This window comes from Neodiprion virginianus, chromosome 5 (assembly GCF_021901495.1).
Source record: "Neodiprion virginianus isolate iyNeoVirg1 chromosome 5, iyNeoVirg1.1, whole genome shotgun sequence".
NCBI lineage: Eukaryota > Metazoa > Arthropoda > Insecta > Hymenoptera > Diprionidae > Neodiprion > Neodiprion virginianus.
This window is the reverse complement of record NC_060881.1, coordinates 26,781,825-26,847,948: the sequence shown is the minus strand read 5'-3', so window position 1 is coordinate 26,847,948 and position 66,124 is coordinate 26,781,825. Positions and strand designations below refer to the sequence as shown.

Below are 66,124 nucleotides of genomic sequence, written 5' to 3'. Positions count from 1 at the left end.
ATAACTGCCGAGAGAATGCAGCTACCGGTAACACTATAGTTTCTATAATATTCACGGCTTTCCCTCAATAAAATTCAAGATCAAAAGAGTAAGAGAGAGGTGCAACATTATAAATATGCCGAAAATATGTGCAGGCACCGTGCAGACTTTGGTTTAACATGGAGTAACGGTGCAAGAATTGATGCCCTCAACTTTTATCGCTAGAAAGTGGTAATTTTCGGTGAAAGTACAACTGCACGATGGTATGAGTGTATAACGCTCTTGAGGAAACCGCGGATAATCAGTTCGGACACATCGACCTTAGAAATTCACGGTAAATAAAACTGGACCGATTTTTCAAAATCCGGACAATCAGAGGTGTAACGAATTTTTTTTTATACCGGTAATGAAATCGAACTGGAGACAGCAACGCCGATTGTCCGATAAAACTTGAAAAATTATACGCATGACGCGATTCGGCTAACGTTTGCGGTTTCATCTTTGCAACCAGCTGGAACAGTTTTCGAAAAAAAGCGTTTAACCCTTTCGGTCACACATTTTTCAACCCAATATTTTGGCCTGAATTTTGTTACTCGGGGCTATTTTCGAGTCGCTAATCACGAGTCTAAAGTCAGAATTTGATCATTTCTAAATTCAAGATGGCGGATGTATAATCAAAAAAATTACACTGTGAAAAATTTCATTTGTTACAGTAACGAGAAAAATTCAGTGAAACAGGTATAGTTAAAAAAATTTCTCTCGGTGCATCGCAATTCAATGATTCTGGCCGAAACTTGTTACTCGGGGGTTTATGGTGTAATATGAAGTAACAAAAATCATGACATGGAAATTTTTTATATGGGACGGCGAGCATACTACTGTGACTGATAGGGTTAACCGACGACGTGATAATAATACGGCAGGTACGTAAAGACGTAAAACTCGTATGCGGAAGCAAAAGGCGGCGCGGTATAAAAGCCGAGTTGTGTTTATCCGATCCCGTGTAAAGTTGGCGGATTTAAAAGTGGCGCAAATAGGAACGGTCCTCCATATCAGCAGCGAGATCTCAGCTCTGCAGGAAAGATATCCGGTGTTTATAGTGCGATTCCTGGATCGGTGGGCGGGAATAAGCTGGGAGACAGACGGGAAATTGGCGATCCAGAAGCTCTTCTTCCTTTTTCCCAATTCGCTTGTCACCCACGGATACCAGATACCGTCGCGCCATTTTGGTGCCGTTGCAGCAGCCGCTGCAAGATTCGCGGAGGTCGATGCATTCGAACCGAGTGCCGGATCGTGTCCGTATATCTGTTTGCGGAAAGTCTTTATCCGGAGATTGCCTTTCCTCACATTCATCATCGCGGCAAAAGCTTTCCGGCAAATCCTTGAGAGCGTTAAATTCCATCTTCGATTCATTGAGGCACGTTCGCAATAAAATTCGCAGTTATCAATTTTCATCTTCATATTTAGCGGAGTCGATTCCTTTTGTTAAATTTTCGACAAATTGTCAATTCGTTCCGTCATTGAAACGGCCAAAATCGAAATCCGCGAGTCTAACTCGTATGCGAATGACGTCACGCTTTTCGCCAATCAACGCTACGAGCAATCGTCGACATCGTGAACTCTGACGCAATGACACCACAAGTACCTACTTGGACTTTTTCTTGAACCTTGCTTGAATCGCCAGTATATAAGGTACCTGCCCGCAGCGTCGACTCACTCTTCTTCGCATACCAATCGATTTTCGTACGAACAAACAGACGTGTTACGGGATCGTTGTGAAAGGCGATGCAACCCACAAGTTATCGCCAGCTATTGAATGACCCTCTCTCTTTCTTACTCTCGAGAATCAAGAGAGGAAGAGAGAGAGAGAGAGAGAGAGAGAGAGAGAGAGAGAGAGAGAGAGAGAGAGAGAGAGAGGAGGAGAGCAGGTTCTGTGTATTATATGCTCGTTTAAGTCGCGAGAGAAAGTGGCAGGCTTTAGTTAGGTAACAACGCTTGAAATCGAAAGGCTGACTACGGTGTATAAATATTCATTTCACACGCATAACGCGAAATTGATTATATTACATTCGTGAAGGTTTGCGCGTGGCTAGTAAAAGGACAAACAAAGAAAATGACGTGTTACCTTGTGATACACGATGCAATAATAGTTAAAAATTATACACTGAGAAAAATTTCATTTGTTATGGTAGCTAGAAGAATTCAGTAAAACAGGTATCGTTAGAAAAAAACTGTTTGAATATTATTGGAATTACGAAAAGCGAGGTTCGCGTAATCGCTTTGCGCCATTGTCGATCCTTTTTGGTAATTGCAACGTAAAATCAGTTTGTCAGTTTTACTCTACTTTTTTAGTTAAACAAGGCCTTAACGTCAATTTATCGTTGCACAAGCAATAAATTTTCGCAACAGTTGCAAGAAAATCTAGTAACAGTGATCGTAATGAGAATGAAAAGTAACGGATACCAGACTTTCCGGTAACAGCTGGAAAACTAATTTTCATTTTTTACCTAGAACTATATTTTCCGATTGTGGTAAAAAATGAAAATAATTAAAGACTGAGCTGTAACTGGAACAAAAAATATCTCTCGGTGTATTATATTAGTTTACAGTAAATATAATCAGGATAATCCAAAATCACAAAATTCAATTGCAAATCAAGATCTGAACTGTCAACAGAATACATTTTTACGGCCATTTTCTCTTATCCGGTTACAAGTGGGTACTAAAATTCACTCGTTTTTAACGACGTCCTGTTTTAAGATTAACATCGAAATTGACACACGAGACGATCGAGTATAGTTGCAAGGTATACCAACATAGAATTCTAATTTCTACCGCAAGGCAAAAATGAAAGTTGCGTGAAAGTACTTCCCGGATTTGTATATAGGCAGAAATAACGAGTTGCAAGAAGCTAGCTGAGATGAGAATAACTGGAAACTATATTTGGCCGCAAGTGTTAGGTCCAGATTTATTGGGCCGTGAAAAGAAAAAGAAAAAAGAAAAAAAAAAAAGAAAGAAAGAAGTTAGGAAGTTACCCTTCGACTCGATCCACTCGCACATCACGAATCGTCTCTTTTTAAGTGTAATTCTAGCCCGGAAGTGCCTTGACCAATATGAGAGAGCGTGTCCTTTTTTAAATTTCAATAACCCTCGATCTCTCTGGGTCATGTATGCGAGATGGATACGCGGCCATAATTTGTACATGCATGGTAACTAAATCTCTGTAATACATTTGGCCTCGAGGATCGTTAATCGGTAAAATGCGGCATCGATTCATCTTGTGGTTTCACGGAGGTTGGACTTGTCCGTTCGAGTTTTGTTGATCGATTTTTATACTCGCATGTAGAATCGCCACTTCCGTCAATTGAAACGTTGAAAACAGCTCGAGGCAGTTTGGGAACGTGAACGTGAGATACGAATGAATAAACATTGAATTTCATAACCGCGACTAATACAAGTTACGAATATATCCTTTCGTGTCAAATTTCAATTAATATCAAGGAAGATAATCTCTTTGATAATTTCTTGCAAATTGATAGAAAAAAGGAAGGAAAAAAAAAAAAACAAAAAACATAAAACAAAAACAACAACAATAACAACAAAAAGATAGAACGAGGATGTAATTGTAAAAGCAAATGATGGACAGATAAAACATTGTGCGGAAGGGGAAGAAAAAAAAAAAAAAAAAAGAAACAAACAGGAAACCTTATTTATTTTGTACCCTTGTCTTAATCCTCACCTTATCAGATTAAGGAGTGATCTTTCCATCTCGCTGAGCTGATCCTGATTCGTCGACGCTGTAAGTTCGCAAATCAATTTCGGCAGGCAGGAGCTTTTTATCGTTGACATGAGCTTCGCCTTCGCCGAGATTCCTGTGATGAGAAAAGGAGAGAAAAAAAGAAAAAACAATGTCAAAAACGAAGTAAGACATGGAAAAGAACAAAAGTACGAATAATGAAAGAAAATTAAAAAATCAAGCTGCAATGTAACTCAGAGTTTATTCTGTTCACCGAGACGTTGCTGCTACGTGTATAATTATACCTCAGCGGTGGTTCTCAATGATTTCAAAAAATACGATAATCGTAACTGCATTCATCATTGAAAGATTTTGAATTCTTGCCACGCATACGAACTGCATTTCGCTTTTGCGTAATTTTATAACAGCGTTTACGGGTATGTAACTGGTTCAAGGGTGGCGGTGTGATTTTAATTTTTTTTTTTCTTTCACGTCAAAGTTTTACAGCTGATTATCGAAAACATGATCAGACTGGCGAGTCGATCGACGATGCAAGAATAACAACAACGATTGATGTATTAGGATTCGTTACGTACGCGATTCGAGTGTGCGGTAAACATTCTAGAATTTTTAAAGTAACATGTTTCCGTCTCGCTTTATCTACCTTTGTGTCTGTTTTTTTTTTTTTTTTTTTTTTTTTTTCACCTCCGCTTTTTCAGACAACGAGGATTTCGTTTCAATGTACATACACAGAGGCTCGCGCTGCTCTTCCATTATTCAAACAAACCGCGTGTGTTACGTCATTGGAAACGGTAGCCTTGCAGCAGTCTAGTTTTTGTTCAGGATAATCAAAAAGCGCGGGTTCAATCGAGCCAACTTAGGCAGCTGGTAGGTAGAGGATTATTATTAAACGTCTTTGTGTATTCGCATCCGGATTATCCAACGCTCCATTCCCACCGGGATTCGAGCATCGAAATAAAAGTAAAAGGAATGAAATTTTTTGCCAATTAAATGTATAATGCACCATGGAGTACTTGTTTGTGCAATTTCTTATTCACCATCGTCCGTATAATAATCGCGTCGGGTTCTCTTCGATCTGCATTCGATTACTCCGCGTTCGCGTTTGTGACGATTAACTCGTTACACGCACGCGTAGAATGACATTTACGCCAGTCAAGTTTATGATTCTGTGACATACATTTTTTAACGATACCGATTAGGTACCTACCTCGAATTAAAGGGGTTATGAGGAGGTCAAAACCGGAATACGATGAATGAGAATTGCCAAAAATTTTATGATTTATGCGAATCGGTCAGAGAAATCGGATCGCCGACTTGAGGGGAAAAATAAAAAAAAAACGAGGTTTTTTTTTCAATCCGTATGTACGCGAAAATCTAAGCTTAAAGATTTGGCGAAACGAATGCCGGTTCTTTGATCGGTAAGTTTTAGCGCGAAACGTGCGTCATAATTGGATGTTGATGATTTCCTTGTGATTTTACCTGGTCCCAGTTCTAGCAGGACGTTCACCGATGACCTCTAAATCGAGAATGTTACGGTCCTTCGAATTTTGCATATCGTTCTGGATCCAAGGCGGAATCGCGGGATCGAATTAATACAAGATTAACCGAGCTCCCCGAAACGATAAGTAAAATTCCACGGTCAAAAACTTGAAATCGTTTACGACAAGGTTAGGTGAAAAAATTAAAAACTGACCGATCCGCCGAGCGATCGAAGAAACAAAATCGAAACTCGTAAGGTGAATAACAAAATAAAACCACAGGGAAACAAACTTCGATAAAAAGCAAAATGAACCGATTTTCGATCGATTTACGTGGGGGAAATATTGTCGAGTGATAAAAGAAAAAAAAAAAAAAAAAAATTAAACGAACAGCATGGATTACGGAAAGGAATATCTAACAATTTCCGTGAAATTAAATCGGAGGATAATAATAAGAAAAGAAAAAACTTCTCTACATACCGAGAAAAAATACGTTGGTTTTGCAAAATATGGAAAGAGAAAGATTTTTGCGGCTGAAACAAGTATAACTTTGTACGACAAGCAAAGCGATTGTAATTATAACAGCCAGTATTGCGAGATAAAAAATAATAAAAAAAAAAAAAAAAACGGTTGCATTTGCATCAGAAAACGGTTTCATTCGCCATATTAGAATCGCATACGCGGTCGTAGAAACGACAATTTGAAATTTTTTTTTTCTCGTTTCGCGTATAACATTCAGCAACCGCTTTTCAGCCAGAGCGTTTACAGTTTGGATAAATTACACCGATGAGCGTATAATGTATGGTTGTAAAATCTATACGTCCGTGTGTAAAGTACGTTATATTGATTCGTGGAAGTCTCGAACGAGGATCGAATGGTTTAAATTTACGTCTACATCGGCGGCAAGTGGCTGCACGGTTACATGATAGGTATAAATGTATTGAATCTTGCATGATACATGCTGTATACAGCGATTACGCCGTGGGAATTTCAATGAAGCTTCCGTCTGATGTATTATACGTATAACGTGATTCGCTTCTTGTATCTTACAGACAGAGACTCTAAATCGTATGCGCATAGAATTAAGGAAATCACGAATCGTACTGATGTTCTAGAATTCTCTCCATCTCATTCTAATTTCAAAAGTAATCATCGTCCGTTCCAAGGATTTAACCAAACAGATAGAATCTCGATCAGAGTTGTCTTCTTTTTTTTGTTTTTTTTTTTTTTTTATGTGGGAGGGAGGGAGGACTCACCGTTTTCATCCATAAAAATTTTCTCCTCCGGCAGTGACTGACCACGTGGCGAATCCTTTGGCGAGCTTTGCGGCCGTTTGGTGAGAGACGTTGTGCCGTTTTTGTCGGCGTTGATGCCGAATATCGACGACATCAGAGCCGTGTAATCACCGGCGAACACGAGGAACATCCCCAAGAAAATCACCAGACGAACGGTTCCCGTATCCATATTTTGTGTTTTTGATTTTATTATTTTTTATTTAATCAAGTTTCTGTCACTTTATTTGTACGTATTTATTATTGCCGTTAACTCTGTTCACTTATCTAGCGAATTAGAACAGAATTGTCGTTCACTCTTCAATAGCGTCGAAATTAATGAAGCTGGTATCGTAGCTGGCAGTGATGATATTCTCCAATGACAAAATTTGGAAAAATTTATTGTCTTTAACTTTCTATTTTATTTACACTTTGGTAGGTTTTCATTTTATTTGGCGTCTATTTTTTTTTTTTTTATAATACTGGTAGCAGAAAATTTCCAAGATCCGATCTTTTGATTGTTATCTCAGCTGTTTACACACCTTCGACTGTCGGTCAGTTGATCTGTTAAAAATTGTGCAATATGTCCATCGACGTTGGATTTATCCGAATGAGTAAAATGATTATTTAAAAAAAAAGGTAATTCAATTTATTTTTATCGCCGTTACTCTCTGGATTATTAATATATTTCGTATTAAGAAATAACCATCTCAGTTGCAAGATCGTCCCGATTTCGAAAATCGGTGTTTACGAATTCTGAAATGTCGTGACTTTTTAACCGCAGATGTTCGAACTTTTTGAGGATTTTTAAAAACCGATCGGAAACCTCGTCGTTGACGAACCGACTCGACAGTTCGCTGATTTTCGATCACTTGTCTCTCGTCGAATGATTCAACGGTAGGAAAAGAATAATAATAAAAAAAAGAAAAACCGAAAACGATTTTTTCTTCACCAACGTGTCAATGAGTTTGTCCGTTAACAGCGGCTGGGAACGAACCAAGTGCTCAACCGGCGAGACTCGGTGCCAGAGTATGACTGGATACGAAATGAATAGGCGGAAAGACGACGGTTCACAGCCTTCTCTCGCCTTCTTCGCGAACCGAGCAACTCGCTAGCCGAGCAGCCGGCCGGTCACGATCAGAAGACAGTGAAAGTTCCCGCGTTACGCTGTTTGGAGCTATTTTACACCGACTTTGAGCAAACTCGGGTATCGCCGTTTTTTATTATCGCAATAAATCGGCACGCGATCGGCCGAATCTGCGAGTAAAAAAGAAGGGTGGAAAAAAGATCTTGACTTTTGCCTCGAGTAGAGGCGAAAATCGTTCTACAGTCAAAAGTTGTCAACCGATTTTCCGATCCGAGTTACGATCGAGTCTTCGTTTACTGACCTCCAGCATCGCGTAGCGGTCTTGGCCTCATTTCTATGAAAAAAAATAAGGAAACTCGACTCGGACGACCCTGAGCAAGCCGAACACCCACACGATCTTCTCAAGGAAAACATCACTGATACATTAGCATCGGTCTGATCGGTAAAATAACCGCTCGAGGACACGTTGCAATGGTTTTCTGACACTCGAATGACGAATGGGTTCATGGAAAAACCGATAAGCGAGTAAACCGAGTCGATCGATAGCCGGTTTTTGCTGCTGTCGAGGACTTGCGGGAGAAATAAGATTTCTGTCGATAAAATCGTCCGTATTAGTAATGAAATGTATAAAGACGATAATAATTAGCGACGAAGCTTGATGCAATTTTTGTTTTTTTTTGGAGGTTCTGCTTTTTCAAAAATCAACCAAATTGTTTTCTTCGCATGATAATTTCTCGTACATGATTTTGAAATCAGCCTCTAGCATATAAGTATGGAGTGCAAACGATCCGTTTTTACCGACTATTTGTTAAAATTGTAAATTTCTTTCAGCCGCCGCATCATTATCAAGCTTCATCAAGTATTTCTGCCATATTGGCATTGATAAGCACAGGCAATTTTCAGTCTTCTTAAATCTAAACCGAAAACCTGGTCGAAACACTCGATAATTATTTAGAAAAATGTTCGAGTCACATTGAGCTTATAGAGCTTCAAGAGCTAATCGTTGATGAAAATTTCATAAAGACGAATTAGAATTGCGTGGAAAAGATTTTAGAGGAAATTTTAAATAGTGTGAAATTTTTAATCCCGACCAAAGAATAAAGAAGAAAAAAATCTTCAATGTCCGTTAGTAAAAAAAAAAAAAAAATAAATAAAAAAAAAGAAAATGCAATTTGTACAAGTATTTCGATATCGTTAGTAAATGTGATACACGTTTCAGTTTTTGAATGAAAGTAAAACAAAGGTGGGTCAATCCCAGGGGAAATGACTCCGTTAAATAACGAATTCAAAAGCGGTTACATGCGTCGTTCCAAGTCGGAATTTATTTCGGGTGAAAGTCAAGAGTGTGGTGTAACGCGAAGAAAGGAATAAAACCTAGCATTGTGGTCGAGAAGGAGTTTGTTGAACCGAACGGTCGGCGCTTTTTCTTCCTCCAGCCAGCACAAGCCTACGAAAGATTTCGTCGAACCGTTGATGATCACGCTCGTCGTCAGTTGCGCCGAATGAAAAAAAAAAAGTATGTGAAGAACTCGAAAATACGTTTTACATCGCTCCAGTTTTTAGTTTTTCGAATTTTTCCAAAGTGTCCGTGTTTTTTTTTTTTTTATTTTTCCTCTCACGGAACCGATTTATCGACCAAGTTTGGTTGTTGAAATTTTGAATTTCAAAATTTCCGAAAGCGCGAAATTCCTAACTTTGCGCTGACGAAACTTGACCGTAGAGAAATTAATCTTTGACGAAACATCAAAGTTTCGAATGGGAAAAGTTCTCCGACAAGTCAAAGTTCCGAGAGTGCGAAAATGAGAAAATTAAAAAATCTGAAACATCGAAATTCCGAATGATCAAGGATTTTCAATTCAATTGTTGTGACGTATACATTTATGTTAAAATAGGCAGATTCGTCACATGTTATTTTAACTGTAAAACTATCGTTAGCGTTTACAACTAGACCATTTGTAAAATTCTAAGCACGGATCCGCCGAACCTGGTTTATGACTTTGGCCAGGTCAATTCGTACCGCACTGTAGGCAAAACAATATGCTTCGCCGGAACTCTGTAATTAAGCAATAAATACCTTTCCCGATAACAAACGAAGGCAATTCCCGTTTTACAACATTTAGTTGGTTCACAGATATGTACGGTAATTAATCTGGACAGAGTGGCCGTGAAAAGGTCGCTTATTGTTTAACTATTAAGAATTGACTTGATCCTTTTACGACCTTTCATGCCATTCCATTCCTATTGACTCTCGACCAATCGTAAAATTTGTAACATTCCCACCAATCACAAATCGCAAAACCATTCGATTACTTACTTCCGTCTCCTACCCTTAAACCAAATTTGCTTTTTATTTAGAAAATCTTACATGATCTTTATCTCTGTCCAAACTCTACTTTTCGGAACTTTGCTCTATCGTAATTTGAATTTTTCGAATCTTGCATTTCGGAACATTGACCCACCGTCCGATGGCAAGAGTTCGATTTCTTTACCGGCTGCATATTCACAGGGTCAACACGAGCAGATTTGTTAAACTCTGCATCTCAACGTAAACCGAACCTGAAAGTCTTGACTTTCCCTTTTCAGTGCAATTATTACTTCCACGTTAATATATATATATAGATATAAAAGAATTAAAATACAGTCGATTTGTTACTACCTTTTTACTAAAATCGTGTAAATATAGTAAACCGACGAATTGATTATTCTCGTAGATTTATTTATACATATTAAATAAAAACCTAATCAACTTGACGTATTTTATTCCTCGGAAAGCAGAATAGGCGCAAGCCTCAAAAGCGTCTTTGTAAGCGGTGATAAGTTTCTGAAAATATTTGCACTGCGATCGTCTACCGGCCGTTTCGTTCCTAAATTTCGCGATTTTTCCTCACTTTCGCCAAATCTCCTCGTCTGCCAAATGTTCCGCTCAATGATTTTTCTGTCCGAATGATCCGATCCGGCGGCTGAAATCAGTGAACAATATTTTCTCTACAGTGTTTGCATAAAACTGACTTTTATCTATACTCTGGGGGTGAGAGAAAAGAGAAGCATTTTAATCGCTAAACGATAAAAAAAAAAAAAAAAAAACTACAAAATCGTCGCAGGAATTTTGTTTCTATTCGTTGGAAAGGGGGGAAAACGATATGAGAAAAAGAGAAAGGGAAATCAGGTAACTGACCGAATTCCGAAAGCTCAGCAGATGCCGGGCAGCTTGAATCCGATTTTCGGGGGCGGTGGAGGGGGTGGCGGTCTATATCCGGGAATGACGCGATGTCCGGGTGGCCTGGCGACGAAGATTCCGTACTTCCGGGGCGGAGGTTCGGGCGGCAAGGGGGGCGGGAACGACGGTTCCAATACCTGAAAATATCAGGGATGAAATTTTTTTTTTATCATTTTCTTTTGATCTAACGAAGAATTGAGATTATAACGATCGTTCGTCACGTGTAAACGGCGAACCTTAACGTCTTCCGGTTTTTCCTCCGATGACGCCTGGCCGTCCTCGATCGCCATTTCGCCTTCCGGACCGGAAGCGGGTATTCCCGTGTTAAAAGCGTTTCCCACAGATTTGCACTGAAAATAACCTGTTACGTGTAATTTGCAAGTTTGAAAAATTCCCACGACGATATTAAGCGACGTTACTTTTCCAAACACTTTTTCCAAATCGCCTATTTTCCGCTCCGTCGCCGTCAGTTCCGCGGTCAATATTTCCAGCTGAGGAAAAAAGAATTATCGTCGTTTAGGTTTTTAATTTTTTTTTTTCGCAATTTTTTGCCTCCCCTCGTATCAGACGCTCACTTCGTTTTCTAGATATGTTTCGATCTGACGTTGCACACCTTTCTGAAATAGAAAGTAAAGCAAGAGATAGATCTTTAGTTTTTCAAATTTCTCATTCTCCCTTTCAACTCACGCATTTAATTTTTATCCGACTTTGTCAAAAAATTTTACCCACCGTTTTGACAACCACATCCTCGTACTCTAATCGCTTCTTTTTCAGGGTGCTCAAGTCCTCCAATTTCTAGAATCGTCAATCGTTATGATAATTGTGTACAAGTTGAGAATATAAATCGTGACTGTTGGTGAAAAAAGGGAAAACGAAATTATATACGCGCAAACAAATTCGAGCCATTCTCGTTTTCTCATTTCTCTCTATCATAATCATCACTATTATTATTTAATCTCTCTATTTCTTCCAATTTATCTTCTCTTCGTGGCTTTTACCTTTTATAAATAGATTATGCACATTCACTGTACAAGCGAATTGATTAACGTCTGCGGTTTGAATTGAAAATATGAAATTCGGGTTAAAAACCCAAATATTGATATCGTCAAATTTAATTAATTTCTCACTACATTCCGAGTACTTGGAATTTTTGTAACCACATTTTATGTTTCTACGAAAATCAAACATGAATTATTACTTATCTAACTACCAAGAACGATTTTTTCTTTCATTCTCATCAGCATGGATTTTGTTCCGAAAAAATCTAGCGACTAAAAGAACACTTAAAAATCATTCCCCGTACCGAATGTCTGTACAGGTCATTCGAACATTTGTCCCTCTACTTTTTGGCAATGGGATTAAATAACAGTAACAATAATAATCTGCAGGAAAGTAATTTGCAACAAATTGTACATACGGTTTTATTGTCACGTACAACCGCGACCATTTTCTCGTTTACTTTCTCGATTTGATTGATGACCTGGATGGGAAATTTAAAATAAAAACGGTGAACCATGATTATTGGTTTATCAGTAGCAATATTCTCTGTATTTGTTAGAGATTAATTGGTCCCTCGTCGTACCTTGTCGGCGTACCATAAACCGAAATAGAAAAGGCAGTAGACGAGCATGCAGACGACAAGGTTATCCAGAACATCTTCGCGGATAAACGACTGCCGGATGTTAATATCAATGAAAAGTTGATAGTCGATAATGATAACGATGACTGATTTACGAATTAGGCGTGTTACGATGTTTTAGGTTAGATTCGATGATAAAGCGGAGAGTATTTTACATGAATTTGACCAACGGTTATGAAAATAGACATGCTCGTTGGTTGAATCATCGTCGCGATTACCTGAGGATCGTAGATATCGAAGTGCTTGATAAAGGGTAAGTGTTTGATAAGCCGATAGTAATATCCTTGTCTTCTGTAAAACATACTTTCGGGATGCCGAGAATTGTTTATTCGTCCATCGATATAATTTTTCTCTATAACAGAAGAGAAAAGAAAGGGAAGGGATAAGAGTAAAATAATTATTTAAAAAAAAAAACCAATCCACGCGACGACAATAAATCGCGATATAATTTACGCCTGTCGCATTACGTGTTTTCACGCAACGCAAACAGACGCGAAGGTCGCAGCGAAAATTTGACGGTCGGAAGGAATGACAAACTGTTGAAAATCGTTATAGATCGCCGATGTAATTACACTCGAAAAGCGTTGTTACGATAAAAGTGTGATTACTCGATTTAACTGATTTATAATATACAACGACGAGTTCAACTTTATTACATAAGACTGAAAGAAAGTCAATTACATTTTGTACCCATTGATGCAAAGGACAAAGATTTCATTGCACAATTTCACGCGATATACGTTGGTTTATTTAAAATTATATGTGTACAAATCAATTTAGTCCAGGTTTTACAGATAACTAGCGTTTGAACGACCCCGAGTTTGTTTAATCCCGATAAAAATACGGGTGTGTAATAAAAAATAACTATAGTTGCACAGCAATTTGTCCCCACGAATTGTACACATATTACATACGCGTACGTAAATATATACCGGTAAATATTTACACCGTCTCGAATGAATTCGGTGTAAATATACGTATATTTATACATAATTCTGTTTGTGCAAGCCGACAAATTTCGGGGCCTAATGTACCGATCCGCGATCGTGGCCGCGAAGCTCCCGGCCTGTGATCGTTACGCGTACGATGTATTATAATATTGTACTCCCGAATGCAGAAGAGGAAAAACACGGGACGACAAGGATCAGAGGTAGGCGAGGACAGAGAGGGAAACCCGACTCGGCCGCAGTCGTTGAACAGGCGTTTGATTGAATCAATATAGATTAGCACATGAAAGGTTCTATCTCGGCGACACTTGCTGGCTCCCATCGAGCCTCGGGGCAGGGTTGACTAACTAAATACCGAGCGGCCTAAACACGGCGGAAGCCGAGGGTGGGACGCCCGATTTGGATCAACTGTCAAAACACTAGAAACTCTGCTTTCAAACACTCCAAGATTCCGTCGCTATCCCGGAGCCCGGAATAATTGTATTCGAATGCCCGCATCGACTCAACGACGAGGAGGAAATCATTCGACGATTGGCGAGAAAATTCCTGGCGAGAAACCGTGACGATTCGTCGAAACGCGAGACTCGACGGTTAAGCGGTTTTCAAATGAGAGCCGTTCGAATTTTTAACGGTCGCGCACCGCGCCGGCCAATCAACAGCGATCACGTGACGCGACGGCGCGACGCGATTGGCTTCCTTCGATTCGCTCTAATTCAAAAACCGCGGGGGCTAAGAATTTGCGTTTTTAGGAGCGCTTCGTTGCTGCGATCACGACGATTTTCACATCGGGCGAAAGGCAAATACGGCGGAAAATTCTTAGCGTAGGACGGATAGCTGCGAGGTTGTTGGGTGCAGGGTGCGTATCACCGATTATTGTGAAATTGATGTTGGCTGGTTTGAATATTTGACGAAGAAGGCGGTAATTCTGTATCGCTAATATCATAATTGACTCGCCGCGCTCACTGTGCGTACGCTTGTAATTTTCATCGTGCAATTTTGTATGATTGCAGTAATTGGATCTATGCTGCACCGGCGGCAGCGACAGTTTGACATGCATCGCAGTTACAGGTAGGTATAACAAGTACGTATGTACATATTTACGCAGCCGACAATAAACGCTACTACGATACTATCAACCCGTCGAAAGTGCCTCGACGATTATAAAACCATAAAGATCAAATCGCTTTCGAACTTGTAACGTTGCGTATACGGGGTATAAAGTTTTAAACAAAGCAGCAAAACGAAATATTTCGGTGATCGTGGACATAGAGAGAGAGTGAAAATAGGTACGCTGCGTAAAAGTGACACAGCCAAGATTTGAAGATTGGATAATGGAGTTTTCGAGATAATCGACCGTCTGTCAAATTTCTAAAGTATAGTTGATCCGATTTTGCATATTTTAATCTACGAGTCGTATCGACATCGTGAATCGGATATTTATTCCCTATCTCTGTTTCAATTTTTTAAAACCCAGGTACGTTAATTCGATTAAAAATTTGTTTCAACGACGCACTGAAAACAAACGGATCGTTTTAAATCTCTGAAATTTTCTGGGGTTCTAACGTAAGTAGCGAATCGAAAAGCTCTTCAAAAAAAAAAAAAACTAATCCTTCGACTAACCTATTTCCCAAAATATTTATCAGTTCGTTGAAAACTTCAAACAATTTCATTTCTCATTAATTTTCACATTGTCCGAAAAATGACACTCTGTATATGAATAAATTCCGAGCTTTAGAATTGCGACATTTCTGATCATACATTGCGATTTTCATACGTTTCTCTTTTTCTTCGTTCTATACTCCCCCTCTTGATTATCTTGTTCTCTCTACTATTCTGTTGTTTCAACATATCTCTGGCATCAATCTATTCAATTTCACTCGAGGAAAACGAACGACTGTACGCATCAACTAGACAATCATAAACTCGAGGCAAAGCGGGCAGCTGAACGTGGCGGCAAGGGGGGGGGGGGGGGTAGACATTTGGCGTTGTAAAATTGTGAAAAACACGGTGATTCGGTATTATTTCCGATGTTTTGTAAAACGCCACGTGAAATAGGTCTAAGGAAATATTCGTATCGCTTTTAAATCAGCGTGCATACATCAACAAGTTCTTCCTCCTCGCCATTAAACTGCATAGCCGTATCATCGCTTATATATTATTTTCACCGCGATTAACATGCCGCGCGTGCAGACAGGTATGGGTTTACGTACGCATATCGAGTTGTAAAAAAAATTACCCCCTGAACGAAATGTAATACCTTTGTTTTTCACCACCTGCATTTATCATGAGTCACGTTTGCCCAAAAAATTTGTATCAACGATCTCCATCCCTTGGAATATACGTACGATAAATACCCTTTCCTCTTGAATATTGAAAGGAGAGAAACAACGCCGTCATTTTTTTTTTTTTCTCTCTCTTCGGATTTCAACACAGCGGAGAAAAATTGTGCAGAAACTAAATATTGAAATCCGACCACCCGCGTCCGGCAATTAGTTACTTACAATAATTAGCGATCACTTTTACTGCCTCGTTCATTTTTCTCCCCCTTCACCTCCTCGATCCTTCTCATCCGATAAGGGTGAACCAAAGATGAGCCCGGAGCGTGTCCTTAGGTGACTCTGCGAAGTGTGTACCTGGTCCCCGGAGGATCAGAGGGATGTCTGACGTCGAAACAGGGAAGAAAGTAGAGACTTCTGAATGTGAGATGGGCGGGGTTCTCTTGATTATCTAATTAATTAACCTCAATCGAAACGATGAGTAATTTCTCGCTCCGGTAACGTCTGAACGTCACAGAGCGATTTCCGCTCGGCTTCCTGCCGAATCGATTACGCCTGTTCCGAACGATGAACCCCTCCACCCCCCGCCCGCCCCCGTCACAAACACCAAGACGGCACCCTCTCGCTTTTCAAAAAAAAAACCAACCTTTCATCTGTTGGCGAATTGGGAAAAGTTGTCGGTAACATTGAACGTGCAAATCATTGTATCAATCCCCGATTCAATGTTTTATATACTTTTTCTTCGATCAGACGTCAACATAAGCAAACTGTACTGGTAAAAATTTCATTGAGTACATACCGCCATAGTTGTGTATATATATATAAAAAAAAAAAAAAAAAAACCTAATTTATAGCCGAAGGGTCTGTGAAATTTATTTTTGAATTAAGTTCGCCATCGGAATTCAAATTTTTCCTTCTACTATGTTTTAAATTGTTGTCACTCAGCTGCCTCCAATGATGGGATCTTGTTCCTGGAAGCAATTTGTAGAGAATCAAATTCTTCAGGAAAGTTTCCTCGAGTAAAATTTGTAGCTTAAATAGTTCAAAAACCCTGAGTCAGCTCGGCTCGAAAGTCAAGTTCGTGTAAAAACTTACTTTTAAACTTCTTCGGTCGCTGAATTATTGACTTTACAAACAAAATTTGAACGACAGATTTGTAGATAATTTAATTCTGTAGAAAAATGTTTTCACAGCAGAGTCTGCAGCTTCAACAATTTACAAACTACCTCTTGAAACTCAAATTTACGTAAAAATTCATCCTTAAACGTCTCTACATGTACATGTATTAGTGACTAAATTATCGATTTTACAGGAAAAATGAACACGAGATCTCTGTGACGAATTTGACTATAACAGGTTTTTCGGGTATGAAAGAAAACAAAGAAAGAATTTTCTTTCCAACGAAACACCCTAAAGACAGGAACATTAAACCTTCAACCCTTGGATGCAACTTCCAATTAGATTCTGGGAGCGATGATTCGAGGATTGAATTGGCTTTCACAAAGCGTAGATTGGGGCGAAAAGTACCAATTCGCGTTCGAGATTTGAGTAGTTGGAAAGTAGTAAGAAACCTAGAAACTGGAGGGCAGTAAAACGAGTAGATACTGAAAGGTGAGTCAACTCTCTCGCCTCGCGTAAAACCGGAGTCACCTGTTTACCCGTGTAAACAAGTGTGGGTACCAGTATTTGGCTCGAGAACAAGTCGAACCTGATAACTGATAATTTGAAGAGAGAAAGGAACACCTGTCGCATTCCACCAACCGAACCCCGTGATTCCTTTGATCGGTTCTCCGCCCGAAATCTGCAGGATTATGACAAGTTCGTGTCACGTTTTTGTTGTTTTTTTTTCTTCTCCCTTTCTTTTTTTCTTTTTTTTTTCGTTATGCCGCCAATCGATTCACGCCGCAGTCATGGGGATGCAAACTTAGGGAGGCGTCACTGAGTGCCGTTCAACCGTGAATATAATCCATCTGAATCATCCCTGATTTAATCTAAAACGATTCAACAATAGCGAACTGCCACTGCCCGTTGCACTTTGCAAACGCGACGTCGTCACCCTGTTGGATCAAAATTAAGGATGTGTGAAACCCCAACGGCATTAGGAGCTCGAGCATCATATGTTGCCGGCTCAGGTTCGGCTAAATCGGATATAATAAAATAAATAGTCCAAGAGACAAAATAATCCCCGTAGTTGTCGAGTTGGTAATGATACAAGTGCCTAGCTACAAGTAAAAGCTTCCGATTTCTCTTTATCTGCAAACTTTCTTCCCAGTCACTGCGTGTCCGGATTTAACATTTTCATGGAATTAAAAATTTCCATCTCCCAGCCTTATTGTCACAGTTTATTTACAGCTTCAAATAATCTTTATACTTCGTACAAACCCAAAAATCATTGCCTAACAATTTTCGGCCAGAATCATCGAACTTTTATAGTATTTTCGATTTTACATTCGCCGTATTGGATCCGCCATCTTGGATTTAGAAATAATCAAATCCTGACCTCAGATTCTTGATCAGCGACCCCAAAAACCTTCGGGTTACAAAATTCATGCCAAAATATGGAGTTAAAAAATGTGCGACCGAAAGGGTTAAATAATAATCGAAAACGCTATTCGCTTTGCAGGGGAGTAATTATTTCAACGTTTCAATAACTTCAGCTCAACGTAACTGAACTCGTCCTTTATCATCCGTTCGACTTTCTCACCGCGATCTTTATGCCCTACGTGCCAACAATAATAACAACAGCAATAACGATGCGTTCTTAAACATCATCTGCGAGCAATTATAGGAAAGATTCAGAGATTTGTCGAGGGGATCGGAACAGGATTGCAGGGTGAAAAAATGTGCAACTTGACCGAACTAGTGTGCGGATTGTACGTGCAGACAAGGATCGACTCGAGGGTGTTGGGCGTAGCGGAAGAGTCTAGTGGATATTGGAAGGAGGGTTGGGTGTCAGTCAAAGGTTAACCAACCATAAGAGGGGCCATTGTCCGTATAATACATATATAGAAACGAAATATATATAAGAGAGAAGATAGAAATACAGAAACTAGGGTGTTGCCGAATATTCGTCGCGCTGCGGATCCTCCTCCCCCTATCCGAACGAAACAGGGGATCCACTGATTACATGTCAACTTGGATATATCCACTCTCTGCGGACAATATGCAGCGCCCCCCCCCCCCCCTACCACCTTCTCTTCAAATTGAAATTAATTTGAGTGGTTTTTCCTTCTCGCTGAAGCCGCACGACGAATCTCAACCGACACCCTGCGCACCCTTCGTATCTGTTTAGGAACGTATTATACACCTATCGTATGTTGCGATAAGAATTGAGATTAGAGTTCAAAGGAAAATAAAAAATACGTTTAGGAAGAAAATATATCGGTGATGAAAAGAAAAAAAAAATTAAATAAAAACACCGCAAACGATCACGAAACTTTCGCTTTGTGCAGAATACTAGGAGTATACAATCAATTCAGATTTTCATTCGTTACAAACCGTTAATTTGTCCGAAGACATCGAATTCAAAAAAGTAAGGAACAAAAAAATGTACTGAGACGGGGTTACAGAAAAAAAAAAATTTACTCCTTCGAGCCGGATTTGAACCAGCGACCTATGGATGTCTCTCTTTCGTTATCTTGCCAACTACAGTCCACCGCTCTACCAACTGAGCTATCGAAGGCTGTACGATGGAGGTGCAAAATTAATGAGATCACCGTTTCACCGATCAAAGTTTCGACCCATTTTTATCTTCCTCGATGCCGCCTATCTTTTCAACTCGGATAACGGCGGGAATATCCGCGTATGATGAAATCTATTTTGTTACGGTGATGAAATTGCCAACTTGGTGAATTTGCCGGGGAGTTGAAGAGAAACAAACAAATAATACCGAAATCGCGTTTTCGCCCGAATGAAAAAGAGCGGGAAAGCGTGGCCGCGGGTCGTAAAATCATCGAGATGGGGTAGTGTTTTAGTGTTTTCGTGATAGCGACTCACCGTGAACCGGGAATAGGGGGGGCTTAACTGCTCGGAGAAATTGATCCATGTACATGCAATGTCCCGCACACCTAATTACTGGCCATCGGTGAATAATCCAGCAAGCGCGAATGCGCGCGAACAGAATAAACGACGGTCGCCGTGCGACAAACGAGCGGGAAAATGTGGCGCCATTTTCAAACGGCGAATTACCGCGCGATGCGGATCCGTTAACGAGAGAATAAGAGAGCGCGATCCGACCTACCTTGAATAATTCAAGGGGTCAGCAATTCCGAGTTGCAAAGAAGAAACGCGTCTCCGGTTATTCCGGACCGATATATCCGGCATACCAGCACGCTTTTAGGCATGTGCGTGTTACGTGGATTTTACGAACGCCGATGAGGGGGACGAGACGCGATCGTTTTTACGCCCGGAGGAGTTTCGGGCATAAAAATTTCGCGTCTTGTTTAAACGGCGGCCCCCCATTCGTCGATGGAAACTGGAAAGCGTGGCCTAATAACATTTTTACGATGAAACTTATTCCGCGCGGCTGTGGAACGGGGAAGAAGGAAAAGCAGGAGGAAGAGGTCTAAGATGGGGGGGGGGGGGGGGGGGCTTGTAATAAAAGACATTATAATTGCCGTGACGGACGTAAATCTTAAATATCAGACTTTTATGACTCGAGGTAACCGGGGGCGAGGAAATTGGCCCAAGATGCTGTACGGATTTATTGGAAATATATTCGAAGAGACGCGAGATCGGTTTAAAACCATCTCGGTACCCCTTCTTCGGGAAAAATGATCGAGAGATTCGAAACCTGAACGGTTTTCGAACGCAAAACGAACAGAGCTCTCGACGATCGGCCGATCCGCGCATCCGGCCACGCGCATCCTTCGCTCCCATTGGCCGTCCAGGGCACGAAACACGAAACGCCTGGACAAACTGAGCAATTTTACGGAACCACGATTGCAGGGTGATTTCGTTCTCTTCTCGGGGGCAATCAATTGAATTGAACTCGAAGAACGCGCGGTGCTTGAGACGACAGGGTGACGTTTTTTTTACGCCTTTGCATACAAGGGAGTCCAGAACCGCGGGGCTTTCTCTCGAGCCTCTGTGTCATAAACAATAAAGATTCGCGTCATAACTCGAACGTATCACATTTTATTTAATTGCCTGCACGAGGCTAGGATGGAATGGGGATTTTTCTTCGTTCTTGCGGGGTGCGGCGACGGCGGATGTTCGTGTGCATAATATTATTTATTGCTAAGAAGCTGTTAAAGTTTAACGTTCTCGAGAGGAAGCGCCTTTTACCCCTCACGTATATGTATGTATATATGAATGGTATTGCACCGCGGGCGTTTCACTTCGAAAATTAAACTCAATAAAATGTTTGTTATCCAATCAAGTCTCCGTCTTTAATGTCCCTGAATTTGTAGAAAGCGATCTTAGACCTGACAGTATAACGTATTATCCTCGGGGATAAGACATCCGCCGGGGCTCCATAACTAAGGGTTCTAAATTAGTTATGCCCTCCGTCCCCTTTCCCCTTTCCATCCCGAGGAAAACGATGAGCTCGCCCCATATTCCCGGGCTCTAAACGATTTCGCTTCAATTTTAACGCCACCGGATCTACAATAAAACCGATATAAAACCCACAACTCGAGCATGTAGGTATGAAGTATAATTCAGATGAAAATAATTACTGTCAGTCGGTGCGGGTCGCGATTCGTTTAATCCATCGTTGGTTTTTTCCTTGTTTTTTTTTTTTCATCTATTTTTTTTTTAACCCAAATCTTCTTCCTCTTCGATTCGGCTACCTTCGGTGCTCTCAACATCCGCCCGCAACCTCTCCTCGTCATCTCGGTTACGCGAAGTTCTGCTCGTTAACCGCAGCGTAGAAGCTCTTCTCTTATTATATACCGGTGCTGCCGGTGCTATTCCTTAACTGCGAGAGGCGGGAGGGATGATGCCGTTTAAATTTAAATTGGGAAAGTATTTTACGATCGAAGCGAGATTTTGATGGGGCTGTTGTCACATCTTGATGAACTAACTTGAGAGCGGTAATAATCTTTCAAAACTGTTTACGATAACGTCGACTTGAATTTTATAGAGAAAAATCTTCAATAAACTCTCCCTATCTCTCTCTCTCTCTCTTTCTCTCTCGATTTTATTACGAACTCGAGACTACAGGTGCGCAAAATTTTATAATATATACCTCATCCCTTTCCTCTCTCTCTCTCTCTCTCTCTATATATATATATAGCTATTTTATTTATATACCTATATATACAACCTGCCTGCTCGCTCACTCTCTCTCTCTCTCTCTCTCTTAAGCTAAAATTAATTACAAGTAGTACGTAAGTCTGATATCTCAAAATGTACTCTCTCACTTTGTACCCGCGGATGCATACGTCCTAGTACAATAAAAATATGTTCTTTCTTTCTTTCTTTTCTCTCTCTCTCTGGTTTTTCGATCACGAACGCTTGCAGACGCGATACTAATTTCAATTTATATTATTGTTATTATTATATTTGAATGAAAAATAAGTTATTCGTAAAACCTGTTTCACTCGTTCCGTATACCACCTATAAGTATGTGCGCAAGGCATGCGTATGGTTATACAGATCAGAAATTTAGTTAGTTTCATGCTGTTTTTTTGTTCTTAACAATACACAGATCCTCTTTCTTACGATAAAATTAACAATAGAAAATAATGTTGGGTTAAAAGAATAAGAAGCGTAAGAAATAGAAGAAAAAAAAAATATTACTAAGGTCCCACCGAGATTTGAACTCGGATCGCTGGATTCAAAGTCCAGAGTGCTAACCATTACACCATGGGACCTCGATATTCAACTGTCTGAACTGTTTGTACAAGAATTGATACAGCGAGAGAAGCCTCATCGTAGGCAAATTACTTTTACAAAACCGAATGAAATTAAATAAAAACGTCACGCACGCTCACTTTGGTATTTGTATCGATGCGTGGTTGAGTATACGTTAGAAGGTGAATAAGTAATGAAAAAAAAAAAAAAAAAAAATGTGAAATAATAACGATAAAACCGAACGTGTGTAGAATATATTATGATAACCTAACTCAACCTCGAATGCTTGAATAGATAAGACGCATTATTGCAATTGAATAAACAAGCATGCTCGATTCTTGGAACGATTAAACGTTGCTCTATTTCTAAGTGTACTTTTTTCTTCTTTTTGACCACACTATTATCTATAATTAGACGCATAATTTAACTATGAAATTTTATTTCTCGCTGGCAAGATAAATTAAGAATTAAAATGACGGAATATCAATGAGTGAGATAATAAATTTAACGTCTGTTTGTAATTGTGAATATAAAACATAACGTCGGAAGATGCAATTATAGAAGAACCGATATGCATACGCATAATTACGTATTTGTAATAACTGACAAACGATGCAAGATATCGCGTTAACGATAATTAAACAAATTGCAACAAGCCAGAGGATTTTATACGAAGGAATTCTCTTATCGCTTTTTCAATTCTAAAAATTATTTCGTCACTTTCACCGATACACAAGTATTTGTATCGTAATTCTACAATTGCCTCAAATAACCACGAATAATTCAATTGCTAAATATTACAACTAATTATAATACATCGCGTAGCGATTTTTTTTTTTTGAAACTTGTCTCTTAGTTTTTTTTCCCAGCTGTGTTATAGATGTATATGTACGGTGTAAAACCCCCCTCGGAAAGGAAAAGCGTCGGTGTATATAATATATTATACCTATACCTACGTGCCGAGTAAAGTTGGCTCTTCGCGAAGTATCAGCAGCCCCTAATTGAACGGATGTTGGCAATAAATATGCCGTTGCACTTGAAGGGTGATTTTTATAATAGCTCGGGTAACGAAACTATATACGACACACTATTGTACATGCACGTATACACAGGCTTATACACACGCACAGTGATATTCTATGGGACGGGAGTTTGTTGCGCAGGGTTCGTACACCGGAAACCGGAAATGCGAAGCTATCGATGCGACGTAACCCCCAGAGCTCTTTTGAATAATGCGCGCGCTTGCGTCCGCCCCGCAAGTTTTTTTCAACTTTACACAATTGCGAATTGTAATAGGCATTTAATGCGCGCATAAGGACAGATATGACATATGTACATTGTATACAGATGTGCATAATAACATTAGGTGTACGAGCGGTGAATATTTCAACACAATGTCCGTCAAAAGTTTAAAACCTCCTTTTTTTGACGATTAAAATTTGCGTCGTCGTGTAATTTTCGTGTTTTGAAATTCGGTCGTTGACAAAAAAAAAAGAAGAAGAAAAATGTTCTAAAATTGTGATAATGCTCCGGAAGCATGAGAAAAAAAAAAAAAAAAAAATTTGTGCAACTACATTTTCATTATTATCATTTCGTTTTGTTTTCGGGATGCTTGCAATGTAAAAGGAATAATCCAAGAGTCGTGCAATATTTGAAAATGTGGTAAAAAAAAGAAATAAATATTCAAACATTCGTATAATATAAAGATCGTAACCCTGCAGAGTCGATAAACGCAAGATTTAAAATACAGGTTGCTTTGACTTTGATGATAAATTGAAGGGGAAGAGAAACGAAGATGAGGGAAATGAGAGAAAGAAAGGTCCTCGAGACGGGAAGATATCTGCAATTGAGGTGAAAAAAAAAAAGAGGGGGAGACGGCATAAAAATTAACCCTGGATTCATCTCCGCGGCTTTTCTTCCCTCAAGGAGAAGCAGCGCAGCAGCGGCATCATCGGTAGGTATACATCGAGCCTTGGTAACGTGAATCTCATTAGTTCTGCCTTGGCGCATGTAGTTGCGGAGGCTGCGGTACATAGCGTCACTTTGATGTCACCCGACGTCACCGAGACGCCCCGGGCATCCAGAACATGCGACGCCATTACCGTTCCCGTCATTATTGCCGTTGTTGTTATCATTATTACTATACAGAGTGACTGTATCTAACGGCCGAACGGCCCGTCGTCTGCTGCAACGTAATGCGCATGTGCAAAAATTTGTCAGGGTGACCAACCGTCATAACGCCGTGCGGCGTTGAGCGCAAGTGTCGAAATTTTTTAGGTTATCTTCACGACGGTTGGTCACCCTGGCAAACAACTCCTCGCGGTTTTTAGCGTATGCGCGTTGCGTTTTAACAGATGGCGGACTATTCGGTCTATTCGGTTAGATAATCACTCTGTATATCACCGTTGCTATTGTTGTTGTTCCTGCTGTAGGCGCGATAATTGTTACATTATATGCGTTCTTAACACCACTGGCAACGAATTACATAGATATATTTGTATAATAGACGCGACCCCGCGAAGCGTCTGCTAATTATCTGATCCGAACGGAAGAGGAAACCGGAACATGGAATCCGTGAAAATATCAACAGTTATTCCTGATATAATTGGCCTTTCACTTATATAAAAAATTTTATCCGATATTACGGTTTAAAAGAATCTTACTCAGACAACGAGCAATAAGTAAAATCTTTGAGAATGATTTCCTATTCGGAACACAATTAATCACCGTTTTTCAATCCTGATATTGTCTGCGATATTTTTTTTCGTTTAAATATTTTCACGGTGAACTTTAAATTTTAACGTTTTACACGTGTTTATTATAATTATTGTTTGAATAGGCAATGCACGATTTTCTCCCAGACGTTCGGATCAGTTCCTCTGCTTACTGAATATTTGACAATTACTTTAATCGTTCCGAAAAACGTGTGAATTTTTTTACGAGTTTTCTCAAATTTTGTCTCAATTTATTCGTTTACTTTTACCTCCGTAACTCTAAAAGTTAAAGTTAGTAGATTTTCCCGAGACAAGAAATGTTCCAAATTCAAGTAAATCAGATCGTTCCAGTAGTAATATGTAAAAATGATTCAAACACAACTTCAACAAGTGCAGTGATCTTACATGTTTGCGTGGTACATTTTTCTTTTTATAATTACCACTGAAACCACGTAGTGCGTTGTTATTAAAAAATTATCCGTGTCATTGTTATCGTCGTAATAATTATCATCTTCGTAGTGACGCCCGTTATTATTGTTCTTATCATACAAAAGCCTTGAACAATGCAGGGACACGGAGTGCGTTACGGAAAGAGGGGGGGGGGGGGGGGGGGGGGGGTGTCGGGGAACGGAAAGGGGCCCGTATAGAGCCACGTGACCGCGCGTCACAAGCGTCGGCCATGTTGTATTTTAAAATACGCGGGAAAATAGGGGCAGTCACACGAGGCGAGGAAAGAAGACGAACGGGGATGACATAATGGGGTGGGAAGCCGGTATTGCGGGCAGACAGGACGAAAGGGTGAGGGGATCGTTGAATTAACGATCAGAAAAAAGCCGAGGAGAGAAAGAGACAGAAGCAGGGAGAGAGTAAGAGAGAGGGTGAGAGCACCTAACGTCGTCACGCCTGGTGGCAAAATGGTGTGTGACTAATGCGCCTCTTTGTGCATTATTACATGTGTATGTAGTATGAAGTACCTTTGAGTATTGTGCTCACTGCACTACGCTGCACAACGCTTTATATATATATACATATTGTAAATGGTGGACATTAATTATTGGGCAGGAAATAAATATTGAATTGACCTTTAATTGAGCGTGTAAAATTTTTCTTTGTAATACGAGAATCCATATTTGTTTACAAATTTATTTATCACATTATGTTTATAATGAGGAGTTCGAGGCAAACCTGATCTCACAACCATTGAAATGACGTCAATATCAATTATTTGAACGGCTTTTAATTCATTCGAACGAATTGGTGTGGCTTTTTTATATATTTTTTCTTTATTTTTTGTTATTTATTTTTTTTTTTTTGATTTATGAATATTTTTGTACTTTTTTTTTCAAGCCCACATCAGCAAATCATTTATTATTCACCTGATTCACATGCCATTTTCATTACTTCTAGAAACTGCGAAACAGTGCGAAAACATTGCACAACTACAGTGAATTTGACTAAAGAAAAAAGAATAATTTCACTTTCACTTGAATGATATTAAAAGACGACTTCAATTTCATGTCCTGCGTAGTGAATCTGATAATATTGACGCACGATAGTCGACATTTTAATTTGAATTTATTATCCTTAGACTGATCATCGGAGATTTTTTAAATACCCTAAAAAAACGACCCGTGATTGCTACTATATTTTCAAAACGTAAATTAGAGTGAAACTTTAACGATACACGCAAACGATACTATTAATGATTTGAGCTATTAAAAATTCAAGCAATTTCTCTGAAATATAATTGCAAATAATAATTTTTCCGCATTTCAATCTGTACAAATCACAATAAAATTTCTAATTCCTCATTTTGCACTTGTCGAATAAAAGGTAAATAAAAATTGAACAAGAATAATTAATATCACTGCCCGAGCTTCTCTTCTTTGCTTTGTGCCTGTTTCTTTTTTTTTTTTTCTTCCAATTCCCTTACGAAAAGGCAGAGCAATTAGGCGTGATTACGAGTATCAATTTACAGCAGTGGGGCACCGGCGTGGCCGAACGAGAGCGATGCAATCGACCGAGGGAATTGCGGGATAGGTCAGTGCCGCTGCCCGCGGTTCGATAATTTAGGTGTTTTCAGGGGAATTTCTCGCCCTCCCTCTTTCTCCCTTTACGTACACGTCGTCCCGTCCCACCAACGGTATTCGGTAATCAATTTTACGCCGCGACAAAATCCACCAGCTACGTATACACGCATGCAAGTAAACGCGTTCACATACGCCTAAATGCTACTCGGGTTATACTACAGGTACTTAATTGCAATCCTAAAAATACCCACCTGCGGTCTTCGAACAGAGGAAACAAATTTCTCGTGTCAATTAACCCGCACGATTCGATCACTTTTTCATCCATTTTTTTTCGATGCTAATCATATATTTTCGATCTTTTAATCAAAGAATATTAATGAGGTTGGTTGGACGAAAATTTATGACGAAAGCTTTGTGGATCTCTTTGAAAATAGAAAAATAAGAAATATTGTAATCTTAAAAAAGTTTAGATATCGATGCTTCGTTTCAAATTGGTTCAGAATTATTAAAAATCCATCACATTTGTTCCATTTCCTTGAACAATAGCTGAATAATTGATTTTCAAGATTATTTTCTACACGTTCAGCGGAAAGCTTTGTTTTTCTTTTTTTTTTTTTTTAATCACGTCGGCATTGAAAAAACACTCGATTCGACAACGTATCACCAATTAATATTGATTACGATCAAAAATGGCGATGTTGAGTGAACAACTGAAAAAAAATCGGTCGACATAAATTCGTTGCAATAATAAAAATTTCTCTATTAAAGTTTTCGTTTGGTATTTTACTGCCTCTACTATATAGCGCTGTTATCATTATCACCGTAGATTTTTATTTTCATTTTCTTGCTCCGTAGTTATATAAAGCAGCAATGAAACCCTGTAGAGCACGCAACAGCATCACAGCGAAACGCCCCAAGTTTCACGTGAGCCATCATTTTACTGCTTAAGGGTTATAATGCGACATTAATCGTTCGAGATCAGTTTGACCCGGGGGGATACGTGGCGCGTCACGAATGCTGGGTATAACCAAAATGCATTAAAAGTATTTAAGGACCTATCGGGCGTACAGGCTGAACAAAAAATATAATAACATGATTCGGAAGCTGAGATGCCAATCAAGATGAATTTAACCCAAACGATTTCACCCAATTCAGAGCCAGAAAATTTCGAATAAAAAAGCAATCATTTCAGAGCAATGAAACACGGATTGTACCATTTTTCTATTCCCAAATAAACACTGCGCCGTTCGTTTTATTTCACTTATAATTAATGAATACAGACTAATCATTTCATTCTGGAACGAATTATTCTTCTGTACGGATTATCAGTTAATCGAAAAATTATGTGTACAGAAAAAAAATCTTTTCGAATGTAGAGTTTTAATTGATGAACGTATTTTTTTCAAGACCTTGTTGAGTTTATTAAAATTATATTGTTCGGGGGTGTTTCGTGGAAAATCCACGTACGATCGAAATTAACCCTGACTTATCTAAATCGGATCGCAATCACCCGATGCTGGTATTAAATAAACCTGACAATGACCTGGTTCTCGAATAATAAAATTTACCAATAACTGCACTTTTGTCACTTAATTGAAGAAGAGATTTAAAAAAGGCTGTAAGTATCTGGAACTAGATATTTCCAAAAAAAAAAGAAAACGGTTGAAAACTGTTTTTTCTTCATCGTTTGAATTTCGTTTGAAAAAATGGCACCTAAAGCCGTTTTTAATGCTCCTCTTCAATTGAATTCAGAGTTTGAAATACTTCAAACAAATCGGTATCATGCTTCTTAACCCTAGAACAGTGACTTTATTTATTTATTTATTTTCTTCACCTCTTCCGGTAACGGAGGGTGAAAAAAACGCTCCAATCTTGTAAATTCCATCTCTCAGGTACATCATATCTTTGAGGATCCTACAGGGTCTCATTTTTTTCGTTTTTCAATAAGAAATCACGTCGGCCAAAAAACTTTTAACCCCCCTCAGCGTTGAAGGGTTAATTCTTATCACATTATTATCGCCCAGTTTTTCGATTATTATTTTTTGAACCAGAGTGTACTAATTACGATACACCCTTTCACGTGATTAGAGAGCTAGAGGCGACCTCTGACCAAACGGTGGCCGTTGACTAGGCGCAAGTGGCTGTCCTAACTGTTATGATGAGAAGCGGCCGCGGGGCGTCGCGACGCCAGATGCTAGAAATGCGGGTTTTATCCTGAAATGAAATCTTCGCGGCTCGGTACGCGTTCTGGATTACTTACATTAGTTTATAACGTGGTCATTAGCCGGCGTGACGCTTTTGCTCCCTGCGTGCATGCGCGTTCGTTACATCCAACTCCGTGCTCAGCGCGCCACACTTCAGTGGCGGTTATATCATTTCACTTCGATACCTTACACGACCAGGAACTATACGATCTAGATTGATAGCGATAACCCCGGCCTCGGGCAGACCGAAAGGGTTCCGGACTCCCGCTGCGCCCGATTGTCCGGCTGCTACTCGACGCAACGAAGCGACGACGGGTGCACCAACCTAGTGCAGAGCTTGGCATTGCTTCGGGCTTCTGCATCGACGCCCCCCCGGCGTCGGGGAAAATCGAGGCGTTCAATTTAATTGAAATCCGTACGTCGTTGTTTCCCTCTATTTATTTCCCTCTTTCTATTTTTTCTTTTTTTCTTTTTTTTTTATTGCTTTCTTCCCTCATTCACTATTTTTTTCAACAGACGGAAAGTGAGAGGATTCGATGTAGACGCACTTGATACAAATCTGAACACGTGTAACAACTTTTCTTTTTTTTTTTCTTTATTATATATATATACATATATATATATACGTGTAAAAATTCAAATTTTCCAAGGTACGAAGACAATTTATCTGATATTGTATTTAGAGCGTAAAAATATACAAGCCGGAAACACAGTTATTTCGAGAAGGTACTTTTAATCACCATATGAAAAGGGATAAGAGTCTTGTCGGTCTGTCCGATCAAACTTCCGCGGGTGATGTGGGAAACGTTCGAGTAAAGAAGTCTGAAATTGATGGGAGTTGAAAAGTCGGATGAAAAAGTTGTGAAAGAAAAATTAAACACAACCCTATTTTGTTTTGTTTTTTTAAATAAATGTATAAACTGGGAAAAATATAATCGTTTATTTAGAAGAAGTAATGAGAAGGTAAAAGTATAAGTTTGTTGGTAAAAGATTGAAAATCGATTTATTTCCGGTTGAAATGGAAGTTGAAATTAAACGGGACATGGCAATTTTTCATGCCCATCACTCGATTGTAAAATCCTGCAAGTTTCAATTTTTTTCATCAGCGTGACATTTTTCTAAAAACCTGTTCTTCGGATTCTAGAGGTTAGAAAACGTAAAGATTCGTTGAAATTAGAAAACGTGATTTTCGACTGAAACCAATACTTTTCTCATATCACTAAAGGTGATGAAAATTAAAAAGAAGGTTTGCACGAATACGTCATTTGTAGAAATCTCTTATTTTCGAGAGGATTTCATTCCTTCACACCAAAAGTTTAAATCAAAAAACCGTATTATCGTATTTTATATGACCAATAAGGATTTTACATAAACTTGAAATGTTTCAATTAACCTCATACAAAACCTGCCCATTATAAAAAGACGCTAATTAAAGAAATTCTAACAATATCAACCGTTGGTGCAACGAATTTATAGGAAATAGGGTTTGAAAAACTAAAAATTGTAAAACTTAGTTCTGGCTAACTTGACGGTAAATCTAATTTGTACGCTCGGTAACAAATCAACGAATCGGAAACCTCGGTAAGAATTTTTTCCAAAATTCTCGCCCATTAACCAACATAACCTCAAGTATAAGCAATGCGAAAACTAGGATGAAAATAAAATCGATGGAGTAAAATCTGAAATGGGTAAGTTTTCGATCATTTTTTTCCCCCTGATTTCGCAGCATCACGGATGTAATAATGAAGAAAGGCGAACATAGCCGAGTTATGAAATTGATATTACGGGATAATAAAGCGGAATCGCGGGTTTTTCCCCATTTCGTGGAAAATTAGGGGTAGATTAGACGCTACATTCGGTGATCCCGGTCGTATATCTGCCTCACTAACACTCGAATCCAGATGCATGTGCGTGTGTTTATTGACCAGGATCGGTTGGTGTATGGACCGTTCCACGTTCAGGGTGAGTTACGGTACTGTGGACAGTGTGATGTATTGCCGGAGAACTGGAGGACCGGACTAACACCCGAGGGAACGGAGTACGCAACCCCTTGCAGTCGCCCAAGCCTGTGAATTATTGGAATATTGATGGCGCCGCCCTTAAAGTGCCTCAATTATCTCTCGCTATAGACGGCGGAAAGATACAGGCTAAAACTAATTCGACAACCGTTGTTGCGTAATTGGCACACCTATGGATTAGCGTCCATCTTCACAATCCCCGCACTTTTAACTCTCATCGAAAGTAGTTTATAGAAAACTTCTGTAATCGATTTGTAACCGATTTTTGTATCTGTAGTTGATTACTTTGATGAGAAGATGGTTAAATCAAGTGACAGATCTATTTGATCGGTAACGAAAATAATCTCAAATCTGAATAAATCGTTATTTCACACATGATTTATTTTTTCAATCCATTTACCGATTTATTTATAGAAACGTGTTCATTATTTGACGCGAGAATTCGATTCGATTAGTTATTTGTATCGAAAAGTATTATGAAAAAATCGATAATCACCGATTATAACCGATTTTTGTAAATGCTGTTGCTTATTTTGATGAGAACATGATTAAATCAAGTGACAGATCTACTCTCTCGCTGGAGGTTTAATTCCGAGTCGATTTATCAATGAAATCGGTATCGAACAAGAGGATAAATTGTTTCAGTGAACAAGATCGACTGATTTATCAACTTATTACCACTAAAACGAGAACAAGTTTAAGAACAAGTTGTTTGGATAAACAAGAAAATCAACCGATTTAAATGAACAAAGATACGTTTGGACAGGAAATTAAATTATTTCAAGGAAAAAAAATCAATCGATTTGTAGATGAAAATATGATTAGACGTAAAAACAATTCGTCTGAATTGATGAAACCAGTTGATTGAATAATCAACGCATCGCGAAAAATCGCAATGTACTTTCCATATTCAATCGGCCACGCTCAACAAATTCTAATTGCGTGGAATGAATTCGTCCGATATCCGTACGAGACACAAAAAGCGGAGAGCCCGTAAATGGAATCAGATTGATAAATTAAACTCACCCCGCAGTCTACAGATCGTGAGAATTCCATCCCCCTCTGCAGAATAGGTAACGGCGTCGTCGATTGGCAGTTAGAATATCGGAATCGTTAAAAGTTGAGCGTAGTTTCCCCATCCGCTAATGCGTAATCGAGGCCCGCGAGGAGTTTAAATAAAAATAAAGTAGTCTCTCTCGCTGGAGGTTTAATTCCGAGGTACATGCATAGATAGGTAGGTGAGGAGAGCCGGGGGAGGGAAGGTGGAGGTGGAGAACGAGGGCCGCATATCCGTGCGGTGCAGAGACGAAACTGCCGGATCGATTACCGCGATTAAAATAAAATGTAAATTGGGTATATGTATGTGTATGTGTGTGTGTGTATGAGCGTGTGCGTGTGTGTATACAATACATGTACGGCAGGGAGGTTATCGCGGCTCTCGCGTCCTATGCAAATATACTTTGGTAATCATTGAGTGGAAGCTGATGTTTTCCTGCTCTTCTCTTTCCTTTCCTTTCCTTTCCTTTCCTTTCTTGTCGGTCCCATTCCATTTCTGCACAACGCAGGATATATCAAGCGGGACTGTGGAAAAAAACAGGAAGAAGAAGAAGAAAAAGACGCGAGAGTTTTTTTTTCTTTTTCTAGTTTAGTATCTTTACGTCTAACTATAGGTTTAGTTCCTGGTTAATTCCTTAGATACAAGTTGGCTAACCTTACAGGTATACAAAGAGAAGTACGCTCTCTCTGCCTAACGCCATGTTGTGATGCGTGCGTTAAAACGACGAGTTTCTAATAACTTAAAATATCGACATCTGAACAACGCTCTCAGATATTATATTGATGGTCATGAATTTGGGACGAATTGCGAACCCTGAATCGCAGCCACAAGTAACGAGCTGATAAGAGGGTGAAGTCAAGCTCGTGATCTCTGCACCAAAAAGCCGGATGTATTCCCTCCCAGCTTATGCTCTCTGTTTTACCCTTGGGAATTCTCTCTGTTTTACCCTTGGGAACAATCGGTATCAATAGTTTATCCGCAGAGGATATAAAGAACGGAGATATCATATACCGTGTAGTTCTTCGCGAAAGAGAAACGAATTTATCTCATTTCCAGATCACACGTTTTTCTTCCTCATACCCATCAGACACGATCCGATTCGCGACTGAATCAACTATTCATAAGTCCATTTCGTTGTTCGTGTACAACACAAAACTGCAACATGATAAACGAGACTCGTTGAAGTTTCTGTCGCAACTGATGATTGTTTCGGTCGCATAAAAATAAATAAGTGCAAACCGAGATCCGACGATTGATGGGGTGCCATGGTCGATTTCGATGCTGACATATATATCTCTAAATATCAAAGTCCACGTAAAAAAAGCTTAACAGCCTCATTTTATACACAATTCTGAACAAAAATACTCCAATGCATTTTCATTTGACGCTGAAATAAAGAAATGGCATGATTTCGTAGAATCCGTGCCATTTCCTTATTTCTTCGTCAAATGAAAAAGTATCGGATCGTTTTTGTTCAGAATTGTGTGTGGAATGGGGCTGTTGAGCCCTTTTTGCGTTTGATATACGTGGACTTGAACAGTTGGAGGTATATATACATCAACGTCGAAATCGACCAGGGCACACCCTTAATATTAGTGCAAATCGGCGAGGACTGGGGAATATTAATACCGATATCCGCGTACGGATCTCGCATTGTGTTTGGCTGCTGCAACGGATACATACGTACGTGCACCTTATACGGTAAAACATCGTGCAGCGTGCAGGGAGAGGGTATGCAGTGTATACACAGTGATTAATTGGTTGTCGTCGGTGGACGGGCGTTGCATGTCACCGTGTCACACTTGTCAGGGCTTTGTCACTTCGTACAAACACCGAAGCTGAATGGCCCACCACGTACACACACGCACTCGCACTCACACTCTCTCTCTCACTCTCACACACACACACACACGGGTGGACATAGCGGGTCGAAATTGCATTGTGACCAAACTGCAACAGGCGTGTCATTAATCAATGCCCAGTGCATCGCGAACCGCGATGCATATCAAGAAATATCCTGCAGCACGCGTTTACACCTTTCTCCCTATTGTTTAGCGAACGAGCCCGCATAAATAATTCGCCGCCGCAACTAATTTTGAAAATTCAAAAACGCCACGGTCAGTAATTATCTGCGACGAGCAAAATTGTCGCTGGGAATTGAACCGCGCGTTTGGATCTTTATCGCAACATGCCTTTTCACTCCCATTCCAATGTCCTTTAATTTCACCGACTCCCTCGAGGTTTGCTCTGATTCTTGAATTCCGTGTCGCCAAGTGCAAACCTGCAATTTCATCCGCGTCTCTCACACCATGGTTTTATGCAGTAAAGCGAAATTATGATTAAACATTTTTTTTCTCGTACAGAGAATTTCACCGTCACCTTGACAAATCGCTGTTTAATTGTTTAGAACTGTATAATGGAAAGAAATATTTCAGATTTTTATCGCGGCCCCGGTATTGCGGAAAACTTTTGTAATGTTTGCTGTTTTTTTAACAGATCCTCGTTTGAAATTGACTCGAGTGAATTTCGCCACTTTTATGTTTCTTTGTTTTGGATTTTCGATATTTTTATTTTCGGAAACCTGGTCATTCTGATTTTTTACACCCACTCGTTGAGTAAACTACGCTGTCTGAGTATACTTTAATTTTCAGAATTTCACTCTATCGTAACTTTACTTTTCGGAAGTTTGCATTCCGAAGCTTTGGGTCGTCGTGTTTCGGACCATTCGAAACTTTGTTGTTTCTTCAATGTTTGATTGCTTCACCTCAAGTTTCGCCATAAAATAATTCGGAATTTTGCTTCTCCTTGACCAAAAATATTACTCAAGCAGCTCTCAATCGACTCTATTTCTCTCTTCTCCTTCTTCGAGCCAGAAGCGGCAATCGCACTGACTGTGAGTTCGTCGCAACCGGATGAAAGCAACGGGTGCAGTCCGGAAATCGAGAAAGGAAAAAATTAACGTAGGTCAGAATTATACCGAGAATTCCAGATCAAACTGTGTTTCCTGAACAGGTGGAGGATATTACAAAAAGGAATATAAGGTCTATCTTGAGTATTTGCGGTCAAACACAAAGTGATAAATGCTTTACAATGGTGTCCAAATCGCGATTCGTTATGGGGACTGTTTTTGCTCTACAACCGTTTCCAACCCTGTACCTACGTACCGCTTCTTTCAACCTACACATACATATTTATACATACAATCAATTCTGTACCGATAGCTAGTCGGTCCCACCATATGTTTCACGATTCGATAGAAAAAGAATGTTATGATATACTTGACGTGTTTTATCAAGCGTGCAGCAATATTAACGGGGTGAATAGGAAGATTAATCGTTTGTACTTCGGCCCAAGTCAGGTTACGGTCAAATATCTAACCGATTTTGTTACCCTGCAACCCTTTACACACCGTAAAAACCATCGAAATGTGGAGAACGGTCAGTTTTCCGTTATTAAAATCATACCCGGAACTTGACTTTGGGTTCGAATCGAAAGTTAAGAATGCAGAAGAAAAAAATCGTTTCAAAAATCTTCAACATACCTGCTGTTTGATAAAAATGAATATGACCAAATTTGAATGACATAAGCTGAGGTATCGTCAATTCGATAAAAGGTTTTATAATTAGAACGTTAATGAAATGTTCAAACTCTGGCGTTTGTCGTTCGATTATAATTTTTTTTTTTGACACATTTTGCTCACCGATCAGGTCCCCACAAATTGTCTGATTTTGAAGTGAAAAATATGATTGAAAAACGGACAAATCAACGATAAAATGTGATAAAGGACGCAAAAAAAAAAACGATCAGTTTTTTCTGTAAATCATACGGTTTTCTCTTGTCGAAACTTCAAACGCGATTATCTTGTAACTTTTTTTTTCAATGAGTTGTAAATCTGTGTACAGGGATTATTCAAATACCATTTGACGGATCAAGCTAAAGTTTGACTAAAAATTATCAAAACAAGCATGATTTTGGCTAAGTCAAGAGTTTGAAATTTTTTTTCCAAAAAAAATCAACTCTTTTATTCTACGGCCTCCCCTTTAGCCAAATAATTATTAATATTTTTCCAATATTGTTGGTTCATCAAGTGACCACATGTATATACACGAAAAAAAATGTAACACTTAGGTTTTACATCTGTCGTGGTGAATATATATGGACAGCACTTTTTTTGTAGTCAAATCAACGTCAATCTCCCTAAGAATATTCTAACTCTTATTACCGGATTTGTGTATCTTGCCACAATTGCTGTCGATTCAACTCGAAAAAAGTGCTGCGATATATATGATCACCGCAGGTTACGTAAAATCTAAAATATTCATCTTTCTTTTCGCTATTTTCAACCAATAAAAATTGTTTCGAAACCTAGAATAATATAATAAAAAGTACCTATGACCGTGACTATATGTATACATTCTTCACCCCCCCAAAAAAAATAAAAATTAATAAAAATAAAAATAAAAACATGAAATTCGACCAAGATTTGTCGTTCTATGGTAGGTACCCCCCCCCCCCCCCCCCATTAATTAACAGCGGCAGTTCCCCATTTTTCAAGGTGTCTCTTTACCAAACACCAGGATACCAAAAGGTCAGCGTCATCGAGCAGCCTATCCCGTAGATGATCTCCTTCAAGATCCCGTCGAGCTGTTACCAAGGCATCGATGATGGGGTTGCTATGGTGACCGCTAAGAGCCTATTGTTGCACCCTGGGTGCTGCGGTGCGACCGCGCCTGCCATGGGATATTTATACGCGGGCTGCTCGGCATGCCCATGCACATCGGCCATACGACGGGCATATGGGGAAGGCGTCTTGCACGTTGCTCGCTTGTCGAAGGGGTGCCAGGTGGAATTGCGACGGGGGGGCGACGGATTGCACACATCGAAATCCGCGCATCTATGCCAGTGGTATCAAGCCCCTTGACGCGGGTGCAACGTCCTCCCTTAAAGACGAACCCCCGTCATTTTTTCACTATCCGACAACCAAGGAGTCAAAATTATACCTTATCAATGATTTTTTTCGCCCTTATCCGGTACGTGTTAATGTACGTTCTCGGTGTCTTAGGTCTCGAAATGAAAAACTTACAATTACCCGACGTACTCGGCCCTTTGAGGGAGGCCTTCTCGGAAGCTGATAATATATGATTTATAAATATACAAGTTATACAAGAAAGAATTAATATATAACCAGAAGAAGCAAAATCGCAACAAATTTTTTTTCATTTGGTCAACTGAAACATTGTTCGAACGGTCTAAGAATTCCCAAAAAATTGTCAAAACTTCTATCTTCAAGTTAGAAAATTTGTATACCGGTTCCACTATAGAGCGATTTTTGTATTTTCGATCCGGTATTAAACAGTGTATTCATTTAGCCTTCAATATTTTGTTTGTTTTAATCGGGGTACACAAATGCTTTTAAATTTTCTCGACAGATTTGTTCATATGGACTAGAAAAGTGTGATATTCTGAATCGAATATAGAGCATGAAATGAGGGGAAATATGAAAGTGTTCTATAAACCGCACTCCATTACCAGGCAAACCGGACGCAAAATTGCAGAGGCAAAGTACAGAGAATAAAGAATTTGGAGTGCGTAAAGAGGAACGGAACGACGAGGAAGAGGTGAAGGGAGATGATAGCGAAGCCTGGAAAAAGGGAGCAACAGAGAAGAGTTTATGGGAAAAAAAAAAAAAAAAAATGGATGATAAAGAGACGGAGAAATATTATGCATGTAAAGAATAAACGAAATATCAATGCGTACGGTTTGAAAAAAAATGTGGTGGGAGGAAAATTCGAGAGGAGAAAAAAAGTAGAGGGAAAGAGAGAGCATTCATATTATACATCACACACGGCGGTGCGGCGTGCAGTAATTAAAAAAACTACGTCGTCATATCCTTGACGTATAGGTATACGCGTTATTATGCCTACAGGAAAACCGGCGCATAATTATGTCTCCCTCTTTGGTAGAAGGGGGGGAAAAAAAAGAGAAAGAAAGAAAGAAAGAAAGAAAGAAACAGGGGGAAAAATATGCACCACCAAGAGGAAGAAGACACAGGACGGAAAATCAAACAAGGGACATACACGCGTCCCTGTGGTCGTCAGGATGTTCAGAAGCTGGGACAACGTTTCGTTGTACTTCTACTGATTACTCGGACATAGATTAAACAGGGATAAATAAACCTTCGCGTTGTACTATTCGGTCATAGACGGGGTTTTTTTTTCTTCTTCCTAAGTTGGGACTAAGGAAATGTGATCCTCTTTACTTACGATTTAATACATCAATTTTTAATGAATTAAGTACCGATTTAATATTCAAAAGTTTCAGCCACTCTAAGAATGATCAACAATTTTGACAGGAAATTTATGTGGAATTATTTATTTTTTTTGTTATTGTTCTGTAGTGTACAATATTAATTTTTGATCAAATCTCCTGAAAAATCTATTGCCCTCATTTATTTCGTCGCATTATTCTCACATTTCTAGAAAATGGCAAATTACGAAAAAAAAGATTCTGATAAAATTTCTGAAACACGTGGAAAACATCTCAAAATCTGCTAAAAAAACGTTTCTTTATTCAAATAAAGGCAATTCGGGTTAATATTTTTGTTTTAAAGTGAACCGGTTAAATGACGCGAACAGAAACTTTTCGAATTTTGCTTTTAATGAAATAAATTGACGAACGAAAAAAAATTGATCGTGCAACGCCGATCGATCTGGCACGAGGATATCTGTATCTTGATCTGTCAAAATCAACGCATCGCCGAATGTACATGTGCATGTATGCATACGTAGACATGTACGGGTGTGCGGTTCGTTTGAAACGACGCGGCGAATTAACAACCGAATAATGAAGTCAGCGTTTCATGCCCTGTGAAATTGCTCACGTTGCTATATAATCCGTATGTCCTGCAGTGTGTAGGTAAAGGTTCACGTGCAGGTCGTATAAGGGTGTACGAAGCCCCGCGTACAAACCTCGATTTGATTCAGAGATCATCCCAGTGATTGCATCATACGCGAATGAGCGTGCAGACCGCCCATAAACTGTCACCGTTCAATCCTCTGACTCGAAAGCCCGAAACCGCAACTCTACAACCTCTGGATACTCGCCTAGAGATCCTTGTCACCATAAAGATTCGCCTGAAACAATTTTGCGGCGCTCGTCTTCTCCTGGAAAATTTCTCAGGAAGCTGGAGAATGTGAACGGGACTGGTATAAACAATAATTTGTCTTATCAAATGATGCCGAAATGATTTCAATTAACAAAACGTTTTTAAAGTCAGCTGCAGACAAGTTTGATTTAAAAGTCAAAAAACGATATCTCTTTGACATAAAATTACTTTAAACCAATATCGCGAAAATATTCAAAATTGCGGTGGGCTTAAAATTTTTATTTCGTTTGAAAATAAATTTTCACACATATCCGATGTTCTGTAAACAACAAAATTGCTTAAAACAGCAAAATTGAATTTTTAAAAAGAATCGAAATATCTTTTCTTGTAACGCAACTGGATATTTAGATTTCATTTCCGTACTAGTGCGGGAATGTGATATTTTGCGGACTCGTGTGAGGACGCAAAATTGAATTTTCCGCACTAAGTTAAGAAAATTCACATTTCCGAATAACAAGGAAAAATGAAACAACTCGTGATTCACGGTTCGTTTAAGCGCGGGCTAACCCGAAAGTTCTGGCACTTCTGGTTTGTGCAAAAGTGTTCGCTGAGGTCTAAGTATTGAGGCAAATTTTCTTTTGATATCGGATTACGAGCTATTCTATTTCACGCGTCAAATTTTAAAAATAAAATAGTTTAATAAGTTTTTGGATGGGAAATTAATCTAGCGCTTCTAATAAGACGACGAGTTTTTTTTTTTTTCTTTTTTTATTTATAATTTTCTACTGCTCGATGCCAGTTTTCTGACGTTTCTCACTACCACAGATCAATTTTTCATTGAAAAACTTGTCGACTTTCTGCCGGGTAAAGAATTTACATCAAATTAGATTAACTCGTTATCCGATTTGAAAAAATAATATCATCGATATTTCGACCACAGGGAACAATTTTGTTTTGAAATTTCGGGTTTTTTCCGGGTTCAAACGACCCGTGACTTACGAATATCAGGATGCCGAAAACGAGTTGGTCCTTGAGAAGGATAACGAGATGCGCAAAGTTTCGGGATCGGATTATTCCGTTTCGATTTCGCGGCGTGTTTTCTGTAAATTTCAAATTACAGGGATAAACGAGTGAACTTTTCACTAGCCGCTCGTAATTTCGTCCCGATAATTTGGCACATGTGGCGATATTCGTTGGCGTATAACGATGCCGATGGGAGGGAATGATGAACCGGGAGGATTGAAAGCAATCGTGGGTGTTAACAGCGTTATAACGCCAAAACATCCCGGATATATTGCAGTGCCGCGCTCCTGCCGAGTTGTCAGGACTCCTCCCCCCCCCGCCCCCGCATCCTGGATGCTGCGTCCTGCATCCTGCATCCTGCACCCGTGAAAACCCCGTCGACACGTCCACCCACGCCCACTGCACGCGCATTACGCCGCCGGTATTGGCTACGAAATTCACTTAAAACCTTTCCCCCCTATTTCGCTGCCCTCCACGGTTCGACGGGTTTTCACAAAATTTTCAACTCGTTTCGCATCGACGGTTATACGGACGGCTTTGTTTGCCGACCAAACACAGCCCGTCTCTCCGTAACGCTTCATCTCTGTTCGCTAAAAAAATATACTGCCAAATTTAACACCGATCGAATTTCGCGACTTATCCACCATTTTTTCTTTTTTCTTCTTTTTTTTTTTGTTTTTTCAAATTTTATTTTTGTACCATTGTTGCTCCGAACTGATGGCTGGAACTTCGAAACCTTAGACAGTTATCGGCGATAGTGTTTTGCGTTTGAGGATTGTCGAAAATAAAACACAGAGCTGGAAACAAAAAATTGCGGAGATTTTTTATTCATACCGTTTCTTACAAATTGTCACTCACTGAAAGCGGAAAAAATATTCAATAACTTCTATCGCGTCAGGTTTTTTCTTCAACGCGTGTTTTTGGTTTCGTTTAGAGTGAAACTCTCGTTTAATATGAAATCTGGTATCCTATTTTTTATTCTAAGAATCTTATGCAGTAGTGATTTCTTACTTCCATTTAATATGTGTTGGAGCGAGACTCGAGACTAAATACAAACAGGGAAAGAGAAAATGGAAAGCGAAAGCGTTTTCGGAGGTGTATAAAAAAGAAGAAAATGTTTCCACGAGCGGAATGAATGGAACACGGAATGTTGAATACATTTCATAAAGAAATCGTTTGTTTAATTTTATAAGAAATATTGTTTATTGAAAGAAAATGGTGATTTTTTCATAGTTTTTATAGTTTTTTTTACGCAAGCACCTTGTATCTTGCAAGAATACCGTGCGCGACGAAGGGAAATGTAAGTCATTGTTGGATTCAGCATACTCGAGAAAACACAACCAAAAAACATCCCGCGTAGCTGAAAAAAATATATTTTTATGCAGACCGGTGTAATTCATATACGATATTGTACCGTTTACGTCTAGAGTTATTTAATGTACAAAAAGTTTAGTTTTTTTTTTCTGTAACCCACTTAAAACCTTGCATCTTTTTTCGAGCAATCGTATTACATTGATCAAAGTTACAACAAGTATTTTTGATACGACAGTAATTTTTTTTTTATAGGGTACTTAATACGGTACAATTTATAGTTGGGTCTTTTGACATGCTTTTAACTATGATCCCAGAAAGCCAAAGACCGACATCAATAGTCTATAATATAGAAATTTCAGTTCCCTAAATCCAAATACAAACTATATCCATGAAAAACTACTAACGCAAAGTGAAGAACTGCAAAAAAAGTGAACGTAAGCAAAACAACGAATACTATAATAGAATATTCGGTTTTTTGCAAACGTTTTTAGCAACAACCTGCAACGGAGCAAGTTTGCCGTCGACTAACAGACACTGTCAGACAAACAAACTCCAAGAGAACAATAAAAAGCATAAGCAAGGAAGGGTATAAAAAGAATTCTAAAATGTAAACGGGCATCATCGGGCAAAGGTTACACGAATAGGTGAATACATGGAGTAAAATTTCCCAACACCAACACCAACAGCAGCAGCAACGAGAGGGCAAGCAATAATACCGGGGCGATACCTGCAGTGTTTAGTACTTGTATTATCACGAGCCCATGTTTGTTCATGGATGCTATTGCTCCGGCTATTCTCGCTGCAGCAGCGTTACCTGCATCGTAGTGCAGCAATGCATGCACGTATATGTGTATATTTATATGTATAAATGTGTGGGTGTAACACTTGAAACGCGTCTGCTATTCCAAACCTTCGTGCCACTTGCTTGGTAGGAGAGAAAACCCATAAAAAAAAAATAAAATTAACCTGCCTTACCGATCATTTTCATATTATGACACGCGCTATTGTTACCATCGTCACGATTCGCTCTCCCTGAACTTGATAAGAAACAAATAAATAAGTGAAACAACGATGCATAGGAGGAGGTTATATTCCGTTCACTCGATTCACTCGAACGAGTTGTAATAATTTTGTCAAGTCAAAAATAGGATTCAAGACAGTTTTAACTTCGATGCAATTGCGACTGGATTTAATAAATGACTTGAATAATGTCCGAAAAATATTAATTAATTGAGTCTGAAAATAATTTTTTTACCTCGCCGATCGAAGGTTGAATAGAATTTATAACACTTGGCAGTTCTTCGGATAGTTGGAAATCATGTTTCTTTGAATCAAATTATAGATTGATTTAATTAAAATAAACTCGTCTAGACTAAATTAAAACTGTATTCGTATAAGATGGGCAGGATTATTTGTTATTACAAATTTCTAATTCCACCGTTTGCATGAGTTTCGCAAAATTGCCCAACATTCTGTTACTAATTGCAATAAAATTCGTTAACTTCTTTCTCCGACGTCATCGATTATCGCATTTTGTATTTTCTTCTCCGTCCTCGATCTAAAACGTTTCTAACATTCCTATCTACACGGCCTATACATTTTTTCCTTCTACTACGTTTATTCCATAACGATAAATGCAGTTTGGTTGGAAAATCGCGTACAAATACAACCGAGGAAAAATGGCAGGTGATTAAAAGAAGGGTTGGGGAGGGAGGGGAGGATTGCAGAAAGCTTGAAACAAAACAACGGCGAATTGCTACATGGCGGATGGGTATTACACGTGTGCAACGGGATGAGCGCATTATGTAGATATGAGACAGGGCCGTCCCTTTACGAGCAATATCTATAATGGATTGCATCGAGCAGGCATGAAATTTCACGTTCACGATTATTGCCATGACGGTGGCGAGGAGGTGAATGGCAGGTGGTCCTTTCGGGGAGGCATCTAGTCAGGTTAATTTCCCGGCATTCATTGCGAGGCGGGAATTTTGAACGTGTTTAACTCGATAGTTAATGCAACCGTACTGCGAAAGTCGGTAAAATTCGCATAATAACTCGCGGTTAAAGGGTTGCCTTATTGTACACACAGTCCTTGAATTCAACACCCCTAAACTTAACAAAGTTATACAGTTTTACGAGCCGGAGACCAAGTTTTATGTCTTTTTAGTTACTTGTTGTGATCCCGCAAGCCCCTGATGCGCGTATACTGGTTACGTTATGTTTGTCTTTACCGCCGAGTTACGTTCACGGAAGGAAACTCACCCTCCAGATGCTCGGATAACCTCAAAAATTATTGTAGTAAAAACAAAAAAAAAAAAAAAAAAACCCTCAGACTGACTCCGGAAACCGTGCCACGATTTTATGCCGGGTCTTCTCATTGTTTTACACTAATTTCTAGCGAAAACTCGTTCAAAGTTTTGTTCAAACTGCATATTTTTTGACTCAACAACATTCCCAAGGACCAAAACTTCTATTCCTCGTCTTGGAATTCGAGCAATCAAAATTCTACGACATTTTTTTCAGAATAATGAGCTTGTGTGTGACAATTTCAACAGTTTAGTAAATACCCTTGAAAACTTTTGAAGTGGACTTTTCGTTGCTAACGTTGACATGTTTTTCTCAACAATTTAACTATTATAAGAAAATCTTTTTTATTGGTATACAGAACCGCGAATAAATTCATCTGACGATGAGAAACGCGTTGTATTGATTACCATTTCAATTTTATAACCCGGCATTTAAAATTGTTTCCGATTAAAAACTTGCCACCACCCGAAGTTTTTAAAAATGAAGAAGATCTAAAATACTTGACGCGATCACGCGTCGCGTGCAGAATAATGCAAAGGTTTTTTCTTCACCTGACGTTAGTTATTCTTATTATTGAATATTCCTTGATAATACTGCACCATACGTCGTGGAACAATGGCAGGTTTCTTCCTTCTTTTTTCCAAAATGAAAAAGTGAAACGAAGTAAAATAGAGAAAACATCCTTCATTGTGTCACCAACAGGCGCAGTGTCGCGACGCTGCTGCAGTGAAACTCCGGCGACGAGTCAGCGGGATACAGAATTTAAAAACCAAACAATAATGATAATAATAATAATAATAATAATAGACAAAAGTTGAAGAAATATCTAAGAGTAAACGAGAATTTATTTGCAATTGATTGGCAGTTTTGTCGGACGTAGATTCTAAGTTCGAATCTGCAATTCTTCGAACGCGCGAAAGCGTTTACGTATAAATATCATTTTTCACAATCTGTGTCTTGAGAAAAAAGTCACCCCTTTTAGGCCCCAGTTTATTGTTAACAAACAATTTTTGATTACATTGAGTGGAAACAAAAAAAAAAAAAAAAAACGAACAAATGCGAATAGGAGTCGGGCTCTGAAGGTTCCGTACAAATTTAATAACTTTTTTTTATGTGTTGTAACTACAAATTAACGATTTTCAAACTTTTTTCTTTACTTGCGCCGTGAAATCTTGCTTTTTTCCAAATTTCGATGTTCTAGATCAACGGGAAGTACTTTATAGGTTTTGATTTGTGAGTTTGTCAGTATAAAAATACGTGACATAAATGTCCGTATCTTTTGATCGCGTTGACTTAAGAGCTTCAATTTTTTACACCTCGAAGGGACCGTAAACCTTAGTATTCGACATTAATTTCAACTTGATACCTCGACCCGTTCCCGAGAAAAGGATCTCGACAAACGGACGGACAAACAAACAACCAAGCGATCCTCTGTAAGGGTTCCGTTTTTTCCATTTGAGGTACGGAACCCTAAACATTGAAAAAAAAAAAAAGAAAAAAAAAAAAAACAATAATCCCAGTTGAAGAAAGCGACACATTTCCAATACGAAACAAGATATCGGTATGCATCAAAGTGAGCGCGGGAAGAACCAAGAAGATTATGCCGTTGAGCAGTGAGCGAGAATGGCTGGAGCACTTTTGATGCCTACCACGAACCGAACACGAGTTACGCACGAGGATGTTGGAGGGCAGGATTAAGTCTTCCGCATCGCGAAGCCTGCAGCAGCTCCTCGATCTCCCTATATCCTCCCCACATCCCTCCGCCCCTCGAAGCGCAGTGACTTTATCCCTCCGCTATTGCCTCGCCCCCTTCATCCCTGAACGTGCAGTGCGTGTCGGTTCTTTGCTCTCCTCTGGCCGTGGTTTGTACCTATAAGTATATGCGTAGGCGTAGGTGTAGGTGTAGGTAGGTAGAAGGTGGGTAAATACGGGGCACAATGAACGCGCGAATCGCGAACGCGGTGCAGCCCCGCAGCATCACAGCGTGCAAAAACGTCCCTGCATCCGCAGGATTGCATCCCTCTCACTCTCTCTCTCTCTCTATCTGTGTTTCCTTCTCTTTCTTCGTCCCCCTTCCATTCTTGAATGACGTTCACAGGCGCGTAAGGACAGATCCGTATGTGTTTCACCAGGTCAGGTCAACGTCCTTTCCCTCCTCGCGTTACCGCTGCAGCTTGCACAATCCGCCCCATGCAACTTCCGCACTCTTCCCTTGATTCCTTTCTTTTTACACGTATAATGGCGTACCCCTCCTCACTCCTTCAATGTACCTGCGACGCGGATTCTTCGCATCGATTCGCAGCCACCAACGTGACGATTAATCAACCCTCAACGCTTGCGTAGAGTGCAGGCCTGAAAACGTTCTCGAAGCCCAAGCTTTTATGATCGTAGGGCTTCAAGTGCATCGAAAATAACTCTTGAAGGTGTAGATTTAGAAACGGAGGACCGTGTACTTTGCAAAACGTTACTTCGACCTGGTTTTGCGAACACTGTTCAGCTTCGAAATTTTTATATCGTTGATATAATCTCGCGGACTAGACTTTGAGACTTGAAGAATTCCGATCTTCGGAGACTTCGAAGTATCTCACGAGACTTTACGTAAAACTTGGTATAAGTTGGTGGATTGCATTGGAGATTAAAAAAAAAAAAATTATGATACTTTGTCAAGTCACAGATCGCTTCGTACGGAATCTCATGAAATGTGGAATGATTTAGAAAAGTGTACCAATTTTTTACCCTGTTCTAATTATTGACCGTTTCTAGTTGTAGCTGTTTGATCCTTACTTCCAAAATTAGCAAAAAATAAATTCGAAGTGTTCAACACTCTAGCAATTGGTTTTAACCATTGAAAAATTCAGAATCTGTGGCGTCAATTTATAATTTTGAAAAATAAAAGGGTCAACAATTGGGTCTAAGCGTGTCAATAACTGGTACACTTACCTTAACAGGCTTTTAACGATTCTTAGGAATTTCGTAAGAATTCATGAAACTTGACGGATTGGAAAAAATGTATGAAATTAAATCCGTGAAACATTGTAAAGATATTGTTGTGGATTTCATAGAACTTTGAAGTGTATAGACTGGAGTTAAAAAGTGAGTACCGATCGTCTCTTCGGTTCGGAACAAAGTTTCCCATTCCCTCTTCATTTTCTATGGTTCATTCGTCAACCTCTCTCTTATAAATTTACCGTCTTTTTACAACGGCACCGTGTGCTTCTGTTTGTTGGATCGTGTTACGTAATATATCTGGCCCTTTGTCAACCTATTCACAACATCACGCCTCTTCTCCTTATTGTCGAGTCAGTTTTGGGAGGCAGCGGTAGAAGAGGCCCTCTGCGTCATTTAACAGATCCAGTCCCTGCCATTCTCCCCGTATGTAAATGTATAACGCAAGGGCTACACGTAAGGTTTGACGGGTTGTGAGACGCGCCGACGAAGAAACGGTCCTTGAAAGTTCTCACTCGTCCCGACGACGTTCCATCCCTTGGAATGCGAGAAACCCGGGCGAAGTAATTCGGTCGACGTCCCATTCTTTGCCGGATAGTTTTACTGCCGATTTCGTAACTAAATCGTCTCATTACCAAATTCGTGGGGGGTCGCGCCTCATCGTCAACTCTCGACGCTCATTTGCATCGCGGCTTTTCAACTGGTCCCTTGTTATATTCTTCGGGGTAGCTACTGCAGCCAGCCAAAGTCAGCGAGGAGACTTTTTTCTTTTTACGATCGAATGCCAGGCACCAAAGAGAGAAAACTACGCAGTGCGCACCGACGGTCAAGCGAAAAGAAAATAAAAATGTAAAGAAAAAAAATGAAAAAACTTTAGCGACGCTCTTCTGCCTGCGAGAAACGCCGCCGAGTCGTCTGGGTGGAATGGATCGACTCGTATGCATGAGCGGAGGAACCGGAGGCGCGAAACCGTTGGAGATATTACGTTTAAAGTACCATTTTGTACGACGGGTAAGACCGAACAGGTTTACACCGCGAGGTCGGCTCGCTCAATGACTGACTGGCTGACTGACTGACTGACTGACTGACTGACTGAGTGACTGACTCGTGCGAAATGCCGGGTGTCTTAACAACAGCAATTTATCATGCTCAATCTGTATTTGCATACACGTATGCGATAGACGTGTAAAAGCGGAGTTGAAAGGGCTTCGTCGAGGAAGGCTCAATTATGTCGTAAAATCAGATATAACGCAGGCAGCAACGCGACTACGCGAACGAGCTGAGAGTCCTTTGAATTTTGCATGTTTGCGAATATGTTCTTGTACACCCCGCTGTCGCCCAACTCATTATGAATACACTCATGGGACCGATCTACGAGATACGAATTGACGGGGTGTACGGAGGACTGGAAAACCTCGTTGTGAGGCTGTTCCTTGACAAGGTTCAAACAACATTCGCAAAAGTTTCCTTTCAAGGAGATTCACTTTGCTTGTGGGTCTGCATTTATAAACGTTGTACGTTAATCCCATCCGATCACTGAAACTTTGCAGCGTGAAAATGTGAATTGACTGCTCGAGAATGGTACAACATTGGAGACAAGGATATGACGGAGTAGGTACGTGTAAAGAAGTGGTGAGTGAGGATCTGGTCTATCCGGTGGCATGAGCGCTAGTCCATTATTCCCATTCGCTATTTTTGCGGACTCTTACAAGAAGCTTGACGAGGTTATTGTAGACACGCCTCTACCAGGAGTTGATATTTTGAGCGAGCACAAGATAGAGAGATAAGTCACGCCTGTCATTTTTAACACGGTGACATTTGAGGGCTTCTGATGCTCGGGTCCTCGAACCGAGTACGACGCTGTAACAACGGTCAACAGCAATTTCATCCATCCGGCAAAAGGTGGCAGACTCTCGGTCATTTCTCACGCGCTTAAAGCTGAAACCCCGTGTCAGCTTTTGATCGTACAGGGGCGCGAACGAAGAGACTTTTCCACGAGTTTGACTTTTATCTTGTTTTTCCACCCTTGATTTGATAAATCGACCAGATTTTAACCCTTGCAACGGTGGCATTAATCGCCGCTGCGAAACCGTATGCATACATGTCCCTGTATTAAGCGCGGGGCGATGCATGAGAGGACCTCCTCTCCGTCCGATGAGGATACTCGGTGCAGGACGCAACGGTCATTTATAAAACGTTCAAATCTTGTTTAAAAGTCAACACTCGCTCACTTTTCACTCGGCTGGACACAACGGGATTAAATTAATGGCGGATTAATGCGGCGCGATCGCTCCACCGACCCTCCGCCGACCGACTATCCAGAAGGTCTAACGCCGCTTAATCAATGAACTCAAACTTATAATTCCACTGTGCTACGTACTACCCAGCCACCTATAAAGCGGGTGAAAAATATCCCACCGGCAGGAGGGTTTCGCGGTCTAAATGAAGAATAATGAGGAAATCGCGCGTCTCTTCCAGAGGTTCTCTGCGGAAGTAGAAAAAACACGAGAAACGAAATTCAACCTTTGTTACCAGTAATCGGGGAATCAGGGTCACTTCCGAACGTAAGGATAGTTTCCAGGTCAGCGACTATCATGGCGGTGACAGTGCATCATCGTTACGCCAAGCAGTGCAGTAGAACGTTGGAGAACGCGTGCAAGCCGATCCATGAGCCACACCCAATGGTCCCCCAACTGACCCTTGGCCTGAGGCCCAAAGCCGAGTCCTGATTTACTGGCTGTTTAGTGTTTATACCCCTTTAACCCCTGCCTGTATTATAACCGTATTTAACCTAATAGCCCCGCATCCACGTTGCCCATTTCCATCCGAGTTGATCTAGGATCGAGCAGGACGTTTATGTAAAACAGCTGCGCGGCTGTAGGAGAGGTATGAGACTGAATACGTGAAAACGACACGTTTTATTTCTGAGAGGAGTTCGAATGACCAATGAAGAGAGCATCTAGGGTTCAGGGTACGTGTTGTGAAAAAATAGTTTCGGATCAAAGAGTGTGTAAATGATGACGGTGATGGTTTGACTCGATCTTTATTTCCCTCGGCAATCTTCGATTACGCTTTTTCTACGTCTCGATTTCAATCAGGTATGACTTTTTACTACCAAGAGTCAGAGCTGCCGCCGAGGCACCTGCGTGCAGGTACCATGACGATGATCCACTGCAACTACGCCCTCTTGACCAGGTATACACTGCACCGCCGCTGCCACCGGACAGCGTGGTGACTCATACTTTAGCGTTTTTTATGGATTGCACGAGATGCGCGACAGACCGACAGAACTATACCGACTTTCAAACACAAGCGTACCTCGCCTCACATTCACGTTAGGTGCATTATGCTCTGTGGGAAATATACCTGCGATTCCGCCAACCGCTGCAGGGAGACGTCGAACAGGTTCAACGAACCTCCGCGATATCATTTTTCCTCTTTTCAGTCTACTTCCAGTTGACATTAAGCTCCAACTAAGTGCGTTTCGCGATTACGAGTTATAGGTGCCGATATTGAAGAAAGAAAAACGCAGTCAATGCATGGTTCTACAGACGATCTCAACCTTGATCGATGGTTTGACTTACCCGAAATATGGTAGTTTTGACCATTTGTATGGTCACCTCTCGATATTTTCAATGGCTTATGTTGACCTTGTACGAAGGCTAAGGTTAATTGTAACAATATTTTTCATCCACCGTGTGAAGTTGTCGGTGTCCCTCGTAGTTGCAATTGGTACCCTAATTCGAAATTGAACTTTCCGGAACCAAGCGTTGCCTCATTGACGGCATTGCATGCATGCGTCGCACGATAGATGCCGCTGGTTATTAGGCAGCAAGGCGTAAGCTGAGGTTGTAAATCAGTGGTTAGCCGTTGCAGGGAGGACGGATTTCTCGAGGCGTTATCGGGGACCGAAGCCGGGCGAAATATCTGGGAACAGGAGGTAATTATGATCGGTGAGATACGTCAGGCGTAACCCTGCCGCCGTATTGACGTCCACAAATCACGGAGGCACCTCCTATCCCATATCTCTCCGTATACGCGACTGGAATCTGCTGCGTTTGTCGATATTCCATCAAAATCGAAGCCACCTCGATACTGTTCCGTTAGAAGACAGATTGGCGGACTGCGAAAATTATGGCGAGAAATGAATCCGAGGATTAATGATAAGAAAGCAGCATTCAAGGTCCCCGTAAGAGACATTACGGACCGTTTGATTACACATGGAGTTTTGTCTTTTTAGTAAAACCTCACCGCATCTTCGAGTCACAATCTTTCCGAACTTTTTGATCTTACGGATGTTTAGGTAATTTTCCCCCAATCGTGAGGAAGAACCGATTGTTTTTTGCCGCATCCAGTAACCGCTCGATTCCTGCCGCACTAGGGTAACTTGACTGAAAGAGTTTTTATTTGCGGTATACTTAGTAGGTACACAAGGTGCGATCGAATCGAAATGTTGAAACCGTCGAACGGAACGGGTCGGAACGTCTCTTTTTTAACTTCACCCTCGAGGAATCACCCGCAACCCATCTTTTTCCCAGGCAGTCTCACGGTCCAAGGTGCGGTGCACAATAAGCAAAGCGTAATTAGGACTAAACAAGTTCAATGTTCATTATCAGGTATTGCGGTAAAATTTACATCAATGAAGTGTGACAAACTGCATTTGGAGAACTTACGACATGATTGTCTCTACGCGTCATGTTATGGACATAAATGTCCGATAAATTAGGCAAAGGAATTTGACTTCAAGGTGTCTAGTCAATTACCACCAGCATGTTTCATGGAAATTCAGTTTTTTCGTTGCATCAATGCAGAATTGCGTCGGCGGTAAATTGATAATGTTGAAAAACGATAAGTCCAGTTCTTACCCTGGTGTTGGTTGTACAGAATTAGTTCTCTGATTACACCGAGAGTAGGCTTGAAAGTGAAGTATCCTCGCCTTTAGAGCTGAAAAAAGTAGGAGCAATGAAATCAGCATGTTGAAATTTTCAACGACTTGATTCGGTGAGGTGCAAAAAATTAGAGACTCCGTAGTGTGGGAAGAAGGATCCTCCGCGAAGTCTTCATGGGTTGCTTGAGTGTAGACGCAGCTACCAGTGATTCGGCAATGATTCACCGATCCCTGTAGATGGCCTCGATGTCGAATCTGTTCCTGTTCACCACGTCAGCCTGAGGAAAATATAATACAACAAAATAAAGCATGTAAATAAGAAAGTTTCCGACTACCATAAGCCGGTCGTTTATCAGCAGAGCAACGCAGGCAGGCGGTCCGCGTCTATAACGTTGCAGTTTAATTACCCACGCTTAGAGCCTGCAGAGTCGAGCAAAGGACGAACGGACACCTGTCAGGTGAACGACGAGCACATAATCCCGACTGGTAATTGCATTTCGAGAATATATTATGTGGCTATGGGACAGAGGAACGGTGCATTCGACAGACGAAGAGAGAGGGAGAGGGATGGAAATAGATTACGGGGTGCCTACAGAGGCTTCGCGGGACGGATCCTCCGAGCTCCAGAATGCCGGACAGATCGACGTACGCCTTGATACGCGAGCCGATATGCCCTGCATCGGGTGCGGGAAGGCTTAACCTATTAACAACGATATAGGCACCTATCCTGCGGCCCCATCACGCGTGTGACATCAAAGCCAAAGGCATTGCTCTGCCCGGGAGTTGCACTGCCACGTTGATCCACCTCGAGGCGAACGTCGGTCCTCAGCTGCAGCTCATATTCCCGACGGCATGGTAATAAGGCATGCCCACCATCCGCATCGACCAGTGCAATGCTGCTGACGATGCTATTGGGGCTGAAACACTTTCGATCCAATTTCAAATACAGTGCAAAGACGAAGAGATGTACATTTCTCAGGATCCAGACGTTTTTCAGAATTGTGGTTCCACGTCCATGCACCGTGCGTGACAAAGATCTCAGTGTGGACCATAATTTAATGTCTGATGTTCGAATCTGAATTGACCATAAAACTTGGTCTGTGGTAGTTCACTCTGGTTGATTTTGGCCAGTGCTTCCGATGCTGGTGGGGCTGAAACACTTTCAATCCTGTTTCAAATACAGTGCAAAAGATGAAGAGATGAATATTTTTCAGGATCAGACGTTTTTCAGAATTGTGGTTCCACATCCATCCACCATGACAAAGATGTCAGTGTGGACTTCTACGTGGACCACAATTTAATGTCTGATGTTGGAATCTGAATTGACCATAAAACTTTGTCTGTAGTAGTTCACACCGGTTGATTTTGGAGAGTTTTAACACCACTGTTTTTGGCAGTATGGGTTTGAAGATTGTCGATTAGACCGAGGACAAAGATATTTAAACGAGAAACTAATCCCACGATCAGATCTCTTCAGAGGTGTGCTGTGAACTTACTTCGTGCGTTACGAACGCTGGTCGAGGTTACCTATACCTATGTTACCAAAAAATTTGCATACCCGGTTTGATTGAGAGAAGGTAAACAAGTGGAAGAGAAACCTGTTCTCGACTATTTCCCAAGATTACTTGATACTCGATTCACCGCCATTCAGCACGAATCAGCAATCAGTACGAATAATGCACCAGCTCAGCGAACACGACAAGGCTGTCCTCAACAGCATCTTCAACCCTCTGACACCGCTGGGCGAGGCGGTATTTTCTGAGGAAACAAATATTGACGAAGAGAGTGAGTTGAAAATAAATATCGATAAGCAGGCATGCGCAATGTTTCTCAGATCGATTGCATCAAGCAAAACTTAACATTTCACAATCTCAAGCAAGTATCTAATGATTCCAAAATAACGTTTCAGCTCAAAATTCGGAGGAGGATGTTTTGATACCGGAAATTGCAGAGATACACAGGCAAGCGATTAGCGAAACGGAAAAAGGAAACCACGATGAAGCACGGAGACTTTTCGCGGAGGCTTTGAAAAAATCTCCAAACTCAGTAACACTTCTGAACGACAGAGCTCAGTGTCTCAGATTAGCGGGACTGGATGAAGGTCAGCATTTACATTTGTTACCGTAGGACTAACAACTACTGAATATACTTTGTTTTATGCTTATTTTGGTATCCGTCTTACGCAGACGCAATGAAGGACTTAAACTTGGCTCTGAAATTGAGCAACGGTCGAGGAAAAGCCGGAAATCGCGCGCTTTGCCAGAGAGGAATTTTGTTAAGAAAAAATGGCAAATTGGACGAAGCCAGGAGGGATTTTTCGGAAGCTGCAAAAGGCGGTTCGAAATTTGCTAAAACTCAACTTGTCGAGCTTAATCCCTACGCGGCTATGTGCAATCAGATGCTGAGAGAAATGACTGTGAAATTAAGCAATCCTTGAGGAATTTATCGTACAGTCATTACATCTACGAAAATAAATTCACGGATAATCGTTCGAAAGTTTACAAATAAACTACGTTGTTGTCAATGTTTCTAATTAACCAGTGAATTTACATAAATGTAAACGTTATATGCATTTTTATATGTGTTAGCTTTCAAGCTGATAATAAATAAATGAATTGGTCAAAAGTCGCTGTTTTTTGTGGTCCAATGTTTTTTATTTTCGCTTAATTGAGAAAAAAATTAAGGTAACAAGGATTCGAAGAATAAGAAAAAAAAAAAATGTCAGACCGTCAAACGAATTCTGGTAAAAATGTAGGTGGCTATACGTTATATTCGGGACACCAGCGGTGAATCTCGTTAAAGCCAAAGCTTTATCATCGGCTATTAAGTCCTTATAGCTATAGCTATATGATGGAAGTGAACTTATGCGCAGCGCCGCAATCAGATCCCGGGATACAAGTCAATGCGGTATAATCTCTACCTTGCGCGTTTGTGTCTCTCTGTCCCCACACGCGGTTCATGTGTGTAACGTATGAATCTGCAATATCGCGCATCAGCGGTCATCAACCTACGATAAGGCCGATATCTTTACGCAATATGGTGAAATTCATTTCCCTATGTCTGCAAAAAAAAAAAAAAAAAAAAAAAAAAAAAAAAACTGAATAAAGTGCAAGTGATTGAATTTTTGACGCGTTACATGACAAACAAAGGAAAGAAAAAACGTGCGTCACATCAATCGATGAAAAGATGCAATTCAATTTTAGAACCTAACTAGACTATAGATTCTTTTATTATTATTGTTATTGTTGTTGTTGTTATTATTAACGTTTGGTTTGCCAAGATTGAAATAAATCAATTCATAGATTATAATTCACAAGCACTAATTACACAGGTCAGAACAAAAAAATAAAAAATTCTCCTCGAATTTGTATCTAAATAAATAAATTTTGATTCTATACATAAAATAATAACCAAAATCTTCATTTATCACCTACAAAGTTTGCCTTTGTCTTTTTTACGTTGATCAATAATCACCGGTCGATACGAATTTTGAGTCTATTAGTGTCTAGCTGTCAAATTTTGCTTTTCTAGAAACCAGAAGGATATTTCGAATTTTACGAAAAATTGCTTATTTTCGCAAATATTTGTCGTAAATGACAATAAAAAAAATTTCAGTTTCGCATTTGAATCACCTTTATTCAAAAATTCAAATGCTAAAATGAAGTTTATTCAATTGTTACTTGCAATAAGTGTTGAGAGAAAATTGGTAATTTTTCTTAAATACCGAAACATCATTCTGGTTTCTACAAAAGCAGACCTTGCCGAAAACAATTTTTTTTTCATCAGGTACCAGAGCCAAACTTATCCATAATCCGACGAGTTGTTTGATTATCATACATTTTCACACACAAGAAAAACAACGACGAACGTATTTACGACTATTTTTTTCCCCTCGTATCGACCAATCGCCGCATATCGAATATATCCTTTATTTTTCATTTATTTTTCCTCTCCTTTATTTCACTTTCGTTCCGTAAAATCACTCGGCAAAAATAATCGAAGTAAACCGATTTGGGAACCGCTGCTGGAGGTGGACTCTGCAAATGCATAGGTATATACGTACATGCATGCATGGTTTACGAATAACGCCGTAGAGCACGGTAGGTATGTTCTGTGCATAGAAATGGCCCATCCTCGAGGAGACTGCTCCTCCGGCAGATATAACACGAACGCAAATACACGTGTATGTGTATATATAAATGCATAGCGTGGGCAAAATATATAGCTTTGTAGAAGATAACAGTGATTTCATTAGCGCAAATGAACTCCGCCTCACAACGACTCTGTACCTATACGCTGTACATGCACACAGCTATACACACACATACATACACACGTTTGTATGCTGCATCGCGAGTCTGATTAAAGCTCATAAAACTTTTCGAATCTCTCTGTTTTTCTCCCTCTTTCTATGCTCGTTCTCTTTTGCTGCGCAGTAATTCTTTTGTGACCTCTGCAGCACGGGGTTACACTTCCGCGTTAAGATATGTATGTGTGTGTGTGTGTTTGTAGGTGTTCATGTTGTATTCGAGAACTACCCAACCGATTTTCAACATAATTTTAATCTGCGGTTGGTTGGAACGTCGGAGCAAATTTTAGGCGACATTTCGTTACAATCGGATCGATATTTTCGGAGATGTAACGATAATTGTAAATCAAGTCCGAAGGGAATGACACACGCTTATGCTGATTAAACTCTTGCAAATAGAGCAAAAGTTATGTTCAAGAAATTTCAAGGTCTCGGTGAGCTCTGCAAAAAAGTTACTGAGAGCGTATTGCTAGGTTTAATAATTTTTTAAAATAAAGTAAGAAACGATATCGAGGAACAGACATAATTTTAAGAGGAGATACGTGATCGAATTCTAATTAACGAAGCTTAACCCGATAGGGAAATAACTCGATATTTGAGCGACGCGATAATTTTTTGAATTGAATTAGTTCTAATTAATTCATGCAGTTCAACTTGATTCGTTTCAATTCATGAATTTCAATTTTTTCTATTCTTATATAAAGTGCAATTCATTCCTTTGTATTTTCTGTTGATATCTAATTTAAATCAACTCGACTCAATGCTCCATAATTCAGATATTTCCAACAATAAGTTTTTTCTCATTATTTCAGTTAATTTCCAATAATACAGCCGATTCTCAGTTAATTCTCATTATGTCAGTGATTTTTTTGTAATTCAGATGATTTCGTTATTTCGCATCAGTTCATTTGGTTCCCATTAATTCAGGTGAATTTTAATTAATTCGCAAGCCTACCGACGCATAAGTTCAGAGAGTTGTTACCCCCGCGTGTTAACCTCATCATCAATTGGTCGTAGAAACGAAATTGCAAATAAAATTTGTCATCAATGATTTTCGAAAATCTATGAAAAGTAAACCGTAACCCTTGTATCGTTTTGCGTACCACGGTAGGGTTATAACACCAAAATAACGTTGAGAATAACGATTGCCGTCCGCAATGGATATTTGTCAGTTTATAATTGAAACGTGCTGTAATTTGCGAGAGTGCCTCCTCTTCCTCCCTGCCGTCTCTCCTTCTTCCCGCCAACACACCCTCGGTATATAACCACGCTCAAGGAGGGACGTATAACCACCATCGTTGACGGAGGTCAGGGCGAGGTAATACACTCGGTAACAATAGCCTTTATACCGGCGTAAAGCACGTTGTGAATATGAAATGTAGAGGAGAGATCAACCGGGATCAATCGACGATGAGTAAGTTAAAATATTTACAGTAATTAGAATGCGCAAATTCGTTTCAATTTACGATTCGTCGCATCGATTTCTCTGATCTCCTTCGTTCGTTCGGGGTAAAAAAAAACTATTTCTTTACAAGCATTTAACAGAGATGTGGAAAATTTTATGCGCAATCTCGTTTGACCCTTTGAGTCACGCGTTATTGGGCTGAATCAACTTTTGTAACAAGATGGTGTTTTACGGTTTTTGGGGTAGCTGATCACGAATCTGAAATATGATTTCAAAAGATTCAAGATGGCTGATACACAAAATGGCAGGTGAAAATTTCAAGTTCAATTTAATCCGGTGAAAAAGCGATGCAGTGGTTTTGGGGGTTGCTGGTTACGAATCTGAAATCAGATTTTGAAAATTCGGTATTGCAAATCCATCAGCGACCCCGAAAACTGAGCTAAACAGAGCTTTTTTTTATCGAATTTGAAATTTTCGCCTACCATATTGGATCCGCTATCTTGAATTTTCAAGATTAGATTTCAGATTCGTAATGAGCGACCCGAAACACTTGTAATTTATGCGTAAAGGGGTAACTTTCTCGGAAATGAATTATTCCTTCCAATTAATTTTTTTCTAACAATAACAACTTACATTACATCGCAATAATTACCCTCGACTATTGAAGACTTATTGGTATTCTATCAGAAATAGCAAAAAAAAATATGCTGAAAGGAATAATTACCACCACGACTCAAAGGGTTTAAAAAAAATTGGAATTTGAAAATTTAAAAAAAAAATTTTCAAAATTTCATGCCAATTCTAATACAGCTCATTTTCCTAATTCTTGAATAAATTCGAGTCACCTATTTTTCAAAGCAACTGGCGAGAAGTAAAAAGCGGCATCGCATTTTCGTACAATTTCAGCTCGACTAACGCACGGCCTTTATTCGAGATCCCGCAACAATTTGGTTCGGAGAAGGGGTGAATTTTGACTCGAGAATGGGATGAAGAACATCGGTTAATTATACAAGAGACATAACCGATGATTGGTGATCAGACATCCCTCGGGCGGGCGCGACGATCACGGAATGCAATGGTTAAGCTCAGAGTTATTGCTGCTAGGGATCACCATTAAAACTGGGAATATATACATTTGTATATGTGTGTGTGTGTGTGTGTGTGTCAGTGACGTGAAACCTCGCCCAAGCTAGATTGTCCCCGGACCTGCGGATATTTCACCGCTTAATTCCGCTTTCGATGTTATATATGTGTAACAATACCTACGATGAGAAAAATTTCATTTATTATAGTAACTAGAAAAATTGAGTGAAACAGGTATCGTTAAAAAACACTGTTTCAATATTGTTGGAATTGGGAAAACCGAGATACGCGTAAACATTTTGCGTTATCGTCGATCCTTTTTTGGTAATTGCAACGCAAAATCGGTTTCTGAGGTTTACTCTACTTTTTTTTAGTTAAACAAGGCTTTAACGTCAATTTATCGTCGCCCGAGCGTTGAATTTTCGCAACGGTTGCAAGAAAATATAGCAACAGTGATCGTGACGAGAAAGAATAGTAACGGATACTAGACTTTCCGGTAACGGCTAGAAAACTAATTTTCATTTTCTAACTGGAACAATATTTTTCCATTGTGGTAAAAAATGAAAATAGTTAAGGACTGAGCGGTAACGGGAAATAAAAATTTCTCTCGGTGTGCCTACTTCATTCACAAATCACTCTTCCAGGGGAAAAATAGAGGGTTGCGTACGATATTTTGATAGAAGCAGATAATTGTTAAACAGAGTGACCAAAAATAATTTAGTCGCATTTTGATTGCACAATAATTGTAGAAAATATTGCAGGTTTAAAACTACAACGATACGACGTCACCTAAATAGGACCTAATTATCAATTCATTGTCTCTCTGTGTTGGACGGCAGAGTGAATAATTGTTCTTCTCCTTTTGACTTTTCGTTTCTCTGTTTTCAGAGAAAAAGAAAGTTATTGTAATTACTCTGAGAATGAAAACTTGAGTTTTCACTAGAACTCGACGTTTCAAGGTCTAGAGTCATCGGATTTCAATGATTTTGGTTTCAATCGACGCGGATTTTCCAAACTTAGAACTGATTAGATTTTGACTTTGGTCGGTCGACCTCTTTTTCAATTATTTAAATAACAAAATTCCAAAATAAAAATGACGATATCTTGAGAACGGATGAGCAGATTCGAACGAAAATTGGTGCCGTTTGGTTTTTGGGGTCACTGATCACGAATCTGACGTCAGATTTGCAAAATTTAAATTTGGCGTATTCAATGAGCTGATAAAAAAACTAAAATCATTTGGATTTTTACGAAAATTAGCAATCGTCGGTTTGTTGGATGGCTGATCACAAATCTGAAGTCAGATTACGGAATCCAAAATGGCGATCCAATATGGTGGAAAAAAAATCTAAAAACATTCCGATTTTGATTAAAATTGGAAGTCTCAAGTTCTTTGGGTCACCGATAACGAATCAAAGCTCAAAATTTGTGACAGTGTAAAAAAAAAAAGTTAATCAAAAGTCTGAATACGTAGTTCGAAATTCGAATCAGATATTCTTTTTTTACTCTACAAAATTGGAACCAGTCTACGGCCAGTCTAAAGCCGCTCGTTTCAAATGTAAAGACCGAATTAGTGAAGAAGAGAAAAATTCGAAGAGTAATAACGTCGCGTGAAAAATAAACAAATTTTCATTGCGCAAATCGAGCCGGTTTTATGCCCCCATTAAAAACCGTGCTTCTCCCCCACGCCCGGTGTAAGTTATGAATTTACGTACGTATCTCTCGGTACGTTCAATATTTCTTCATCGTGTGAATAACGTGTATCGAGGCCTGATGTATGCACGGAACGAAACAACGCGTTATACGGTGGGTGCCTAATAAAGACAGAGCTCGAGTGGTCTGTGCCAGGCGGTTTATCGTTGAACGAAATTAAACGGTTTACGAGCAGCGAACAGATTAGTACGAATGTGAAGTTTGCCGGGTGTCGAAGGGGGCTCACTACGCTTAGCACGGGGTGATGCACTCAAATTATGACCTCCGTTTTCACCGTGTCGTATACGTTGTAGAAGACTATTGGCGTTTAAACATGTTCACGAATAAATAATTAATACGGTGCTTAAATTCCAGTTTGAATAATTTAAACTTCGGTACGCGTTTGTTGTAAAGAATATTTTCAAAGGTTTGTCATTTCAGAATGAAAATTTTAGTACCCTGTGATTAATTAAACAAATAACCACTTGTTTTATTTCAGAGTTTGAGTAATTCAAATTTCAGGACATCTTTGTTATAATGAATATTTTCAAAGATTTTTCACTTCAGAATTAAAATTTTAGTACCCTGTGCTTAATTAAACAAATAACCACTTGTTTTATTTCAGGGTTTGAGAAATTCAAATTTCAGGACATCTTTGTTATAAAGAATATTTTCAAAGATTTTTCACTTCAGAATGAAAATTTTAGTACCCTGTGCTTAATTAAACAAATAACCACTTGTTTTATTTCAGGGTTTGAGAAATTCAAATTTCAGGACATCTTTGTTATAAAGAATATTTTCAAAGATTTTTCACTTCAGAATGAAAATTTTAGTACCCTGTGATTAATTAAACAAATAACCACTTGTTTTATTTCAGAGTTTGAGTAATTCAAATTTCAGGACATCTTTGTTATAATGAATATTTTCAAAGATTTTTCACTTCAGAATTAAAATTTTAGTACCCTGTGCTTAATTAAACAAATAACCACTTGTTTTATTTCAGGGTTTGAGAAATTCAAATTTCAGGACATCTTTGTTATAAAGAATATTTTCAAAGATTTTTCACTTCAGAATGAAAATTTTAGTACCCTGTGCTTAATTAAACAAATAACCACTTGTTTTATTTCAGGGTTTGAGAAATTCAAATTTCAGGACATCTTTGTTATAAAGAATATTTTCAAAGATTTTTCACTTCAGAATGAAAATTTTAGTACCCTGTGATTAATTAAACAAATAACCAGTTGTTTTATTTCAGAGTTTGAGTAATTCAAATTTCAGGACATCTTTGTTATAAAGAATATTTTCAAAGATTTTTCACTTCAGAATGAAAATTTTAGTACCCTGTGATTAATTAAACAAATAACCAGTTGTTTTATTTCAGAGTTTGAGTAATTCAAATTTCAGGACATCTTTGTTATAAAGAATATTTTCAAAGATTTTTCACTTCAGAATGAAAATTTTAGTACCCTGTGATTAATTAAACAAATAACCAGTTGTTTTATTTCAGAGTTTGAGTAATTCAAATTTCAGGACATCTTTGTTATAAAGAATATTTTCAAAGATTTTTCACTTCAGAATGAAAATTTTAGTACCCTGTGATTAATTAAACAAATAACCAGTTGTTTTATTTCAGAGTTTGAGTAATTCAAATTTCAGGACATCTTTGTTATAAAGAATATTTTCAAAGATTTTTCACTTCAGAATGAAAATTTTAGTACCCTGTGATTAATTAAACAAATAACCACTTGTTTTATTTCAGAGTTTGAGTAATTCAAATTTCAGGACATCTTTGTTATAATGAATATTTTCAAAGATTTTTCACTTCAGAATTAAAATTTTAGTACCCTGTGCTTAATTAAACAAATAACCAGTTGTTTTATTTCAGAGTTTGAATAATTTAAATTTCAGTACATGTTTGTTATCAAGAATATTTTCAACGACTTGTCATTTCCTAATGAAAATATTTTTAACCTGTGTTTAATTAAACAAATAATCAGTCTTTTTTATTACCCTTCAATTTCCAGACAATTTTTAACAAAATCAATTGCCCATTTTTCACTTATTGTCAAAAAATGAAAACAAAGCCTACAAATTGCCTACTCAAAATAGTCGAACAAATTCCCTGACTTTTCACAGAATTTTCTTAATCAACTTCTAATTTGTACTTAAAATTTTTCTTCTGCATGAAAGAATTTTCAATCTTTCTTTTTCCATAACGCAAAAAATGTCACACGCTTTTCCCCGAATAGTGGCCACTGTGTCCTGGCCAAAATATAAAACGAGCAATTTTTCTTCTCGATTTATCTACCTAATTTTTTATTTCGAGTCTTATTTTAGGATAAAAGAAGCTGATACGAAATTTGAAACACTTGCACTAATTCCTAGAACAAAATGCTAAATGCTAGTTGTCGTTTGTCTTTTTCCTTATTTTTTTTTTTTTGTCCAAATTTGAAGGTACTTTTTCTATTTTTCACATCAATCCGATTCCCTGCTACCCTTAATCCAGATATTCCGTGTCCAAATCTTATTACAAGTGTGCCAGGTATCAGGTGATTTTACAATCCAAACGACGCGGATCGAGGCTAGTAGAACTTAGCGAGGAATTCTTCGGCCCTTAATTTATTTCGTTCTTTTTGCTTGTTCGCATCACGCTCCTGCATTTTCACCCTCGAGTAGAGGATCGTTTGACATGCCTGGAGCAACCGAGTGTCGCTCGGAGAGCGAGGGTTCGGGGGTTTGATACGTCAAATTGAAGTTATTTTACGCACGCGATAGAGCTTTGGCCCGATGAATTTTGGCGCGCGGTGATTCTTGAATTATTTAACGTATGAGCCGTAATACCTGGCCCGCGAGAAATCACGATGATTAACTGCGCCATGGTCAATATAACAAATGGCTCCAACGACAAGTGGATCTGATGATCTTTTAATAAACCTTAACGAGCTTATGCCCTTCCTGCACCGGTTATGTACTTATGCTGTTGTTACTGAATTCGGTTTATCGTTTCTGAGATGCAGGATTACACTCTTGGCCATTTGCGCTTCTTAAACAATTATTAACGTGTTTGTTATACGACGTTTCTTCCGACACATGGAATATCAATCTTTAGTAGCGATTCCGATGTTTCCGACTCCAGAATCTCAAATTGAGAAACGTTGTATTACTTCGCAATCATTTTTGTTCTCCGATTAGAAAAAAAAAAAAAAAAAATAGTAATAATTTCAGCTAGTCAAGAAATCGCGCGATAAAAACATAACTCGACAATCCAAAGGTGAACCATCCGCGAGAATTCAAAGTATCTGTGTATACAGATTTGATTTTTCAGTCTCCAACACTCCACCATTTTTCTTTTTTTGTTTTTGTTATTAAATTTTGTTAGTCAAGCAACGTGAAGCATCAAACAAATTATAAATCGTCATTCGGTCACCACAATGAAATATATTTGTTACAAAATTTGTATAATCGTTAAAAACGTTTATTAACTTGTGCGATTTGAAGGGAAATTTTTTTAAAAAATTTGTTTTTTTAACCAAACAAAAAATAAATTTACCTGTCTAATTAGTAGCCGCGACTTTTTTTCCCTTCCAACCAGCGTAACGAGGATAAAAAGGTTATGGGAACATGCATGCATGTCCGTCTACCTGCTACCCGGGGGCAATCTACCAGTATTAAATTAACCCTTCGCGCACGCATCTATATAATATACCCTCTGCGCAAGTTCACCCCTTTGGACACGCCATCGTAGAATTCCCTGCATGGGAATCGCCTCGACAATCCAGCCTGCAAACACCCGTAAAACTATTCGCAATTCTGTATCCTTATAAAGCTTCCCCTAATTGACGCAGTGATCGCAAGGCGGCGGGCTTGCAATCAGGATCAAAAGTGAAGATGTTAAAAGTGTGTCGGGAGAACATTTTTTTTTCAAATAAAAAACGAAGACACTTGTTAACAGATTAGAAATTTTTTCCATTCAAATTATTATTCCGATTCGACTTTTCAATACTGCGAAAACTTGGTCAAAGAATTGTTTATGCAGTGTTAGAAAATCGAATCACCTATTTCATGAATATTTTACTTAACGGTTTATATAATTCTGTTAAAAAAAAAAAAGTGAATAATCGCCTAGAAAAAAAAAAGAAGGTGCATACCGATGACCCAGATCTACGATTCAATTATACGATACAACGATCGAATGGAAAGAACATTTACCCTGAAAATATCCAACTTGTAAATTGACAGTAAATTATTCGTTAATGCGAAAATTTTATCTCGATACCTGTATAAAATAGTGGCAATTTTTAAATCGTAAAACAATCATGCACGCTGAAAATTTTTCTCGTGTTGTTTTATTGCATAGTGGGTGTGCGGTTCTGTTCTCGTTTTTTCTTTTTTTTTCCCCCCGTTTCGTTTGTTTTCCTCAAGTTACCCGTCAATTTGGCGAGCAAACGTGCCATTTTAACGCGGCGAGAAAGAAAGGGGTAGGTCTATCGGTAAGGGTGAATGCATAGTCGGTCCAGGTCACGCGGGATGGGCGGAGGGATAGGCGGATACGCGTAGAGCCAACTCCTCTCCTCTCCTCTCCTCTCCTCTCCTCTCCTCTCCTCTCCTCTCCTCTCCTCTCCTCACCTCACCGGATTGCACTTAGCTGATGAAGTGCAACCCGTGTGCGCGGCGGGCAGGCGGTAGGTAAGCGCATATACGAAATTGCACGCAACGAGTAGAGAGACGCACACAAACTACGGCAGGCGAAGCCATCGAGGGTTGTCCGTGCGTGCGTGGAAGGCTGCGTGCGTGCATGCGTGCATCGTGCAGTATCCGCGCCGAGGGTAAACCCTTTATCATCCCGCAGTCAATTTCAGGTCTAATTATTTAACCGTGAATTATAAACGCCTAATTGAATCGCCCGGTGCCGAGACAGAGGGAGAAAAAAAAATATCATCCCGTAATCAGCTGCGATCAACAGTTTAATTCCAATTTTATTTATTTATTTATTTATTTTCTTTTTTTTTTCGTTTTCAATCGAAAACAAGGATCAACCAGCCCTCGGACTTCACGTTTTTACACCGCAGGTTCCAGGTTCACGGAACAAACAAATATTAATATCCAATTCGGATTTCGAACTGAAAATTTAGAATCGTGATTCACGATTCAACAGCTCTCGGATACCATATTATATGCAAATATAACAATTTTTTAAATTTGATTTGGATTCCTTGTCGGTGATACAAAAAACCTCAACCTACTAATTTCTACCAAATTAGGAATATTTTTAGAATCTTCTTTTCACCATACTGGATTCACCGTTTTGGATTTTGCAAATATGACCTCAGATTCGTGAACAGCTACTCCGTAAACCATACGGTACCAATTTTCATTCAAATCTGTTCATCGATTTTCAAGATATCGTCATTTTTCTTTTGGAATTTTGTTATTTAAATAATTGAAAAAGATGTGAACCGACCAAAGTCAAAACGTAACCAGTTCTAAGTTTGGATAATTCGCGTCTACTGAGACCAAAACCATTGAAATCCGATGACTCGTTACCGAGATATCGTCGGACAAAAAAATTGATCACACACA

General features: G+C 39.4%; 3 protein-coding genes and 2 non-coding genes across 5 annotated transcripts in view; 1 reads left to right on the top strand and 4 right to left on the bottom strand.

Annotated features, from left to right (window-relative positions):
• The window catches only part of LOC124305010 (uncharacterized), a 9,533-nt gene extending 1,961 nt beyond the window's left edge, over positions 1-7,572 (bottom strand). The window contains exons 1-2 of the mRNA XM_046763920.1: positions 6,471-7,572; positions 3,719-3,851 (exon numbers count right to left, since the gene is read on the bottom strand). Of these exons, the coding sequence (XP_046619876.1) occupies positions 3,719-3,851; positions 6,471-6,678 (341 nt within the window). The 5' untranslated portion in view covers positions 6,679-7,572. The remainder of the gene's footprint in view (positions 1-3,718; positions 3,852-6,470) is intronic.
• A 2,828-nt stretch (positions 7,573-10,400) lies between these two features.
• Positions 10,401-52,725, bottom strand: LOC124305008 (protein enabled homolog). Its single transcript, XM_046763918.1, has 10 exons — positions 52,033-52,725; positions 12,647-12,780; positions 12,372-12,461; positions 12,207-12,269; positions 11,519-11,584; positions 11,365-11,406; positions 11,209-11,280; positions 11,026-11,139; positions 10,748-10,926; positions 10,401-10,532 (listed from the first exon to the last, which is right to left on the bottom strand). Exons 2-9 carry the CDS (start codon positions 12,728-12,730, stop codon positions 10,762-10,764), a joined length of 696 nt encoding a protein of 231 aa, XP_046619874.1. The 5' UTR covers positions 12,731-12,780; positions 52,033-52,725; the 3' UTR covers positions 10,401-10,532; positions 10,748-10,761.
• Positions 19,237-19,333, bottom strand: Trnay-gua (transfer RNA tyrosine (anticodon GUA)). Its single transcript has 2 exons — positions 19,297-19,333; positions 19,237-19,272 (listed from the first exon to the last, which is right to left on the bottom strand). It is a non-coding gene; the product is annotated as a tRNA-Tyr (tRNA).
• On the bottom strand, positions 22,398-22,469 carry Trnaq-uug (transfer RNA glutamine (anticodon UUG)). The gene has a single exon. It is a non-coding gene; the product is annotated as a tRNA-Gln (tRNA).
• Positions 52,726-53,682: 957 nt separating the features above from the next.
• LOC124305009 (tetratricopeptide repeat protein 36) lies at positions 53,683-54,680 on the top strand. The gene is made up of 3 exons (XM_046763919.1): positions 53,683-53,840; positions 53,965-54,156; positions 54,242-54,680. The coding sequence occupies exons 1-3, from the start codon at positions 53,732-53,734 to the stop codon at positions 54,490-54,492; spliced, it is 552 nt and encodes a 183-aa protein (XP_046619875.1). The 5' UTR covers positions 53,683-53,731; the 3' UTR covers positions 54,493-54,680.
• The last annotated feature ends 11,444 nt before the right edge of the window (positions 54,681-66,124 follow it).

What these genes read in the sequence shown, in the direction of transcription:
- LOC124305008 (XM_046763918.1), bottom strand. Translation starts at nt 12,730, where the DNA reads ATGTTTTACAGAAGACAAGGATATTACTATCGGCTTATCAAACACTTA. An exon ending in TTGTACGTGACAATAAAACC is followed by an intron (nt 11,585 to 12,206) that starts GTATGTACAATT and finishes TGACGATTCTAG; the next exon opens with AAATTGGAGGACTTGAGCAC. An exon ending in AAACATATCTAGAAAACGAA is followed by an intron (nt 11,281 to 11,364) that starts GTGAGCGTCTGA and finishes TTTTTTCCTCAG; the next exon opens with CTGGAAATATTGACCGCGGA.
- LOC124305009 (XM_046763919.1), top strand. Translation starts at nt 53,732, where the DNA reads ATGCACCAGCTCAGCGAACACGACAAGGCTGTCCTCAACAGCATCTTC. An exon ending in AACAAATATTGACGAAGAGA is followed by an intron (nt 53,841 to 53,964) that starts GTGAGTTGAAAA and finishes ATAACGTTTCAG; the next exon opens with CTCAAAATTCGGAGGAGGAT. An exon ending in ATTAGCGGGACTGGATGAAG is followed by an intron (nt 54,157 to 54,241) that starts GTCAGCATTTAC and finishes CGTCTTACGCAG; the next exon opens with ACGCAATGAAGGACTTAAAC.